This window comes from Prosopis cineraria, unplaced genomic scaffold, assembly GCF_029017545.1.
Source record: "Prosopis cineraria cultivar Desert tree isolate PC_DT_omini unplaced genomic scaffold, ASM2901754v1 PC9, whole genome shotgun sequence".
NCBI classification, from domain to species: Eukaryota; Viridiplantae; Streptophyta; class Magnoliopsida; order Fabales; family Fabaceae; genus Prosopis; species Prosopis cineraria.
In genome coordinates, this window is record NW_026555340.1 from 18,609,955 (window position 1) to 18,682,043 (window position 72,089).

At 31.2% G+C, this 72,089-nt stretch overlaps 5 protein-coding genes and 1 long non-coding RNA gene across 19 annotated transcripts; 4 read left to right on the top strand and 2 right to left on the bottom strand.

Annotated features, from left to right (window-relative positions):
• The first annotated feature begins 19,898 nt into the window (after window positions 1-19,898).
• LOC129319203 (uncharacterized) lies at window positions 19,899-23,292 on the top strand. The gene is made up of 2 exons (XR_008595461.1): window positions 19,899-20,152; window positions 20,760-23,292. It is a non-coding gene; the product is annotated as an uncharacterized LOC129319203 (long non-coding RNA).
• A 73-nt stretch (window positions 23,293-23,365) lies between these two features.
• On the bottom strand, window positions 23,366-32,553 carry LOC129319202 (probable 1-acyl-sn-glycerol-3-phosphate acyltransferase 5). 6 transcript variants are annotated; one of them, XM_054964200.1, is made up of 4 exons: window positions 32,362-32,548; window positions 29,136-29,972; window positions 28,741-28,871; window positions 23,366-23,851 (listed from the first exon to the last, which is right to left on the bottom strand). In XM_054964200.1, the coding sequence occupies exons 2-4, from the start codon at window positions 29,705-29,707 to the stop codon at window positions 23,451-23,453; spliced, it is 1,104 nt and encodes a 367-aa protein (XP_054820175.1). In that variant the 5' UTR covers window positions 29,708-29,972; window positions 32,362-32,548; the 3' UTR covers window positions 23,366-23,450. The 6 variants fall into 6 exon arrangements, with proteins under 6 accessions (XP_054820175.1, XP_054820171.1, XP_054820176.1 ...); XM_054964196.1 differs by having other exon boundaries at window positions 29,136-30,052; XM_054964201.1 differs by having other exon boundaries at window positions 32,224-32,548.
• A 7,898-nt stretch (window positions 32,554-40,451) lies between these two features.
• On the bottom strand, window positions 40,452-42,606 carry LOC129320629 (E3 ubiquitin-protein ligase RSL1). The gene is made up of 2 exons (XM_054966162.1): window positions 41,461-42,606; window positions 40,452-40,743 (listed from the first exon to the last, which is right to left on the bottom strand). The coding sequence occupies exons 1-2, from the start codon at window positions 42,399-42,401 to the stop codon at window positions 40,665-40,667; spliced, it is 1,020 nt and encodes a 339-aa protein (XP_054822137.1). The 5' UTR covers window positions 42,402-42,606; the 3' UTR covers window positions 40,452-40,664.
• Window positions 42,607-45,433: 2,827 nt separating this feature from the next.
• On the top strand, window positions 45,434-47,735 carry LOC129320342 (uncharacterized). 4 transcript variants are annotated; one of them, XM_054965755.1, is made up of 4 exons: window positions 45,435-45,673; window positions 45,843-45,930; window positions 46,003-46,148; window positions 47,406-47,735. In XM_054965755.1, exons 3-4 carry the CDS (start codon window positions 46,020-46,022, stop codon window positions 47,505-47,507), a joined length of 231 nt encoding a protein of 76 aa, XP_054821730.1. In that variant the 5' UTR covers window positions 45,435-45,673; window positions 45,843-45,930; window positions 46,003-46,019; the 3' UTR covers window positions 47,508-47,735. The 4 variants fall into 4 exon arrangements, with proteins under 4 accessions (XP_054821733.1, XP_054821730.1, XP_054821732.1 ...); XM_054965757.1 differs by having other exon boundaries at window positions 45,843-45,918; XM_054965758.1 differs by lacking the exon at window positions 45,843-45,930 and having other exon boundaries at window positions 45,434-45,673.
• A 4,869-nt stretch (window positions 47,736-52,604) lies between these two features.
• On the top strand, window positions 52,605-54,040 carry LOC129320823 (transcription termination factor MTEF1, chloroplastic). Its single transcript, XM_054966460.1, has one exon. It carries the CDS (start codon window positions 53,052-53,054, stop codon window positions 53,883-53,885), a length of 834 nt encoding a protein of 277 aa, XP_054822435.1. The 5' UTR covers window positions 52,605-53,051; the 3' UTR covers window positions 53,886-54,040.
• Window positions 54,041-57,807: 3,767 nt separating this feature from the next.
• LOC129319866 (uncharacterized) lies at window positions 57,808-60,788 on the top strand. 6 transcript variants are annotated; one of them, XM_054964964.1, is made up of 4 exons: window positions 57,869-58,000; window positions 58,112-58,213; window positions 58,880-59,025; window positions 60,241-60,788. In XM_054964964.1, the coding sequence occupies exons 3-4, from the start codon at window positions 58,897-58,899 to the stop codon at window positions 60,337-60,339; spliced, it is 228 nt and encodes a 75-aa protein (XP_054820939.1). In that variant the 5' UTR covers window positions 57,869-58,000; window positions 58,112-58,213; window positions 58,880-58,896; the 3' UTR covers window positions 60,340-60,788. The 6 variants fall into 6 exon arrangements, with proteins under 6 accessions (XP_054820940.1, XP_054820935.1, XP_054820939.1 ...); XM_054964962.1 differs by having other exon boundaries at window positions 57,870-58,000; window positions 58,112-58,225; XM_054964961.1 differs by having other exon boundaries at window positions 57,874-58,014; window positions 58,112-58,225.
• The last annotated feature ends 11,301 nt before the right edge of the window (window positions 60,789-72,089 follow it).

Here is a 72,089-nt window from a genome sequence, read left to right on the forward strand (position 1 = left end):
ATTAGGCGTGATGATGTCTATATATATCTTATGTTTTTAAATTCATCTTCTGCTTTAATTTCCTTTTTTTATTGTATGGCATATAAATAAGTTTATAACTATAAAATATTTATCAAATATTCAACATGTTCATGTGACTACTCCACTCATTTCATTTTAATTAATTAATAAGGTTGCCTTATGATTCGAAACAAGCATGATAATGTCTAGTAAGTGCAGGCAGGCTCGATTTGAAAACGAAAAATATAAAAATATTACTTTAGTGCTCCACTTTTCCATTATTATTATTTTAGTACTCAATAATGATAAAGATGAACGAATAAAATATCGTCCAAGAAAGTCTAAAGATTATATGAACATTAAGAGGACATAAAATAACATTATCTTTGGAAATATTACAGTTTTTTTAAGAAAGCATTGTCTTATATAGCTATTTTTTTTAGTTAAAATATACTTTTAATCCTCTAACTTTATATAATGTTTCAATTTAGTTATTTAATTTTATGAAGTATTTTTTTTAGTTTTTTAATCCTATCATCATTATTTTCAAATAATTTTTTGTATCAATTGTTACTTTACAAAAATTAAACTTAATATGTTATTATTTGAGAATACTTTGTTAATATTTAAAAGTTTAATGTAAAAATTTGCTGGAATAAAACTAACAATGTTAGGGTTAAAGGATAAAAAAGATATTTTATAAAATTAAAGGATTAAAATAAAATGTTGTATAAAGTTAAAGGATATACTTTAACCCTATTTTTCTTAAAAAAATAAATTATTTGAATATTTACTTATACACTCTAAAACATATATATTATTATTTTTCTGGAAAAGGGTGAAATCCAAAACATGTTTGTAATTAACACCGACTAAAGTTCCAGTTTCCCAAATTTAATGTGCATTGCATAAGTACTTAAAATCGGATGGAATTCAATTGAGAAAGAAAAGTTCAAAAATTTAATAAAAAGAGAGGAGAAAGTTTATTTATGAACACATAACTATGAATAATGTATGAATTATGATTATCAATATCAATAATTTAAATATCAAAAGTTCTCCTCATGAATAACAACCAATATCAATAAAAATATTAAAATTTTAAAATTTAGGTATTTTACTTATAGATCAGTTGAGAATGAGAATAGTATGGTTTATTTTGATTTATAGGAAAATAAATTAAGTTCATTATAATTGAATAGTGAAATTAAATTTTTTTATACCTCATTAATTTTGACCTTATCGTGAGAGTAAATATATTAAGTACTTTGATAATTCTATTGAACGCATAACATCTAGTTTAAAATGTAATTGAAAAACAAGCATGTGCATAACAAAATTTTGAGATAATATAATTTTCAGTTCCTAAATTTTCATTCAATTATCAATTTAGTTATTAAATTATAACTCAGTCCTTGTAGTCTATTATGTTAATAAATTTCATTCAGCTGTTTTGATTCGAAATCTAAAGATTGTATTGATAATTGAAAAAAAGTTTAGGGACTAAAAATAGTTTTTTCTCAAAAACCTTTTTAGAAATCTCATACATTATGGCAGCTATATAAATAGTAGATATTTAAAAAAAAAGAAAATCAAAAACAAACAATCTAAAGAAGGTGTAGTCTAAACGCAAGAATAATATTTCCACACAATGAAGTCTCGAAAACACACGCATGGAATCAGTAGGTTGAAAAAAAGTTGCATTGTTCTTGAAACTAAATCTTCATCAGTAACCTTTTTCAAAGCATTGTACATACACACACATATATAATAATAATAATATCTCTATCCAAATCAATGTAACTTCTATGACTTTTACGCTAAAAGCAACAAAAGGATAAGCCATAAACTTCGGTCTATAAGATGACTTTTGATTTCGATTCCGTCAATGTTTCAAATCATCTCATACGATAGATATTTTAAATTTTTTTACTCAATGAATGTCTGACATGATATTATAATTAATCAAATGGTTGCTAACATACGAAACTAAAAATTATAACATTAACTCATATGGATGGCCATAATTCCAATAAACTTAATCAACTAATTCATAAAAACAATTAAATTTACCTAATTAATAAAATACTTGGAAATAACTCAGAAATTATCCCCAACAACCACCACCGGAGCTTGAATTTTAGAGGAGTAGAAAATTTGTTGAACCCAAATGAAAAAAAAAAAATCCAATACAAGCTAACAAGAATCACATTTAATCAAAACTAGTAGAGAAATTGAGCTTAGCTCAAATTTGAGAGGAGGAGAAAGGTTGGGAACTCTTGACAACAGAGAGGACACAAGGCAGGAGAAAGTGAGCTAATGTGAGGGGAAGACGATGAACACTTGTTAGGGAAATTTTAAACCACATACATCATCGGTTCCTCAAACCAACCGATGTTGTATTTACTTTCTACAACAACTCTCAATAAAATCATTGTAAATAATGATTAATTTTTCAATTTTATTTAATCTTTATTCCATTTTACATTGGGTAACGTGAATTGTTATAAAAAGTAATTTTTTTTAATTTATAAAATTGCCAGTACGCTTTAGATATCGAGTGTCATGGTGCCTATTGTTAAAAGTAATAATCTTTTAATTAAAAAAAAACTTGAGATTTACTTTCAACAGCGGCATCTAAGTTAATTGCTATTGAAAGTACAAACAACAGCGAGTGTCTTGAGACTCGCCATTGAAAATGCAACGGCCACACTCATAATTACAGAAATATCAGAGTGTTCACTTTTAACAAAACTTTTGCCTACGAACTGCTATTGAAAGGTCTCTATTAAAAGCCAATTTTGCGCTAGTGTTGACATAAGATATTGAGAGAACATAATCAAAACCCTACCTTTTTCTATGTACTATACCTTAATCTAACGATTTATATAGCTGCAAAAAACTTGTTGAAATGCATTCTTATAAACCGCTTTTTAATTCATCATTTTATTTATTTTTAATCAAATATAAATTTTTAAATATTGATGAAATCTTGAAACTGCAATTTGAACACTGATAAAATGAGAGGATTTGGGATGCTCAAAAAATCTAGATCCCATGACTTCAACCTTATCATCAATTATATATATATATATATATAAATAATTTTTTGCATGACTATCTGTATCTTGTTGCATATATTGATCGAATTAAATTAACGTACCTCGATCTTATCTTCAGAACATAAACTAGGGTCACTAATTGTCGATATTCACACTTAGTGCAATTTGATCGTTAAATACTTAATTTCCCAAAAAAATAATATGACTTTTCTGTATACGTTGTGGTGTCAAAATCAGTCTATTTGATTATAAGAAAATCTTACTCATGATTATAATATCTCCTTGGAGCTTCATGTATATGATAATATATTTTAATATTGAACGTAAAAGTATCGTTTCTTAATTAATTCTCTTTCGAATATTTTGATATTTAATTCTCTCTTTATTAATCTCAAATAACTTTATTGCCCCATTTGGTACGTGTCTGTAACTCTGATCGTACGCTCTCGTTGCTTTCTTTAAATTAATTAAAGAGAAATTTTGAAAGTAAAATTAATTAGAATAATATGCACGAGAGCTGCATGAACGGTCGCTACATGTTTTATTAATGTATTGTCTTATTGACTAAGAGCAAAGAATTATTAATCATAAAAAGTTCTGATACTAAAATAATTGAGGTAACCAATTATGATGATTTTATCGAGCTGAAAAAATCAAGTTAAATAATGTCAAAACTTTGAAAATTGTGAATGAAAAAATTAGGTAGAATTTGATCAAATACATTAAATAGTATCGAATATATCATATAATTATATAAAAAAATTATCAAGGTTTCTTTGGGCCAACAAAATAAGGGCTTATTTGGTTTTATTCTCATTTTTATTTTTAAAAACTATTCTATAAACTGATTTTTAAAAATTGTTTTTAAAAACAAAAAAGAAAAAGAAAATCTGTTAGATTATGCTAATTTAAAAATAGTTTTAGAATTAAAAAATTAACCGACAACAATATTGTTAGTGGTTAATGATAATAATTGATTAAACTAACTATAATTTTTAATAATTAAATATTGTATGTTTTGAAAATTAAAAAATAAAATGAAATCAACTTTAAGAATTTTTTATTCTTAAAAAATGAAAATATTTTTAAAAATAATTAAATTCAAAACACTTATGATTTGTCTGTTTGTGTTCTATTATTTATCTTTAAAAATTATTTTTCAAAATAAAATAAAAAGAAAATATGTTTGGTTGTGATATTTTAAAAACAGTTTTAGATGTAAAAAATTGGAAAATAATGATGGTCACTAGTGGTTAATGATGGTGGCTTATGATAATCATCAATCAAAGTTAATGTAATTTTTTAATAATTAAATATAATTGATTTTGAAAAAAATAAAATAAAAAATTTTTAAGATGTTTTTATTTTTTGTTTTTAAAAATAAAAAATGAGAATAGTTTAAAAATATTTAGATTCAGAACATTTATCCAACTAAGTTTTTTTAAATAAAAAACTGTTAATAAAAATAGAAACGAAGCAAGATCTTATTTAAATGAGTTTTTTTATTTCATTATTTTCAAAAACAAAAAATAGCTTTTCAAACTAGAGGAACACTCTTCTAGAGATCTGATCTTTCAAGACAGAGATTTTTTGTCAAGAAATTGGTCTCTCTCTGTAAATCTTATGTATAGTGATAACTTTTAAAATTTCATGTCATTTGAACATATTTTTCTTGGTTTCTAATATATTTTGACACAACTATTTATTTTGGTTGCCCAAATTAAGAAAATGTGTATCTTGCTTTGGGTTTACATATTTGTTTTTAATTCAATACTTTTGGGTTAATTTTGTGTTATCTTAGTTTAAAGTTTGATTAGATGCATTTTTGGATCTTTCTTGATGCTTTTGAATGAAGAGATCAAGTGTTAAAAAGATAAGTTTTGTTAAATGAGAGAACAGTGTAAAACAGAGCAAAGTCGTATCAAAGTTATGACTTTCAACATAACAGCAAAACAAAGCATTTTATTAATCTAATAAAGTTAGGGTTTTGGACTATATATGACTCATTATCGATTTTGGCCAACATTCTAAACTTCTCAAGAGTATTTGTGAGCTTTAAGTGTGCTAGGGCATGAATTTTGGTGGAGATTTGAGCTTTGATTTGAAAATTGGAAGAAATTTTAGCTTCATATCTTAGTTATTCTTCTCCATGCTCCTTCCTTTCCTTTTGTTAAATGTTTATGCTAATATATTTATATTTTTTCATGAATTTTATGAATATTTGTAGCTAAATCCTTGATTTTAAGATTATTATGAACCCTTTGTATGAATTAAATACTTATTTTCCCTTTGTATTTGTGATTAATAATGTTGTTATGTTGATTTTACTCTTTTCTTAATGCTTCTAAATGTTTGACCACCATTTAAATGTTAGATTCACTTAGGTGATGCTTGAAACAGTTAGCTTGAGTGTAAAATTTGGGTAAAATTATGTGAGAACTTAAAGTTTACAAGTTAAATGGATGATTTTGTTAATGAGGTACATATACACTCATTAACCTCACATAGACATGTAAGATTTGTAAGAAAAATTGTAGTTTAATTAATTAATTAAGAGATTAAGGAATTAATCTCAAACTAAATACATACTTAGAGACTTGAGAGAGCACTTGTGGGTAATGTAGTATCATTGACTAGCATAATTCATTATTAAGAGCAAAATATGTTGGGGGTTGATTGAGTATCCTTGAAGTACAAAGGGAAATAAATAATCCTAAACCTAATTACTTTCAAAAAATCTTAAATTATTCGCTTTACTTTATTTTTTAGTGTGTTTTTTGTTTGCAAAATCATCTTCACTAAATTAATTATGTTTTGGCTCTACTTAATTGAATTCACTTAATCTTTTATTTGATCGTTGTTTTTAAACAAATCTTTATGATAACAATACTTTATTCTTATTATATTACTTATCATGACTCATACATTTGCAGAGCGCAACATATAATATAGAGAGGCTAATGCTTATACGCATAATTTAGCTAGGCAAGCTTTAGGTAGAAGGATAGTAGATGATAATGAAAAGAGTTAACAAATGTTTGACTGTATTTATAGATGTTTCACATTTTTTAAAAAAATGAAAAATAATTTTTGAAAAAATAAATTCGAAGATCAATTTTTTTTTCGGGGTCATGAATATTTGCATTTGTATTACTATAATAGTTAAAACTACATATCACTATATCAGTTGTTATCTCGCAAGCTGTTATTGTTGTTGTTATGTTTGTCAGCATCACTATTATCCCAATGTTGTATATTGATCTTCTTGGCTTTTTATTGAAATTATAAAAATATCTCTTTTATAAAAACAAAAATATATTTTGTCATCATACTGTAAAACATATTTAAGAGATCTGGCTATTTCTGTGCCGGACCTTGTTGGTATTATTGTATTAATTTTAATGTATTATAATTAAATAATTAATTAGCATGATGCAAATTGGCAAGTCATGGAAAGAAAATCTCTAGGGTTACTTTACTAGAATTGGTAATCTTAATTTGATCAAATATAGAATAATATTATTTTTTGGTGAATTATATAATAATATTATTATTACTTAGCTGGCGGCCATTATTACTTTGAATAATATTATATTCTTTAGCAAATGGGACCGATTAAGCACTAAATTAGAAAAATAGAAATATATAATGTCACATTATTTTCTTTCCAATCGCATTCAATGTCCCTCTTGTGCTTAAAATAATTTAAGTTTGGTAACGTTCAAAGTCATCATTACTATATAGTCTTATTTAGTGATGAGTCAAAATGATTAATACTTTTGATTAAGACTTCCCCTTCTTTCATAGCCGTTAATATTCATATTGTTTAATTAATTAATGATGTTCTAGATTTTGATTTTTTTTTTGCTAGAGTATATATATTTAATAGATTTTTAATTTGTGAACTAAAGTAATGAAAAAGATTCAAGTGTAGTGTTTGTATTTGTCATCAATTTTTTAAAACCAGAAGATGTGGATATTTCCGTTTTTTAAGTGAGAATCCAAACATCAAATTAAGCAGTAAAAGACAACCTGCGAGATTTATACTGTTTGCCAAAAAAAACAACAGTGCTTTATTTTTTCGGATGTTTCGAGAAAGATTATGCATTTGCTCTTATTGTTGTTTTGATAACAATTAAAAAAAAAAATAGATGAAGTTTCATCTTTGGAATGAGTGAGATTTACTATCAATGTTTTAAAAACCAAACCAATAATGAATTAGACAGATCAATGAGTCACAGGTCTCATAATTTAATTAGTTAAATTAATAACATAATAATTAAATAAAAAATAATATATATATATATATATATATTAAAAAGCAGTTCAATTGTTCTAGATGTGAGGTTTTTATTCCAGGTCTTTCAAAAACAACCTGGGGCAAAGTGAGCCAACTCGGATCAACTGTCAGAACGGGCCAAATGATTGAACCAAACTGTTTTTTTCTTTGGGTGACAATCCGACCAATCTGAACATTTGAGTCGGTCCAGGTTTGAAAATAGTGTTCACTACTAAATAGCTCCTTCATATATATATATATATATATAACTTATATTAAATAGTATTATTTAATTAGAAACTACAATAATACAGCCTTTCAATACTCCCTCCATCTCTAAATATAATACATAGTTGCCAAAATTATGCAGACCAAGGAGTTTGTATGAATAAGTTTGTTATTTGTAAATTTGCCTCTAATTAAACTGGGGTATTTTTCAAAGATCATTTATTAAGGGTTGAGGGAAAAATTATTAAATAGGGATATTTCTAGAAAAATATTTTAAAAATATCGTGGAATTCTGGACTATGTATTAATTAATGAAGCCTTTTTCTCCCCATCTTTTGGTGGTTGGTATTTTTCCAGGATTGATATTTTTTATATTCATATTATTATTATTATCATTTTATCAAAAACAATTTAGGTGAGTTGATTCTCAAAGCTCATTAATATCAAGACTAGAGCTAAGATATGCTTTTAAACTCAAAAAACGCTTATATATCTACTTACAAGTTGTCTACTAACAATATTTTCATAGCAATGGTGGGATTTGATGCCACGTCTTTGTGGGTTGTAGGTAAAATCAAGAATGGATCTAAAAGCTAATGAATTGGGGATTAAAATCTATTTTAAAAACTTTTGCAAGCAAAACTTCTAATTTTTTACCAAAGGAGCATTTACATGTAGAAGCTGTGTGTCTTTCCATTGCCCCTTGGATTTAGTACTGGATCGAATCTTTATTAATTTATATTTATATTATCATTACTAAAGAGTAGGAATATAAAAAAGATTTACCTAGCTGTATTTTGATTTTTCATTGTTTTATCTGAAAAAAAAACCTTTAATTAAAAAGAAATTAATGCCTCAGAAACCAAAAACATGACGACATGATATAGATGAAACAAGAAGATTTTTTGTTGCCCCTAATGAATACTTAATTGACAGAACATGTGGACAGGGAAAACTTTAGTGGAATTTAGGATACTTTTCAAAGCAATAGATCAATCAAATATGGTAAAGTAATCTTGATTTTTTTTCCTTTGATTGAGACCCTAAATAATAAAGTCACTTCTTGAATTATTTCTTAAAGTTTTTTTTTTTTGGGTTTTGAGCTCATCATAATCACATCAATCCTTATATTTAATGGGTGTTTACAAAAAATACATAGAAAAACATCCACCAATATAAGTCTTGTATCAAGAAATTTTCTTTTATTTTTTATGTTTTTATTTTTTAAAATTTAAATTACTATCATAATAGTTTTCAAAAGTGATTATTTAAAAAAAATTAAATTATTTTTTATCGAAAAAATTAAACAAATGGATCTTAGGTCAACCTGCATTGTTATAATTGCCATTCTTATTTTTTAGGATAATGAAACTTTCATTTTTCAAGTTTATATTAATTATCAATTTAATCCCTCAACTTTAATTTTTATATATTTATTCTTTTATATTTTCTTAAATTATCATGCTAGTCTTTTAAGTTTTAAAACATAAGTTGACTTTTAATTGATCTAATGTGTAAAATATATTAATGACTTTGTGTGTGTATGTGTGTAGATAATGAGAACAAATTAGCTTAGCCCTCAAATCAATTTAATTTTTTATTTTTTTATCAATCTAATCCCTTACTTACTCTTTTGTTTTTTAAAATTTGTGTCATTTTTTCTACTTAAATAATTATATTATTTCATTAATTTACGTAGCTGTCATCATCATTTTACTATCCATATTAGCACATTTTAATAGTGTTACCTTCTCGTTAAACAATAAGAACCAAATCAATAATTAAGTCAAATTTAAAGGATCAAATAAATAAAAATTAAATTTGAGAGACCAAATCGATAATTGATACAAATTAAATTTGAGGGACTATAAAATTTTTATTATTCCTCATTTTTAATAATAATTTTTAAAGAGTATATTTTTCTTAAATTGGCATGAGAGTTATATTATTATTTATTAGGGTACATGTATCCTCCCATAAAAGGCAATATTGTTTGAGATACTAAATGCCAACACCTTTTTTCATAAAAATTTGAACATTAATTCATCATGTTGTAAGAGATTAGTTTATTTCCCTAGACCCAACCCTATTTGCTAGTATTATATTATTATTATTATTTGATTGACAATTTGACTTGAAGATCCTTGTTAAATGTGAATCACAACATAATAGATATTATGTCTATTTCTTCATACTAGATATTTATTTGTTTGATTGCTTCTCCATGAGAACTAGTATGGTAATTTAAAACAATATCTCATCATATATAAGGACGTGATTGAATTAATTATATTATATATGAACTTAATAATTAGTAACCATACAAGTAAAATTATATCTAAGTTTGAATTTTACTCAAACAGAAGAAATAAACTGGAAAGAAAAGGTTCACGCTGAAACGAAATAACATAACCATTGACTATTTTTCATATAGTTGATCTATCATGTGACTAGAAACACATCTCTATTGAAATATCATTTTGCTAATACAAAAATTAACTGTTATTTATATATAGATGATTTAAATAAAAAAAATAGTGTGTGTAAAATAATTCGGTCCTAGTTCCTATAAGGTATGACTAATATATACAATAAACATATGTAAAATATATATAAAAATATTTATGATAGTACATCGACACTAATTCAACAATTTTGACTTCATTAAATTATTTTACTATTAGTCAATTATTTAATTATAAATATTATTTTTCAATTTGTGCATGTCATTTGTACTATAAAAGTGGTGTCACTTTTAGCCTTAGGAAGTTACTAGCCATATGCACATGAATTTTTCTTAAACAAGACATTACATTAATTTATCGGGTAAATAGTTAAAGGATATTGCATATACAATTCTCATCATTCTTTTCAATTTCAAAACAAGATATTACTTACAAGTCAAGTAAAAATATGTTATGCACTCAGATCCTCATTTAAAGATCAAATTAAATAAATATACATATTGAAGAAATAAAATATAGTCAAAACTTTATCATCAAAAATAATAGAGGGAAGCATAAACAACAAGACTCAGAATATTCAAATCAGAGCAGAAATTAAGCCCTGGAGATTTAGTTAATTAAATTTAATAACATATTATTCTTTGTATAATCTTTTATTCTCTCAAAAATATTATTATTATTTTTTCTTTGACTAAACAAGTAAGAACTAATTAAGATGCTATCAATTAATTTCAACAACCCATGTATTCAGTACAATAAATTAGAAATGTATGTTTGAATCACAGAATTCCCTAATATCAAATCAAATAGTATAAACAAATCATGTATCACAATCAAGGCAACAAAAAATTTAGTTATAAAACGTTAAAAAAATAAAAATAAAAATCGTGGAAACCCATTAAAACGTTTACTTTTAAGTAAAACAGATTATATTTCCTCCACGTAAAAATAAAATTTTATAATGTTTATTATACTTATGTTATCCTCATTACTTTTTTCATTTTTTTGAAAACAAAAAGGTAACTTTTTATTTACGGATCAAACATTAACTTGTAATTAACCAAAGGAAAATTTCCCAAGTTATCATGACAATATATTTATATATGCATGCATGCATGTGCATGTATATATGTATATGCAACATGCAAGAAGATTGATGATATTTTTTGGCTAAAGTTTACTTAATTGCATGGTGGGCACAGGAAATGTGTGGATGTGAAAACTTTGGTTGAATGCTTCAAATTTAATTCAATGCATATCAACCCCGTTTGATTGAGACCTAAAAATGACTCTCTTAACGTGGTTGGATTGAGTGAAAGGAATTCAGTATTTCTTAATCAAGATTTTGGATTCTCATAGTCTTTTGAAAATGATTTTTTTTTTTACACTTATGTTTATGACATTGATGCTTAAAATGGGAGGTTGATATTATTGAAAATACTACATACGAAAAGTGCTGTTTAGCAAGAGATTGAGTGAAGTGCCATGGAGTGAAATTTTGAGGACATTAACTTTTAAATGAGGTGTCATTGTTACACAAAGAGCCTTTCAAGTGAAATGAGTTTTATAAGCTTAAATAATTTTCTCACTCGACATGCTAATCTTTTGAAATGAGTTATTCTTTTAAATTTGTGCTCATAACATTATTCTTTGTATAATCTTTTATTCTCCAAAAATAAAATTTTATAACGTTTATTATACTTATGTTATCATCATTTATGAACAATTATTTATTTTTATTGTTTTTGAAAACAAAAAGGAAACTTAACATAAGAATGATATCTATAAAATCAGTATGTACGTGAAAGATAATATAATATCATAGATATCAACTTATGTAAAAACTTTTTATTTGACGGGTCAAACAATTTGCAAGCGAAGGAAAATTTCTCTGGTGCCCACAACCAAAATCATGATTACACACACACGTGTGAGTGTTTTTGTGCGCAACATACAATAATTAAATAAAAATTAATATTAAATGCCTATAATATGTATATATACTTATTTATATATAAGAAATAAATCCACTGTATATGTATAGTTGTTAAGAAAATAACACAAAGTGACCATGTAATATTATAAATTATAATTTTAAAACTTGTCAAATATAAGTACATGTTGTTTAATTAGGTATGGGTAGGTATTTACAGTTGTACTTATAATTGTCAATATTATTATAAGAAAATGGTCTCAAATCATATTTTTATATATATATATATATATATATGAAGGGTCTAAAAAATGAAGTTAGATTTTAATAGAGTCTAATTTTTATTTTATTTGTCAATTTTGAGCTTTTTTATTTTATGTTTAGACCTTTGGTTTTTTTTAAAAAAATCTTTCCAGTTTCCGTCTTAATGGTGGTTGATCAACTCCAATCTAACTCGATTCAACAGGCTGATGTCCGTTTCAATTCTTAAAACAATGAGTTCAAGATTTTTTGGCTAATGCTTGCTTTATTGCATGTTGAGCAGAAAATATGTGGATAGGAAAACTTTGGTTGAATGTTTCAAATTAATTCAATGTATCAATCTCACATCTATAGCCAAGTAATCTTAGCTTGCATGATGTCCTTCCCCATTTGATTGAGACCTAAAAATGACTTTGGTTAGATTGAGTGAAAGAGATTCAATATCTCTTAAACAAAAGTTTTGGATTCAAGTAGTGGAACCTATACTTACTTTATTTACATGGTTCTATCCACTGCTTTCAGTATGTGTGGGGCAAATTAAACTTTATTATTGATAGAGTATATATGAAGAATGATAAAGAGGTTCTTTTAATTCAACTTAAGTCTCAAGTGCTAAAGTTTATGAATTTATAAATTCAGCTCTCAATTTTATAACTTCATTTTGATGATTTGCAACATGTTTTTTAAATTTTAATATGGTTGAAGAATAAATAAATTTATTTTTCTGTTAAAATTTGTAATACAAGTTGTAAATTGATTATAACAAAGTTACAATATTAAAAATTAAACTTACAAATTCTTGAAATTTGATATTTAAAATCTAAATTGAATTAATTAATTTCCTTGAGATCTATTTGTCATTCTCCCTAAAGTATATTATTTGTGCCTCGTCAGAAAGAATTCTACGCCCATTGTTCTCGGGTCCTAGGTCTACCCCTTGATTCAAGCTTTGTGGAATGGGGAAAAAAAAATTTGCGTTGAAAAATCTAATTTTTTATGTTATTGATCAAACATGCATATATTAGATGGTCGTTTTAAAGAGTGAGTTTCTATGTTGTTTCTTAAAGTGTCTAAAACTAACGTTATATTATCATTATCATTAGTAATATTATTTTAGTGATCACTGCGTAATTAGAATGAATCAATTATATCCACTTGTCTCATCAAGAGTGTACTCTTGAATTGGTATTTAAGGTTGTACTTCTACATTTTTTTTCAAAAGATTTAAACAAAAATTGAGAAAGAGATATTATCACAAATTGAATTAGTTAATCACTTTAACCTGATAATTCTTTGGTAGCATATGACAATAATAAGCTCACGTTAAAATTAATAGTCATATTTCTACCATCAAGCTTTCATCCTAATGAAATGGATTATGACATTTTAAATATGAAATTTAAAGTTCAAGTATGTGTAAATGTTAAAAAATATATATATTTATGGAAAAGTTATCCTTAATTAGCTAGACCTAACAATACTTTAAATATAACCTAGTAATGCTGCATATCATATAGCTATATAAAAAATAATCATATTTATAGCATACAAAAGTCATAGAGGAATTTGATTTTAATTATATAAAATTTTAAAGGGTTAAAATATAAATCTACCCTCAAAGTTTTCAGCCAAACGGATCTCATATCCTAAAGTATTTTTTGATATAATTTTGCTTTCAATGTTTTTTATTTTGGTACAATCTCACCCCGTCATTAGAATTTGATCAAGTTGAACATTAAGTCAAAAAAAATTGATCGTTAACTGCCTTGATAGCAAGCCATGTTGGCCTCCACATGTACCCTCCTCTGCCACCTCAATCCTCTCCTCCAAACCCAAATTGCGAGTCCTAAACCTAAATCCTCTTCATGAACTCTCACCCTCTTCTTCTTCTTCAACATCTCTACCGTCGCTGCCTCCGCCTCCTCTCTCCTTCAAACTCAATCTTTGGTAAATCAATAGGAGATAACCAAGCATTGACCTTTTCAATCAACAAGCAAATCAGATCCTTTCATCTTGTCCTAAGATCTATTCGATTCTAAGTTTCTGGGTTTGATTGGGGAAGGAATCAAGAACCTCACAGCAGTGCATGGCGATGAACTCGTGAGAAGAGGAGCCTCTCCACGTGCTCAAGGAAGCATCCACGGTCTCGCTATCAGATTTTTGTTTGATGTGTTTGAGGATTGCCTTGATTTGGAAATAATCACCTAGATTCATTTGAGATGTTCAAGCTTGGATTTAAAAGTAAACATTCAGATTCATTTGAGGTGTTCAAATTTCCTAGATTTACAAATTTGTAAATTAAATCCCTCAAGATTCCAGTAGATTATAATTTTTGGGTTCAATCTCACCACCCATATTTTTGGTTTGTGGAAGAAGTTTATGGTCCTCGTAGTTGTAGGTCTTTGTAGGAAGAGAGAGAGAATAGAAGAAAACAATCCTGATGAAAACATATGTTTTTTCCTAGTGTTCTTGAATTATATCTATATTTCATGTTTGTATTCATTTCATCACTCTTTACTCTTCAAGATTACATACACTTAGAAAACATGAATCGCTTTTTCGATTTTTGTCAATCCAAAGGATTTCATAAGACTTAATTCTTCAAAGTTTCTTTACAACCAAGTTGAGTGTTTGGGTTGTCTTGTGCTTGCCATTTGCTTTGTGATCTGATCAGTGTAGAGGATCAGGGGAAAATTGCATCAAATTTTTTTTTTCCTTGGCAAGAGAAATTATATCATTGTTTCCCTTCAATTTTGCTTTGGTTATATCATTTTTATTTCTAAGTTGAAGCAAAAAACAATCCACATTAAAAATTATTTTCAGAAAAAAAAATGATGTGGATGCCACATAGGCATGCCACATGAGCATCAACAAGTCAAATAGATCAACTAACAATCAATTTGGTCAAACAGTGATGTTCGGGGAAAATTGTATCAAAATAAAAAACGTTAGGGTGAAATTGTGTCAAAAAATATTTTAAAATACAGGGTGAGCTTGGTTGAAAATTTTGAGGGTAGATTTATACTTTAACCCAATTTTAAACTACATAATTAATAACTAATCAAGTAAAAACTAAATTACAATTTGAACTTGATTTCTATGCATAAAAGTGCATAAAAGTGAATTTTAATATAAATGACAATACTGAAATGTAATCTCATTTGACCTCGATTAACGTTTCTCATATGGTGGATTAATTCACGCGAGCTAATTTTTTTTTTTTTTTGGGCCGTCAATTCATGTGAGTTTTTTAAATATATATTAACATTTTTCGATTATTACAAGAACAACAATAAGATAATTTTCAAGAACAACATCGATTCAATCAAAACAAGAAAATTAAATTTAAAAAATTCACATCACTACAGAGTGGCGATGTTATTTTAATCGAACCAATGTTATTTTAATACAAATATCTATGATCAAATGCTAAAAAAAATAACTTAATTAAACTATTTTGTTGTTGTCATGTAATTATACATACTTTGTAACACATAATTGAATTGACCTGGACCCCAAATACATTAAAACTGCGTCACCCACTTTAATTAGTGCATGGTTTAGCTTCTTGTGTCATTCATGATTACAACTATTGCACTATAGTCCAACAAGACATTTTATTAATATAATAAAAAAACTTGCTAATTACCTAATTAACTAATAATAATGTCTAAGCAAGGTGAAATGTCTATTGTCATTGGAAGTTGATTAACTTAAGGAATCACATCATGAGGATAGAAAAATATCTTCATTGAATAAGAAGAGGTTGATGCATAATATTCCCTTCGGTTTCATTTATAAAACACATTTTAAAGAGTCCATTTGATTCTGTTTATAAGTCATGATATAGCTTTTAAGGTGGTATTTAAAAGATATTTTTATAATTATTCTTTTTAAAAAAAAAGTAACATAATATTACTTTTTGAATTTATTATATGAGGATATATTTAATATTCTATACATTTTTATTTTTTTAATTTTTTTTACATTAATATTAATGAAATGAATAGAAATAATTTATAAATAAAATTAAATGAGTATATATAATAAAAAGAGATTGATGCATAATAACATAATAATATATGATAAATAAGAGAATGTTAATGGGGTTAATTATAATGTGATGTGAGGTTTGGAAAATGACATTTTGATGTGATTGAGAGATTCTTTATTGGGTTGGACCAATAAGAAGGATTTATTTGATGGCAATCACCATTAGGAACAGAGCATTAGATTCATTATTATTGTAAATTATTAGGTTTCTTTATTTGGACAACCACAACATCAATGTGTTGTGGAAGTTCCATTAGATTAAAGCCAAGTAAACAAAGGTGCTTTATGGAGAAGTCACAGTAATGTCCACTAGCCAAAAATAGCATATTATCCTGTACCCCCAAAAAAACAAAAGCATATTATCGTCTCACGCGGATTATATTTTTTTTCGATCTTTAATTTAAGTCAAAATTTTGGAAAAAAAAATTGATCCTTAATGTAAGACGAAGTTAGAAGAAGTAATATTTTTTCCAATTTTATCCCTTATTTATTTATTTTTTATTATAATTTGAAATTTTAGATAACTATTTATTATGATTATTAATTGTAAAGGGGAACAAAATTGAAAAATTACATAGTTTACTTTTAACAATTTTAAGAATATACCTATCATTTCTTAATAAGTGCAAAATTGATCAAATTTGTCTTATAACAAGAATTAGAGGAAGTATATATAAGTTATTTTTAGAAGGAATTGATGATTCTTTTTATAAGTCACTTTGCATTGAAAAAATGAATCATTGTTTACTTTCTCTCAATTTTATCTTCCTATATTTTTTTTATGAGTGGAGTAAAAACAAAAAGTTACACATGCAAGAGAGTTTTAAAAAACGGTTATTTAACAAGGATAAATTGGTAACTTTCTCTTAAAAATATCTATAGCTTAATTAATTTCTTCTTCTTAATTTTAATGAAATAATTAGAAGTGACTTATATATAAAACTAAAAGTAGCATGATATATGTGTGATAAATTTTTAAGGTCATTTTTTTGTCAGCGGTGTTTAAATCATTATTCTTGCCTTGAGAAAATCAGAATTATTCTCACTACACACAACCATCGTTGATCACACACACACAGACGCACACTGTGAACAAAAATTTAGATTGGTTTTCCATGTTCTTTTTAGACTTCAAGGCTTGTCCTAATCTTGATAAGATATTAGAACATAACTCAGATTTTTTTTTTCAACCATTAAAATAAAAGGATTACATGGGTTAAGTTTTGAAGGCAAAGTTTGAATGTATCTCATTATCTTATGCTCCCTCTAGTTTTATTATAGGGTATAGTGAGAAAAATTTTTTTATTCTTATTTATAAGTAATTTCATTAAACTTTTATTGAATATTGAAAAGAGAAAATATATTATTAAAGTATCTATATTTAATAAAGATAAAGTTGAGAAATTATTCAATTTCTATATAGAGTTAATAAATTTTAAAATTTTCTTTAATCTTAATAAAAATATGTTGAAAGTAATTTATAAATAAAATCATAGTAGCATCGACTAACTAATTATACCAATTTTTATTGGGCAGCGAGCATGATATTTAGTTAAAATGAGGCATGCTTGTGTATTTTCCATATGAATTTATGAAATGATTTACATTATTTATGATCTTAATTTATAAAGCTTACTGTAATTTTTTTTATATTTTGATATATTATATTGATTGAAAGTTAATGTTTGGAGTCTTGTATATTAATATTACATGTCTTCAATAACGATGTTTTCTTAATTTATTTATTAAATGGAATCAGAACTAAGAAATTTTTATTAAGTTGTTTTGGATTAAATTTAATATGATTTCTTGTTTGTTTTTGTGCAATTAATTTTAGTGGCTGCTTTCTTTAATTAATTTACATTTTAGGACAAATAGATGGCCTTTCGATTGAGATAGAGCCGCTAAAGAAATTGCAATTATTGCTTGATTTTTTATATATTAATTGAGTACAAAACAATTTTAAAATAAATTATAATATACACATAAACGTGTTATCACATATTTTATTACTACTAAACAGTTAGATCAAGATAGACACAGGATTCAGAATTCACTGATTCAATGAGGAAAATATAATTCTATATAGACAAGATTGGTAGCAAATATTCATTTTTAATTTTTTATTAGAGATATAAAATATATAAATTTAAACTTAATTAAATTAATCACTTAATTAGGAGTTGCTTAGCATGAAGAAAATTATAAGATGAAGTGAAACTTTACAGGAAATAAGTGATTTATTTCTACGTAATTAAAAAAAAATTAGAAGCTCAATCTCTCAAGAAACTCCATGGCACTGTTTTTATTTTATTATTCTCAAAGCTAATATTCTATAAAACATATTTAAGAAAAAAATAAATAAAAACTTATTTGAATAATTGTTTTATAAAATTATATCTCATAACGAAAAAAAAAGAAACTTTTTTGATCAATTATTCTCAAAAAATATTGAGAATGTAACATCCTGAATTTTAAGCATGGAAGCTCAAGAATATGTTAAAATTCAGTAAGCTATCCAATCCAAGTAATCAAGAGTCCCTAAGGTTCCCTAAAAAGGTGGAATGATTCTCAAGGATTATATCATAACTTTAAAGTTTTTGTTGGACAAAAGCAAAATATTTAAAGAGACATCAAGAAAATATTTTTAATTGAAGTATGAGTAAGTTATAGTTAAGAACAATCTAGGATAGGCTAAAAGGAATATAAAAGGCCTAGGAGGGTAATAAATATATCCAAGATTAATCTTGAAGAATAATCAATACAGTTACCAGACTACATAGAAGTAGTTATTTAATAACTTTATCCTTATATCTTAAGTCTCATAGAGAATGATTGCAGTTAGATCATATAAATCATAATAAATTCAAAAAGAGCTCAGTAAGATCGTAATAAGATCTTATGGTCATAATAGATTTAAAAGAAAGTTATCAAGCTACAAAAGCCTCTTGAGTTTGGCTAATTGTCATAGAGAGAGTATCATTGATTTTTTCTTAGATAGGTCAACTACTGACTAGGCTACAAAATGAAAGAAAAGAAAAATGAGTAAGAGTAATAACCTATTCAAAATTAGATGATAATTATTAATGTACTAGGGTAGTTATATGTAATTAAATAAATGAAAGTATAAGAAAGTACCAAGAGTTAAAAATAAACAAGAGTGAATGTTAATCCAGAAATGTTGAACTCACGGGAGTCAAAATGTAATTTTTAAAAATTTTAAAGCTTAAAGTGTAATTATAAAAAATTATCCAAATTTCATGAAGAATTAAAGAAAATTAGTATATGAAAGGAAGAAATATTTAGAAGAGTAATACCAATTTTATTGGTTGAGAATTTTTCAAATAATTAATTATAGAATTTAAATTATATTAAGGTAAAAAAAATACCAACATTTCTACGCATAGATAGGAAGTGACATGAGGCAAATTCAAGCCCAATTTTTGGAGGCAGAAATGGCGTGGATAATGGGCAGAAACTAAGGAGAAATTTAATTTTACTCGTCCGAAATCAAATGGAAAAATGCTTGGTTGGAAATTAGTGGAATTGAACAAGTTATTAAATCAAGTTAATTTCTCCACTTTAACCCCACGTGATCTCCCCTTCTTCACTCATTTTTGGTGGCCAAATTGCAGAAATAGAGAGGGAGAGTGCATGAGGCTCTTCCATAAAAATTTAGAGAGAGAAAAAGAAAGACAAGCAAAATCTCTATCAAAATCACATTTTTACCTCAAAATCCCTTCACAAAAGTTGTTCCTTTCATCAAGAGCAACATTCTTATGGTTTTAGATTTTTAAGAGGAAGAGTTTGATGTGGAAACGATGGAAAAAGAAATGGGGAAAGCAAAAACAAGTTAGTGCTTGAAGTAGAGGTATGAAAGAGCTCCATTTTGAGCTAGGTTTCATAATTTTTTGTTTGAGTTTTCTTGAGTTGTGATGCTTTCCTGTTTTCTAGAGAAGATAAGGCTATATTTTGATGATTAAATGATAGGGAAGGGTTTAAAATGGTCATAGAAATGTTATTTAGTGATTGTTAATGAGTAGGAGTTTGATTTCAAGCTTTGCATAATTTTTGGATAACCATTTTTCATGGAGAAATGCTGTCCAATTTTTCAAAGAATTAAGAGACGATTAGTTAAGTATTTAAGCATATGGAATATGATTCACAACCGAGTCTAAAGTTATGGAAAATCAGGCAAGAATTTAACAAGAACTCAAAGTAAGAGTTAGGGTTCAAGTACTCTAAACCTTTAGTCAAATTATGATTGGCTACAAGGAGTTGGAATTTGTTATATATGAGATCAAAAATGAATTCCTCATGGAAAATTGACTGGGAAATCGCCAAAAAGATAATTTTAGAAGTTAAGAATAAAAAAGGTGAAATTTTAAGTCAAAAAGAGTAAGTAAAAATATTCTTGAAATGTTAGTAGTTTCAATGGTCTTGAGGAGTTTTTCAATTAATGTGTGATGTTTATTTAGGGCCATTGGACAATATGGAAGTGGAATTGGAGGTTTGATCATGGGGGGTTAAGTTATAAAAGCAAAGAAGAAATAATAAAACTAAAAGGTAGTAAATTTACCCTTGAATGCATACTTAGTATTTCTGTTTGTATGTTGATATGTTTGATTTGTTTTCTTGATTATAAGAATCATGAATGAATGTTTGAGTTCTATTTTTTCAAGTGTTCCATGGTCTGTGTATGATGTATGAGATATTGTGCATGTAACATGTCATGTTAGTTATGAGTTTATGTAATGCAAGCATTTGTCACATATGAAGTTTTTACCTTGTATGCTTGAATGGTTTTGTTTACCATTGAGATTCTCTCAAATCTCACCCCCAATGACTAACCATTCTAGGTTATAAGCCTCCAAAGAAAGAGTTAGAGTAAGAAGTAAAGGTAAGTAAATGAAGAGATGATTTTATTATGAAATTACTTTACTAAAAGATAAAAAATGTATAAATAATTCCATGAGCTATGTAAATTTATGATCAGACCTTGGTATGTATATATGATATGTGGTGAAGTATGATGGCCAATTTGAAATCCCAAACAAGCCTTGAAATTTTGATTTTAATATGTATGATTGAGATTGTTCAGTTTAAGCTCTTTTCAGAGGAAGGTTTCATTATTGAATGTATAGTAACCCATGTCCAATGCTCATGAAAATTTTTATGAAAAAAAAAATAGACACTTAAATATTTCCAACAAGTGCTACACTAGATCATTTGGATATATAAATCTTGAGTTATGAATTTTTTTTAGTTATAACACAGATCCTGTAAGAGAAATAGAGCAACTTTGAAAAAGTGAATAAATTATGCTATTGGAAACCGAAAAAGGTTTAAAATATATTTTTATCATTTAAAGGACTTCAAAAGATTTCAAGAGAATTTTAGAACATTCTCATGCAAATTCTCAATATTTAGTTATAAATTTTTAAAATTTAGCAAATATTTTAGACTTACCAAATGAGCAATAACCCAACAATTGATTTATAAATTTTAATTTATGGGTTTTAATTTGCTGTTCACTTGAACCATATCACTTCTAGTTGCCTAGAGAAGTGTGAAAAGTGAGAGTGTGACAGGGAAAAAAACAAAAAAACTTGTTTGATGACTTGTTTTACATAATTAACATTAACATAATTTTTTATATTTATTTAATATTATATTATTACTATAAATTAATTTAATAATAAAATTTGAATAGAATCACTGAAAAAATAACAAAAATAACACTGGAATATATAAGAGTCTTATAAAAAAAATCAACCCTCAAACTAACATAATCCTAAGCAAAGTCTCCAAAAAATTGATTTAAAAAACACAAGGCCAAGCTTAATTAAGATGAGTACTAAAATCATGCCACATTTGAGATGTAATATAATCACGTTGTGTTGCCATCTTTATTGTACTTTCTTCATATAATCTTAAAGAGTTCTCTAGGTTATAGCTTGCACTTTCTGCATTTGTGTTTTCATTCATCCACTCCACTAGTTCAAAATCCATATTTTCTCATTGATTGATTAGGCATATCACGAAGACTGCTTTACATATGTAATTGGAAAATCAAGCCTTCAAGATTCCAAAAGAACACTCAATCATCATTCTTAATGAAAAATGCCTAAAATTAAAAGATTCTCTTTGACTTGTACTTCAATAGCCTCTACCTTGATATTCTTGTGCATGGTATCTTTTCCCTCTGTATGGTGGAAGAAAACCATCACTGCAAGTGTGTCCAAAATCTACAAGAAAATATTTATCTATATATAACAAAAACAAAAAAAATATTTATAAATGAGCTAGTAATATATATATATAAACATTTTATGTAAAAATATACCTCTAAAGGGTCATGAAAAAGTTGCGTGAGGATTGTTAATTGCATCCATTAAAATCTTAGCATTATGGGTACCAACCTCCCAACCCGAATAGAAGTTTCAATACACATAACATTTTGTATAACAATTGTCTTCCATCCTTTACATAATGCTTGCTTTTCAAAAGGTACCCAAACATTTACATGTATACCATCAATTGCACCTACACAATTCTACAAGAAAAATATTTATAAATATACATAGTTATAATAAAAAGAAATAATAAACAAAGAAAAGTAATTATCAAGACTTACCCTGAACTAAGGAAGATACGTTGATTTTTTTTTTTTTTTTTGCATGGTCTGGCAACTCTGGAGGCTGCAGATAAGAAGTCGAGGGTCATCAGAGCGACGTCGTTAGGGAGGTCATGGTGGGAGTATTCGAGAAAATGATCCGAGGATGTTGAAGGTTCACTAGTCACTTTTGCGTTTCTGGATGGTGACGCTTGGTTTCCTCTGCTTTGGAGATTTTTTGGGATTTTTTAGGAAACAGGGCATAAAAGTCTTTTCATCTAAAATTTCAACTACAATCAAGTACCACGACCATGGGAGTTGGCAGTATGTTCTCAAATTTGCGGACCTATACGTAATTTTTCCCAAGTAATTTGATAAACCAACCGATTATCAAATCACCATCTAATAACCTCATTCATTGGAGCACTTGTTTCAAATTATTTCAACGTGTCACTTTTACTAAGAAACTCATAAAACATGGGATGAAATTACATGCACTAGCAAGTAGTACATTACAATGTTCATATTACAACAACAAAATCATAGAATGATCTCAAATCCATGGATAAGGACGAACATTTAAATAGGTAGCAGAAGCCAAATAAGCGCATACTAAAGAAACATAGATTTTGAACCAGACAGATGAGAAAATGTAGAACATACATGTCCCAGTTACCATGATAACCGCCATGAAGTTTAAAATACTCTTCACATCAGAGAGCTCCTTTTCTGTTACTTGATTAGGGAACTGACCTTGGCCATAAAAATTTGACAGCAATTGGTCCTTAATCCGAAACCTATTGATCAACCACGACGACATTTCATCTTCAGATTCTGGGATACAGTCAAGGGAGATTCTGCAGACATGCATGTGAACTTCAGAAGGAGCCACTCCGAAGACATTGTCCAGAAAAGATGGGCAGCGGTATTTGTAGCCGATGGTCACATCATAAACTATATTCAATACAGTATAAGAAACTTGAAATTAATTACTTTAGAACTGTTTATGCAAAATAGAAACAGATGAATATATAAGCTTGTTTCCACAGTTCCTCATCAAATAGAAAGTACTGTTAGAATCAGCAACTTAAAATATGTGCACTATTATATTCTCCTAATTTCGTACAGGGGCAATTAGGAGGTTGCACATGTTGCTTTATTGTGAAAAAAAAAAAAGACGCCATCATGTCAAAAGAAAAAGAGACTCGTAGGGATGATATTAGGCCAGAACCAATTTTCCAGTTCTCAGTACTGTGTTGCTCCTCCTTATTTTTGCCTTGTACCTATTTCAGAGACTTGCGAGGTTTTTTCTTTTCCACACTTACTTGAAAGTACTTGTCTTTTCCTGCCTCAAGACACATTAAAAAAGAATAATCTGACCTTACAAACCTCTTTCAAATGATATTGGTTCTTCTAGAATTTCTATGTAGCAACATATTTTTGTTCAAACTAGAAGGAATCATAGGAACTCCGCCTATGTTTATAGCCGGTCCCAAGCCCGGGTAAAGGAGGAGGGTTGTGTTAGGCCATCAACAGCCAATGTAAAAATTTGTTGAATCTATCATGAACATGGACAATAGACGTTATAATGTTAATGCTAGGTCGTTGCCCGTAAGTAACGCGCTGCATGGCTCGAGTACAGTGATAAGTGAGTTAGAGCCGCTGCATCGGCGCCCGGATGTAGTGTTAAATGAGCAAGGGCTACCGCGTCATTCTGGACGCACGCGGCTAAAGAAGTTAGTCCATAAGAGCAAAATTAGATTTGGTACTTGGAATGTTGGGACATTAAATTGTAAATCTGTAGAGGTTGTAGGGGTTATGATTCAAAGGAAAATCAATATCATTTGCTTGCAAGAAACAAAATGGCGTGGAGAAGAAGCTAAGGATATTCAAGGTTTCAAACTTTGGTATACAGGAAAAGTAAGTGCACGCAATGGAGTAGGCATCATTATAGATAAGGAGTGGAAGAAGAACGTTGTAGCAGTTAGCAGAATTGGAGATAGAATTATTTCTTTAAAAATGATAATTGGACGTGAGACTGTTAATATTATTAGCGCTTATGCGCCGCAAGTCGGGACAGAAGCCAGTCTTAAGGAATTATTTTGGGAGGATCTAGAGGGGTTGATTCGACACATACCACAGAGTGAAAAGATTTTTATTGGAGGAGACTTTAATGGGCATGTCGGGAGGGAAGCTGGTCAGTATGCGAGGGTGCATGGTGGTTTTGGTTTTGGAGAGCTAAACAATGAAGGACAAACTCTTCTTGATTTCTCATTGGCGTATGATTTTAAGATTGCCAACACTTGTTTCAAGAAGAGAGATGAGCATCTCATCACTTACAAAAGTGGAGCCTCAAGGTCGCAGATTGATTTTCTTTTGGTTAGGAACACAGATAGAAAACTTTGTAAAAATTGTAAGGTGATACCCGGAGATGCTGTAACGACACAACATAGGGTCCTAGTCCTTGATGTGTGTATTATGAGTAAAATCCAAAAACGTCGACAAGTAGTAACACCAAGGATTAGATGGTGGCAATTAAAAGGTGAGAAGCAAGATATTTTCAAGCGAAATCTTTTGGATAAAGGAATTTGGGATTCTCAGGGAAGTGCTAACATTATATGGGAGGATATGGCTAAAAAGATACGGGAGGTTGCAAAAGTAGTTTTGGGAGAATCGAAAGGTTCTGGTCCGAGAGATAAGGAGTCTTGGTGGTGGAATAATAGTGTACAGGACAAAATCAAGTATAAGAAGAACTGTTTTAAAGCCATACATTTGTGTAACAATGAGGAAAATTGGGAGAGGTACCGTATGGCTAAGAAGGAAACTAAGAGAGCTGTGGGTGAAGCTCGTTCTAAAGCTTTTGAAGAATTTTATAAGAACCTTGAGACGAAGGAAGGAGAGCAAAATATTTATAAGATTGCCAAGAGTAGGGAAAGAAAATCAAGAGATCTAGAACAGGTAAGGTGTATTAAGGATGAAGAGGGAAGAATTTTAGTTACAGATGATGAAATTAAAAATAGATGGGAGACTTATTTTTCTAAACTTTTCAATGATGGAGAGGATTCATCTAGTAACTTGGAGGATTTAGTAACTGGTGAAGGAGAACAAAATTTGTCATTCTATCGAAAAATACGTGATAAGGAGGTAAAGGAAGCTCTTAAGAAAATGGCAAATGGTAGAGCCAACGGACCTGATTGTATATCTATCGAAGCGTGGAAATGTTTAGGTGAAGAAGGGGTGAGATGGTTAACTAAGTTATTTAATGTGATTTTACGGTCCAAGAAAATGCCTGATGAGTGGAGGAGAAGTACATTAATTCCTATTTATAAAAATAAAGGAGATATTCAGAATTGTACTAACTATAGAGGGATTAAACTCATGAGCCACACAATGAAATTGTGGGAGAAAGTAATTGAGCACAGGTTGAGATTGGAGACAAGTATTTCTGAGAATCAATTTGGTTTTATGCCAGGTAGATCAACTACAGAGGCGATTTATCTACTAAGGGGATTAATGGAAAAGTATCGTTGTAAAGATAAAGATCTACACATGGTTTTTATTGATTTGGAAAAAGCTTATGACCGTATACCAAGAGAAGTGCTTTGGAAAGCGTTGGAAAAAAAGGGAGTACGGATTGCTTATATTAAAGCCATACAAGATATGTATGAGGGGGTAAAAACTAGTATAAGAACGCCTAGTGGTCAAACAAAGGATTTTCCTATAAAGATTGGACTACATCAGGGATCATCTCTGAGTCCTTATTTGTTTAACTTGATTTTAAATGTTTTGACGGAACATATTCAAGAGGAAATCCCGAAATGTATGCTCTTCGCGGATGATATAGTTCTTATAGCAGAGACAAGAGAAGAGGTTAATTGCAAACTTGAGTTATGGAGGAGGACATTGGAGTCGAAAGGTTTTCGTCTGAGTAGAAGTAAGACGGAATATTTATATTGTAAATTTGGTAAAGGACTATTCGAAAATAATTTGGAAGTGAAATTGGGAGATCAAATTATACCTCAAGTGGAAAAGTTTAGATATTTGGGAGCCATTATTCAAAATGATGGCGAAATCAGTGGAGATATTTCACATAGAATTCAAGCTGGGTGGTTTAATTGGAGAAAAGCTAAAGGAGTTATTTGTGACCGTAAGGTGCCTAATAAACTTAAAGGAAAGTTTTATCGTACTGCTATCAGACCGGCAATGTTATATAGTAGTGAATGCTGGGCTCTAACGGGACAGCAAGAGCATAAAGTTGGAGTAGCAGAGATGAGAATGTTACGATGGATGTGCGGACATACACGTAAAGATAAAATTCGAAATGAGCACATACGTGAAAAAGTGAGGGTGGCACCTATTGAGGAAAAAATGGTAGAAAATCGATTGAGATGGTTTGGGCATGTACAAAGAAGACCAAGGGAGGCACCAGTGAGAAGAGTGGAACATATAACTTTGAGTCCGATTAAGAGAGGTAGAGGAAGGCCTAAGAGAACACTCTTGGAAGTTGTTGAACGTGATCTCTTAATTAATAATATTTCTAAAAGCTTAATAAATGATAGAGCACAATGGCGTCTTGCAATCCATGTAGCCGACCCCACCTAGTGGGATAAAGGCTTGTTGTTGTTGTTGTAGAAGGAATCATAGGATAAACTTATGGTGGCCATGTTTTGTGCTATGAAATATTCTGTTTGAAAGGTGGGAATGCTTTGGTTTTTGACAAGAACTCCCAAATAGGTACTCAAATCTGTCATAGAATTGTAAATGATTTGAAGGTTAAATAGAAACACTTGTCTATAGATATACCAAGACGTTAGATAGAAGATTTAACAATTTTAAGTTTGCTTGTCCCCCCTATCACACAGACCATTTATTCTTTTGTATAGAGGCATACCCCTATTGATGAATTGTTTTGGGTTGAATATAATCTCATTCACCTTCCTTAAAAAACCTCTTTCAAATGAGTTCATATGTTCAAGTATAAAAAATACTTGAACAAAAGATTATATAAAATTTCATCGATGCTTAGTTTTGAGTAGAAACCTTGATAGAGTTACAGCAAGAAAATGAATAGATATTTATATATTTGAATCTTGCCATAGATAATTTTGGAGATAATATTGTAGAGGGATATAAGGCTGTTCGGGGACATATGGAACTACTCTGCCTTCATCCCACCTGATGTAACGCACACTCACACACTAGCACAGTTCTCGATAGAGGGAGAGAGTAGAGAGAAAACAGAAACAGGGAGGGAGAGATTAGGGGGAAATCTGAAACAGAGGGAGAGGGAAGAATATAATGACAGAACAGTGGGGGCAAGAGGGAGGTAGGCGGAAGGAGGAGGGAGAGAGAGCTTTCAGAAATTAACCCATAATACTCATTCATTCAGCAAAAGGTCCCCTTACAAGAGCAAACCCTAGTCTATTTAAACTAAAGTTGCCTAACTATTAAAAAAACCTTGATCACTCAACCATATAAAGCCAATTTTCAGATTTCCTTTTATAAAATATTAAAATAACACAAAGGAAACAACATATTAAAATAACACAAGAAAACATATTTCTTCCTAGAATAATAATAATCTACTAGCCCAGGGTTCTTTAAAATATATTATACTTATATTTCATCAGCACCCCAAACTGAAACTATAAAGATTAGGCTAAAACAGTCAGACTCACCCCAAACCGGTTGGAGCAAGTCAAGCCTAAATTGTCATCTCTATAGACTACGTGACGCATAGTTCTTGGATGAGTAAAGGGAATGCCTCAAAAAAGGAAGCATAACTACATTTAACATTCAATAGTCGTTACAGGTAGAAAGAAAACAAAGAAATAAAGGACAACCTGCATCCAGAGAACCCCTCAATTCTGTCAAGCAGGTGCAGAAGCCCTTTGTCCTTGGAAGCAAAACATGTTTCAGAATGGGTAACCCATGTTCAGCAGCGTATTTTTGACACTGATCACGCTTCTTCTCACTATATTAGAAACCAGAAAGATGGTGAGAAACTATCAACAGAATGCTATAAACTACATAGCCAAATACGCTACTTTATATAACAACATATATAAGCATCCTTCAAACTTGCATCTAAATGCTGGTGGCTGCGTTATAGTGTATATACTCACGTACAAAAAACCTTCGTATTCTGGGAATCACAATCATCATGAGCAAAAACATGTACCAAGTTTTAGTTGACAAACATAAGAGAGACAAAAGGAACCATAGGCAAGTGGCTTACGTAAAATCAGTGCCTTCTGGGAAGAGAGCAAGCCAAAGTGGATCTTGAGGATCCTTGAAAGTAGAGAGCATGCTTCGCATGGTTGATTCATCAACCTCCCACTTCCTTTCCACCGGGATGAATTCCAGTATGTGAAATGCCCAACCAAATACAGGGAGTCTCATCAAGCTGCTCTTAAGTACATATTTTATGTATCCAATGCATCCCTTGCGCAAGGCAAGGTCCCATAAATACATCCAATCAACCTCAGTTCTATGATTTGCAATCAGCAAGATCCGTTCTTCGGACTGCACAATGTCTCCAGAAAAGGTGACTTTGGTCTTGTTTATCTTCTCAAATAGGAAAGGCCACAAAGCTAGCCAAGCACCAAAGAAAAAGGAAGTTGCCTTTCTGCTGTAATGTATGCTAAATAGTCGCACTATAACAGCACAGGCAAAGCCAAAGTACACTATCATTATAAATGCAGTGCAAAACAGCACCACTAGACACACCAGACCCCTTAAAACTTTCGGTGGAGTTAGTGCATGATGCCGTGCTTCAACATTTGAACTTTCTGGAGTGAGAGCCGCCATATGTTATTAGAAGTGATCACTGACCACAGGTAAGGTAATAGCGTTTCTTGAAAATTACCTCCAGGAATGATTAACAAATCTCATCATTTTCTCAGAGAATCAGTACACATCAATGGCATACAATATATATTACAAAGCTTATATTGGTAAAGCAGAATTTCTTTGAGAAAAAAATACTCCCCCCTCAAGGCTTCTAGCATCAATGCAGACCAAAATCTTCAAAAGCCGCTCTTTCCTTCTTGGTGATCCAGTTAGAGAAGGATATCTGACAAGTTTGGCAACAGTATTACGAAAACATGAAGACTGAAAGCTGGTAGGAGAAGTTTAGGATATCATATCTTTACCCTGAAGAAAAAAAGTCAGGAAAAAAGAGAAGCACAAAATATCACAAATCTATCAGAGGAAAGAATAGCATAACGGCTGCAATGGTCACAATGCTCATGAAGTTTGTACATTGATAAAGCAGTATAGAAAGATAGATTCCACTAAATCAAAACTGAAAGAAAAGTTACTTGCTGATGGAAAAGCCTAACATCCCTTGACAGTGAAATACAAGTAAGTGAGATTCAAGCATTGTCAGACCAGAGTAAATCTATTGGGAAGGACCAGAGCCGTCCTAATTTTACTTACACCTGTTGGGTTAAAATCTTTCAATTCTGGGACACTTGACTGTTAGTGCTAGCATGATCAGGAGAGCATCTGGCATAATTTCCTAATGATGCCAGAGAGATTTGCTAGCTTTGCCATCATATTTGTAGACTATAGAAAAAAAAAAAAAAGTTTCATTCCCATCTCAGTTATACACATCCACCCAAATTCATGATTAGAGCAGGCATCTTTCCCCCTTATTTTTATTGTTGCTTCACCATGAGGCATTTTATAGTGCATATCTAAGATGAAGAGGAAACCATCTCCATCAAGCGAGTGCATAAAACTGCACCTTCCAACACATTATAATCGCATCGGAAGACATAATCTCTGATAAAGCTGTTAATGACCTTCTGCTCATAACAAAGCATACATTACCCAAACATCACTGTTTTTATTGATTGATTGTAGATTTAGAAAATAAAAAAAAATTATGGGTTTCATTCCCATCTCAGCTATACACATCCACACAAATTCATGATTAGAGGAGGCATCTTTCCTCCTTATTTTTATTGTAGCTTCACCATGAGGCATTTTATAGTGCATATCTAAAATCAAGAGGAAACCAACTCCTTCAAGCATGAGTACATAAAACGGCACCTTCCAACACATTATAATCACATTGAAAGACGTAATCTCTGATGAAGCTGTTAATGACCTTCTGCTCATAACAAAGCAGACATTACCGAAACACCACAAGAACACTCATAGTTCCATTCTTCCTTTTGTGTGTTAAAAAAATAAGGGTCAAGTAGGATTAAATCACACTAGCCAAAAAGCCTTATGGTTGCCAAGAAAACCTAGAAAAATGTAGTTTTTTAAAGCATGCCTAAATGGTTAGGAGAAATAAAAAAATTCCACACTTCTCTCACTACGTGACAATGTATAAGGATGTGTCTAATGTTTTCCTCACTGGTTCACAGAAAATGACAATGATTGTTATCAATGAGACCTCTTTTAGCTTTAAAGAGGTTTGAAGGATGAATTTTGAGTCTCACCAAAGGCATCATTTACAAGTGTAATTAGCATATTTTTACGAAGTGAAATTTATACATTTTGCGTTTTCAAGCAAAATTGCCAAAATTGAGATGGATTTCGCATCTTACCCTTACAAGACATCATATACAAGTGTGATGAGCATATTTGCAAATGGAATTTACACATTCACAGGTGGAATTGCCTCATTGAGACTAGAACTTGTGTCAATCGAAAAAAGAGTTTACACTTATCCTTACAGGTATCACACACAAGTGTAAGTAATATATTTACAAGGGAAATCTCCTCATTTTCACAGCACCTTCAGAAATATTTGAATAGATATAAACATGTCATATGACTTCAAATTTGGAATTTCAAAATCATTTACAATCACATATTTACAAGTTGAACTTCCTTATTTGCTCATTTTCATAGGAATTCAGGATTACATAAACAGAATCATATTCCATCCGAAAACTACAAAGAAATTTATCAAACTTTGGTAAAACAATGTTGATGCATTCAAATCTACCTCATCAAAATTGAATTATAACTGTTGAGAAGAGAATTTATAGACAAAAGGAGATACTGTAGCAAAGACATTGGGATCCGATCCAAGCGAAGATGGAACCCAAATTGAAACTCTGGTGAACAACAACAAATCAAAAAGTGATGCCCAACTCGAAACATATCTAATCATTTACAAAATGTTCGAAATTATCAAAATCACACATTCCATCCATCAATGTGTAGGAGAAAGAGGGAGAACGGAAAAGAAAATAGGTACATGATTCACTCATACAAGTTTCAAGACTCCTACAATATAGTTTTTCAATTCACTGATCTATCTATAGATTAACAGTAATGGAACCAAGCTTCAAAAAACTTACCTCAAAATCTTGAACTAGCACCAGACTCATCCACCAAACAGGAATAGAAGAAGAGTTTAGCGACGAACATGGATTGAGTAGACAAGAGGCAATAGACTAAGATGGAATACATTGAGAGTGGAAGAGGCAATCACCTACCTACAAACACGTGAATGATGGCGGCGAGGAGCCTCAGATGGTTCACGATTTGCAGGACTGAAAGGCGACTGTAGCAGCGTCGTGTCGAGGGCTTTAGGAAAATTTTCTTTGGAATTGAAACTCATAATCGTCCGCTCCATCCTCACTTTTTTTTCACTGGCAGTGCAGTCCTTTCAGTGTCACTGCACATTACAATTATGTCGCAGAATACTTGGATGTATTTTTTAAAATTTGTGGAACTTATTCATGAATATACTTTTTATAAGGCATATACGTAATTTTTTCAAATTAAAAAAAGGTACGAAATCTGAAAATCTATAATTAAAGTATTAAATATTTTTATCATGTATCGATATTGACATATATACACACACACACACACACGCATATTTGGTGATTTATGTTAATTAAATCCCTATAGATGAGATCTTCTTCCTATTTGAATTTGTTTGGGAAGATCACAGTCAAACATCACTTGACACAATTAATTACTTTACAAAATTAAATAATTATAATATTAATTTGTAGGATTAAAGAACTTAAATGTAATTAAAATTTATTGTGAAAAGACAAAACTATTCATTATATATATATATATATATACTTTCTCCATTTAAAAATATAAAATATTTTTTAAAGAGTTGAATATTCAAAAATATAAGGTATTTTTATTTTTTTCAAAGTGTAATAAAGCGTCCCCCATTAATAATAACTTTATATTTATTATAGAGTATTTAATAGAAATAAATATAAAAAGATAAAGTTAATTTAAAAGTAGGTAATTACTTTATTAAGGAGTAAGATTCAATTAAAAATGTCTTATATTTTTGAACGAAAAGAGTATATATTTGGTGTGATTAGAAAATTAATTATTGTTGAAATAGAAATAAAACTTATTTTTTTCTTGAATGAAGGCTCATTCACCAGATTACAGCAATTCCTCTCTATCAAGTTAATATTTTGGATTTGTTAATGAAAAAATTGATGATTGTTAAAATATAGAAGGGATTTAATTTTTTCTGAAGGAGGATTTATTCACCAAATTACAACACATGTTTATCTCCACCATCAAGTTAATTTTTTTAAATTGTTAATAAGAGAATTAATCGTTGTTAAAATGAAAACGAGACTCTTTTTCTTGAATAAAGACTTGTTAAAAGAGTGCACACACATACATAAAATGGATAGTTTGGTCTTTTCACAATAGATTTTGATTATATTTAGATTTTTTGATCCTATAAAATAATATCAAAATTATTTGATTTTATAGGGCACTTATTTATGTCTAGTGGTTTTTTATTGTGATTTTTCCAATTTATTTTGTCTTTTGGTAAACAATTTGGTTTTTTTTTTTTTAAGCAATAAGCATTGAGTGTGTTCAATAGGCCCAAAGCAATCAAGATGGACTTATATCTCGGGCTTGGATAATCACTTTCTTCTTGCCCGGGTCCTATCTATCTCAACCAATCAAATTTTAGATTCCTTGGTCAAAAAAAAAAATATATATATATAGTGTAAATAAATACAGCAGAATTTTTTGGCCAATAAAATTGATTGATGAAGGCTCAAGAGTTTGTCTTAAAACTGTAAACATATCTTTGGAAGTAAATCAGTTTATTTCCTATTAAAGTTAACATGAGTGATAAAGATTTTTGTCACTTAAATAAGTTATTAAAAATTTGAATCATAATTCTCATATATATAAAAATTTAATTAGTATGAGTCTATTCATTGCTCTTAAAACTTTAGGAAAGATATTTTTTACTATGGACAAAGCTTGTTAATCTTTATGCTTACCAAAAAAAAAATCAATTTCCTTTTTCTCATCCTTTTTTTTTTCTAATTTCTCTCATTCCTTTTACTCTAGGTGCAAACTTCAAAAAGTTTTTTTTTTCCCTAATTTCTCTATGAGCAAGACTTATGTATTTAACATTATATATTTAATATATTTGAATCCAATTAATTTAAAACAAGTGAATTTTAATATGTTAATAACATTAATAATATAAATTTATTATAGAATAAATAATTTAAAAATGATACACATGTTTTGATATAATTAAATACAAATACTTTAAGTATATAAAGTTAAATATGTAAGTTTTCTCCCACATCGAGCTGAAAGGATTTAATATGTGCCCAAATTTATTTGAATCGAGTTGGGATAAAACTCTTTTGAGTAGATGCTCTACTATTAATTAACGCAATTATATTTTTAGAATTCAACTCAGTATCTTTAATTAAGAAAATACAATTCTTTTACTAGCTAAACCAAGCTTTAGTTTAAACTTTTACATGTAGTGTTAGTAAAAATATAAAATATTATCTATTGGTTAAACTTTTATAAACGGAAATTAAGACCAAAGTCCCACCCAACAACACAAAATACCCTGAAGTCCCACTAAAGTTTACAAACTATTGTGAAGTCTCAGAGTGCTTAAATGTAATTAATGCCACAAAAAACTCTTATTTGGCATTTACTCCAAATTGTGTGGAAGACGTTTTGGAAACTAAGACTTTTGCCCAAGGAAGAATTACATTAAAATCTTATATAAAAAAATTAATTATTATAAAATTTATTGACAACTGACCTAAACTGTATTGATAATTAATTGTGTTATCAATGCAATTTAATTTAATTGTTAATAAATTTTACAGTAATTAATTTTTTTATGTGAGACCTAGTTATAATTCTCCTTTTGCCTAAGGTATTACAATTCTTATTATGTTCTAAATTATTTGTCACAAGGTTTTTACTTTTAAAATAATTAAAATGTAGCATTTCATTCTAACATCAAGTAGCCACAAACATTCTTTAGTCATTGCCTTGTGCGCCACTTTTTTTTCATGAGTATTTAATTAACGGACGATTGTGGCTACTTAATATCAATGTAAAAAATTCTACATTTTAATTATTTTAAAAATAAAAATGCTACAACAGATAGTTTTATTGAATGCCCTTTAAAGAATAGTTTAAATGTAAAAATATACTTTTATTTTAAAATTTTTATATCACTAAGCCGTAGGATGGACATAAATTTTTATATCACCATTTCTTGTGAAGTTACCATTAACATCAAAAGGATTTTATTTTTTTCGTTGTGCCGATCTTGTCACAAGAAAATAACCCACTTTCACTGAAAATTGCATGCCATCATAAATGTTCATTACGAAATTTCATTACTAATATAATGTCTATATCTCACAATTCTGTTTTCGTATTTTTATTATTTTTTAAATTAACAGTGCATAGTTTGTTTTTTTTTTTTGGAGAAAAATCGTAAAACAATTTTATGACGATAAAATATCCGAAAACTAAACTCTTCTAATAAAGATAGTTCTAGTGACAAACCCAAACACGTATACATGGGACGAATTGAAAATCATATAAAATATAAAGGGATAAAACAATATTTTTCACATTTTGCTAACAAATTTTTTTAAAGAATCACGAAGGAACAGCAAAAATTGTGGGGCAAGCACCCCGTCTTTTATTTTCCCCCGCTTGGCAACGTGTTTTTATTTTTAATTTTTTTTGTTAGGATAAGTGGCATCCAATCAATGGTAAAAAAAAAAAAAAAGGTTTTTCAAAAGTTAAAAAAAGCCTTCTGAACCGACTCTGGAACCGGTTTAAATATGAACGGTTTAGAAAATGACATTTTTAATGGGAACAATTTTTTGAATTAGCAATAATCTGAAAATAGATTAAATCACCTCCCATAAAAAAAAGTCGCCATTTTTTATTATTACATAAAGCTTAATGGATCTTAAAAAAAAAAAAATCCAAGTCACCACCAAATACAAAGTTATCGTCCAAGAAATATCACTGATGGAAAACAGACAAGAAGATAGATGTCATATTCAAACATAAAAAAAAAAAAAAAGAATATCGTTGTCAGTTCTAGTTGTATCCACCGATGATCCAAAAAAAAAAAAATTGCAAGAACTTAGAAGCCGAAATCCTAAAAGGCTAAAGACACACTCTGATTGAAAATATAAACAGTTTTCCTCGATTAATGTTGGTTTAAAATATAAGCAATTTAATACATATAATTTTTTTTCATTTTACCTCTTTATTTATGAACTTAAATTTTTGTATAAATTTATCTCTCACTTATCATAAAATATATTAACAATTGAAATTAAGAGTAAAAATGAAAAACATTATATATTTTTATGAGAATGAAAACTTCATTGGTATGTGGATTATCCTAAAAATTACTTATATTTCAGACGTGAGGGATTATGCTCTAAGAATCTTTGTAGATTTAGAAGTTATCAAGACATTACAAGCACTTTGTAGCCTCAAACATAGACCACATAATAAAGTAAATGAAAGACAAGAGAACTTTTGGAATGTAACAGGTCATTTGAAAATTTTATGATTAGGCAAATTAACTTTTTGAGTTCACATTGGAGAAGCCATTAGAAGTGAGTTTGGAACTTACATTATTAGAGCTTTTCAAATTGCCTTTTTAGTGTTGGGTTTTTTAAATTTACCATACTATCATTATTCCCTTACATTTGTTAGTTTGAGCTCCAACTTTTGACTTTCTTGCATGCCAATACCCTTTTAGAGTATTTATTCCATGCTCTATGATTGTACATTATAGATTGAATAATTTATTATACAATTTTTTTTAATATATCAAATTTTATATTTTTTATTCTTATTATTTAATATATCAAATTTTATGTCATTTAAAATTTGGATAAAAGTGCAAATTTAATTATAAATTATTTTATAAATATTAGGTAATTTATATTATAAGGTGATATAAAATAAATCATCAAATATAGCATCCAGCAACCTCTGTTGAATCAAGACAAACATTTTTTGTTTACTGTGGATCCCATTTTCATTTAACAATATCATCTTCTCTGCCTCCCACTCTCCTAGTCCATGGCTTCTCTGCCTGCCACTTTCCTCGTTGCTCTCATCCTTATCTTCCTTTTTACCTTCAACTATCCTCCTCTTTCCAAACAAATGAAAAAGAAGAGGGTGTGAGCAAAACAGAGCACGAGGATATTGATATCTAATTAGGTAACAATCAAAACTTATGGAATAGAATCCATATATGTATGATCTAGTGTCTGATCTCTCCGTGCTCATCACCTCCATCCTCTTACTCTGCACTCTCTCTCTCTTGCGATGGCCCTTCAAGATCTTGGACCAGTCAGCTATGTTGACGGGCAATGACTCGGAGGACATCAATGAACTGTGTCTTTTACCCACAACAACCTCCCTGCTAGTCTCTGTTACAGAGTTGGCGTTGCTCGACAAGTTTCATAATTCAACTTCACCGAATTCTGAAACGCCATCACAAGTTCCAGTACTCTAACTCCCAGTCCTCCATTGCTTTGCTTTCTCTGATGGTAATCCTCTATAATTCATCCTAAATTTCATATTATTTCATTTCTGGATCTTTTCTTCTTCTTGGAATATAATCTTGTTTCATTGAGTTTTTTTTTTTTTCCTGACTGCTTTTTTGAAAAGTTGTGAAACCCATTACCACTCCAGTCTCTGTTTCAAATTTGGTTTTTGTTCTAAGATTCACATTTGGAGAAGATGAAGGGTTAGAGAGAGTAGATGAGATCTTAAAAAAGGGAGAAGGTAGAGTGAAATTCGAGTGAGCCTCACAAAAAAATTAACATCCGTTTGATCAAATTTAACGAAAGCTATGTTTTAAATAGTTGATAATTTATTTTGCATCACCCAATAGTATAGGTTATCTAGTATTCCTTGAAAAATAGTTTATGATTAAATTTGTACTTTTATCTCTAAAATTTTTATCACATTTCTCTAATATATTACAAAAATTACAAATAATCATAAATCAATTTTTTTTTGTAATTGTTCATTCAAAAACACATTTCACAATATATAATCAAAACAATTTTCAATTTACCAAACTGATTTTTTTAAAAAAAATATATATTCAAATATAAATTTTATTACAATAATTAACTGTTATCAAATAAACTTTTGGCAAATCACAAAAAACCAAACACATACTAAACAAACTGCTGAGTTCCCACCCCAGAACATTTGCAACTAAAAGTATCTCGTCATGAAGCAATAATGAAAGTAGTAACTCAGTGATGGGAGAGAATATGTACATTATATTCAAGTTCTTGAAAACCTTTGCAAGCAAATTCCAATAAGGTTTTCGAGTTTTTCAGGGCTGGGTGCAGTCACAAAGATTAGAGAGTAGTCCCCAACTGAGACAAAAAGGCACCATCAAATAAGAAATATTATTAGAGAGTACAGGGAAGAAATACAACTAAAATCAAACATGTGGTACCCAACTGAGAACTTTGTATATATACTCATGATTTTGAGGCCTTAGATCAACCTCTACCTCCTATTATTGAGGTAGGGGATGATGAGAGGTGTTAACTTCTGATTTCTCTTGTAATTATTTTTTCTGCTATAGTTATCTTCATTTCCATTAAAAAAAAATCAGATTATACCAATTCACAACATATTCCACAACTCTGTCCCACAGAATTTGTTCCATCTAGAATCTGAGTAGGAAGAGACAAATCATTAAACATATGGAAACGCAAATTTGGAACGACGTGTCTAAAATCTTCACATTCTTCTCACAAAAGTTTTATCATTCAAGTACCAGTGATGTACTTGATTCGAAGAACGAGGCAATACACAAGAAGAACAAGAATATAATCTACTTTTTTCATTGGACGAGAAGAAGATAAAGGGTAGCAAAAGTGAATGAATGACTAACAGTTATGGCAATATGAGGAAGACATATAACAAAAGTAAATACATAATCCATACCTCAAACTATTATCACCAAGAGAGCATGCAGCCAAACGATAGTAGCTTGGTGTTTTCCTTTGGGCCTCACCACACGTGTCTTCCGAAACTCAAAACTTCTTCTAGCAATTATACTACCTGCAATTTTGAAGCCAGAAAAGCTACAGCTCAATGACGTGTGTAAACTTCAAAGATAGCTTGTACAGTTTGATAGGAGGGAAAATATAAAGAGGATCCCCTGTTTGGCTCACAAACACAGAGGAAAAGTTATATGAAAATTTGACTTATCTAACACACTACATGGCACAAACAGTTTGAAGACAGGAAAGATTATTAAAAAAAAATTACTTATCTAACAGAAACAAATCAACTCCGATTAACATTTACTCCCATGAATGGGTTTGGTTAAAATTCAATACAACCAAAACAAACAAAGAACTGCAGTTGCCTCTTAATTTAAGAATTTGGCAGGTGCCGGCAACACATTACAAATAAAGCATTCATGGGAGTAAATGTTAATTTAAAATCTTACACTACTTTAACCCTAGAACTATTGCATGCAGATCAAGCCAACGATGGAACTGAAAGCATCAAATCCTCCATTTCATCCCAAAATTATAAGACACGATTATTTCCAGAAAGAACAAAAATCACACATTACATCCGAATTTCCTTCTTCATTTCTTTTTTCTTTTTCCCAAGGAACCTAATTCTGATCAAATTACATGATTTGTAGTCAAGGTTTTATGCAAAATACAGCAAAGAAAGAAAAATACAAACCATGATGTGAAGAATCTGGTAGACTGAGCAATGGTGAGGAATGCTTGGAGATGAATGTTTTCAATCTTGATTCTGGAACGAATCTGGAACAACAACCCACTTGTTGAGGAAGCAGAGAGAAGAGACGGCTTGACAAGAGCTCTAGACAATGAGCCAGTCACGGTGTGACATGGAGGAGATATGAGCAAGCAAGCACGAAGAAGCTCTAGCCTTCGAGTTTGCAAGCACACAAGCATGGACAAGCTTCGGCTTGAACACTAGAGATGGCAGGATGGCATCTTGAAGGTGGAAGCACGTTATTCTGCTCATGCTCAATATTTATAAAAATGCCATCGCACTTGTTTTTAAAACCAGTTCTGCAACAACCGGTCTAAAAAGGCAGTTTAAATGACTCTTTTTTTGCTAGTGATTAATAGTTGAAACTTTGAATAGAATTAGATCAAAGGCAAACACCCTTGAAAGCAACCACATATCTATATCATAATTAATATAAGTCGAGGAGAAACCATCCTAGGGACTGCACAAAGTATAGAAGGAAATAAGTTATAAATTGTAGCCACAATATTCAATAACATCACTTCAATGGTTACCAAGTAGCTATTTTGTTCTCAAAATAGACATAAATTCCCATCATGGAGGATAGGAGAGGAGGTAGTGAACTAGTAGTCTTCTATATTTAGACATGAACTTCTAGTGGGCAAAATCATAGAATATGAGCGTATATATACTCCAAATGTCGTTATCAGCGTCTACAATTATAGCAATGATGGGAATGATCTCTTGAAAGAGTACCACAATTATAACAGAAGGCAATTCCACACCTGCAACACAAACATTAAAAAAAAAAAAAATCATACAGGAATTCATATGCCAAAGGTAACTGAGAAATTGGGTCTTGCCAAAAAAGACAGAGAAATGTTATGAAACACTGATATCAACCCGCCAAATTGGACAACCAGGCTCCACTCATACACATGAAGCTTTTGGAAATTTTATATGTGGACGGACAGAAAAAGAGGTGGAAAGGAAAGGAAACATGTATTCATGGGCGTGAACAAACAATACCAACTCAATAACCCAATTCTCTTGGAATGAACCACAAATATAAAGCAATAAGGTAAATAATAATCTAACTTTGCATGTTTAATACATATACTTTTGAGGAGATCTCACTACGATGCTAAAAATTCTGACAAGCATATGAGGTCGCATCAAAATTATAATGGAATAAAGCCTTATTTCCCTGTTTATCACTTTAAAATAGATCCAGCTTCTAAGTAGATCATTATACATTTAAATTTAAAGATTGCTTTGATCTCTCGCCCCATATGGATATGGAAAGAGATCTGCACATCTTGATATGCAACATATGTTCCATAAAAAATTTAGAGCAGTGTTTTCAAACCTCAAGAATATAAAATTCATATGAAACCTGCATTATTCATTTGCACCAACTGTAGTACTACAAGAGTTGAATTGAACAATATACTTCCGCGGAGAAAAGAAACAAGGTTAATTACTTGAGACGAAAAGCTAACCTGCATTTCATATACATACAACCATTAGACTTTTCGACGAAGAACCTACATTTGGGACACCTCCTCCACTTACGGTTCCGAGCGAGTTGCATCAGCATAATATCTTCCTTCTCTCTCTCGTCCTTGCTCAGTTCCTGAAACCCAGCGCAATCAATTCCTGAATGCCACGGCACCTTACACTGCGCACAAAAGAGTCTCCTACAGTTGGGACACTCCGACTCTGTGATGGTCCTTTCTCCTCCATCATCAATCAGTAGCGCAGAACAGTCCTTATATGGGCAGTAAAACTTCTCTTCCGCGAGTATGACAGCCTCACACAAGGCATTGCCCCACATATTGTACACTTCCGGAGGAAGAATCCCGCGGCAATCCTCGGGCTCCAACAATCCAACACACCCTGTCACTGGACATCTAATGTTCACAATATTTTCTTGTAGCTTAGATTCCACATACCTAATCACACAGCCTCTGCAATAAGCGTGAGAGCAGCCACTGATGTTAAACGACTCGTTTCCAGTCACGCTTTCAGTACAGATTTCGCAAACAAATTGAACAGAATTGGAAGATTCCCCTGTTTCGACAGTGAAAACAGCAGGAGCCGTTGACCTCCTTCGTTCCCTGAAAGGGGTGCTCTTAGGTTTAAACCTGAGAATTCTAACCTCGTCATCGTCATCACCATCGGAAAGGTCGATGAAGATTTTCGTGGCAGGCGTTGGTGTGCCTAGAGAAGCCATGATCGCGAGGTCCAGGTCCACGTGGAGGTCGTGGGTGTATTGCTCGACGCAGATTGCATTGGATTTGCTTGTGCCCTCATTCCAGATGGGTGAATGATTGAAATCTTCAACGTCCACTACTGCCTCAATCGAAGGGATTGCCATTTCCTCCATCAATTTTGGTTTCTTGCAGGATCTTCTGCGATTCACTGGGCCTTCGCAATTCATCGGCGATCTTATAAATTTAAAGGTTGTTGGCGCTTCGAAGTCTGGAACTCCTGATTCTTGAGAAAGGGAAACTCTTTTCTGCGTAGATCGTCCACCATTAAAATCCTAAAATTTCGTGATATGATCATTCAGGGGAACTAAAGAATCAGTTTTCCACTACTCTCGTCTGATCTTCAGTCTCATCAACGGGAATAAGTACGTAAGACATGTCAATGCGTGGTACATTTACAATCTTTTTAAGGTTATCGCTTCAATCGCACGCAACTATCACCACATCACCATGCACTTAAATTTTGGGTTGATATAATAAAATAATAGAAACTTTAAATAAATAATCCTACCTTTAACTAATTTTTTAGGTTTGGATATTAAAAAATATAAAATATGTTATTTTTAGAAGTATTTATAATAAATAAATTATTTTATATTTATTTTAAAATAAAATATCACATAAATGTGAAAAATAATATTAATTTAAAGATAACTACTTATTTTATTAAGGGGTGAGATATAATTAAAAATATTTTATATTTTTAATAAATGAAGTATAAAATAACAAATATTAAAGGTTTGGTTAACATTGAAAAATAATTCATCTTTAGATAGTTTAAAATTTTTATAAAAAAGTAGATAGTTTAAAAATTTATTAGTAATTAATTATTTTTAAATTTTATGATATTTTTTTTGTTAGAATAAGGAGTAACTTCATCAATATTAAAAATTATTTCTCTTAAAATAATTACATTTTATAAAAATATTTGATTATTAAATTATTTTAAAATTTCATAATGTTTTTATTATATTCTATTTTTTTAAAATATTCTTTCTTATCTATGATGTCAAATTATTTTTTTATATTATGATTATTATAAAATATTTAAATAAGTATCATAAAAGTTTACAAAATATTCTCCTATGAAAAAAAAGTGATTTTAATAAAGTGGTGATATTTTCAAAATAGGTCTTCTTCATATTTGGGGAAAAAAAAAACTTGTAAACAATTTGGTATTTCATTAGAGATATGCCATGGGTGTGTTCGTTAGGCCCAGACCTATAAAGATGGGTCATATTTTGGGTTGGGAACATGACTTTCTTTTTTGCCCGGGTCCTATCTTTGACAACCACAAAATACAAAAATAATTTTGATTGGCCCAAAAATTCTTTTGTTTTACCCAAAAAAAAAACTCTTTTGTATTTATTAGATTGTCTTTTTTTTTTTTTTGCAAAGAATTTTAAGAGATCTTTTTTTGGTCTTTTTTATTTCACGCCAATGTTCTAGATATTTGACCCAAGCTAATCTAATCGATAATTTGTTAAAAGTTTTAAATTCTAACTAAGAATTTAATCCAGCTAGTATGCAACAAGGATAAAATTTCTGATAGGAGGTATAGGTTTGAAGAGATGTCCACAAACTATGAATTGGATTAATTTGGGTTAAAGACTTAGAATGGAGGGGTGAAAGTGGAAAAAAAGATCCCTTGAAATTCTTGGCCAAAAAAAAAAAAGATAATGTAAACAAAATACAAGAGAATTTTTTTTCCCAATAAAATTGGTTTTTAAAGGCTCAAGAGTTATGATTGTGAGCAAATCTTGGGAACTTGTTCTTGTCTTCTTTTTTATTTTGAAATTTCTCTCATTCCTGTCACCTTTGGTGCAAACTCCAAAAAGTAATTTTTCTAATTACCCTATTATTCTTTTTTTTTTTGGTTTGGGATACCATATGATATTATAAGTCAGATTTATCGAGAGCCTGGATTACATATGCATTTTCAAGATTTAAATTTGAGATATTTAGGATTTGTTTGGTTTCTATTCTCATTTTTTTGTTTTAAAAAACTATTTTGTAGTTCAGTTTTTAAATTTATTTTTAAACAAAATAAAATGAAAATATGTTTGGTTATATCAAGTAAAAGTAGTTATATTAGAATTAAAAAAATAGATTAATAATAATAGTTACAGGCAATTAATGATGATAATTAATAATAAAAATTAATCAAGGTAATTATAATTTTTAATAATCAAATATAGTGTATTTTAAAAATAAGAAAAATAAAATAAAAATAAATTTAAAGTTATTTCTATTTTTTTATTTTAAAAAAATGAAAACAATTTTGAAATAACTAAATGAAAAACACTTATCTAAATAAATTTTTACATTTTTAAAAACAAAAAACAAACAGGCTCTTAGTTAAGAGAGTAAAATTTTCTTACAAGTTGAACTTAGCATCCAGTTAGGTGAGTTGGTCCAAATGATATCATAATATTAATATTAATTTTTTTTCCTCACTATTTAATTGTTCTTCAAGTTTAAACTTTTTTATATAGTATATGGACTTTTACATATTTGGACCCTGAGAATGAGATGTGACCAAATATGATCCAGATGATAGTTTTGGGCCATGCTAACATGGCTTGGCCCATGTGGCACTCTCACGCGGTCATCCCCTACTACACATTCATCTAGAGCCATAATACGAGCCATCCCATGACTTGCACGTTGGCCAGCCAGGGGCCGTGAATGCAGGTTGGAGAAACTCGCTTATTGGCGGGTTAGAATAAGCCCAGAAGTAAATTGGTGGGGTCGCAGTGTATAAACACGCACGTATAAGGAATACACGAAAAATTAATTTTTTAATTATTTAATTTTTAATTTACTTATCAATTCCTTACCGTCATCTAATATCTTAATTTTTAATTTATTTATAATTTAATATTTTAATTTTTAATATATTTGTAATTTAATTTTTTATTTTTTATAAATTTTTTATATTAACTTAAATTTAATATCAAAGGATAAAATAAGAGTATTTTAAAATAAAATATATATTTATTTTATTTTTTTATTTAAAAAATATTTAAAAAATAAAAATTAAATTATAATTGAATTGAAAATTGAAAGATTAAATTGTATTGAGTTGTGATTAAAGGATTAAGTTATGGTAAATTTTAAATAAATTAAAAGTTAAAGAATAAAAAATTAATTTTTTCAAAACAAAACGGGCGATCGAAATGCGGTGAAGGAAATTTCGTTACACAGACTAGGAGAAATTATCGCCATCTTGTGCGCAGAAGCTGATCCCATGCTTGGACTCCATTGACTCGGCCGCGACGCCGACCAACTCCTGCTGTACTTCGATCAAAGAAATTATCGCCACTCAGCTAGCTTGCCTCTGCAATCTGTACGCCACCCCCGATTTGCTTGAAACTTTCGGCAGTAACGCCACTGCTCAGCCGCCATTGCGGCGTCACGAGCGATCTCTCTGACTGCAAGGGTACTTACTAGATTTCGTCGATTTTGTCTTCTTGTTCTTCAAGATTCTCTTGGGTTTTGTAGATTTCAATTGATTTCTTTCTTCTACATCAACCGGATTCATTAATTCCTTCTCTCTGACTTCTGAATCCCTTCCCTCTCGCGATGTTCTGGGTTTCCGATTTGGTCAGAGGCGAGGGGACTTGTGGGGACTGAGGAGAAAAGGAGGCGACTGTCGACTGAAGAGTGAAGCTGAGGACTGAAGAGGCGAGGGCGACGGTTTTAGGTTTTGTGTTTTACGCTCTTTTTCTTCACTGGTGATTTCTGACGGAAGATTTTTCGATTTTCCAGTTCTATCTTCCATCAAGATGTCTTCTCTTGGCACATCGAAGGGAATCCTTGAGATTGCTAAGTTTGGAATCTACGTGACTGTTCCCATCGTTCTTTTGTACTTTTTTGCCAACAATTCGAAGAACATCCAGAGATTCATGGGAAATGTAATTTTCTCCTACCCCTTCGTATTAAAAAAATGTTCAGTTTTATATTTCTTTTGATTTTCAAGTATAGGTTTTTGTGATTAAATAATTTTGTTCTCTGCTCCCTTGTTCAGAGTACAAGGCCCCTTATTCAACTGGTTCTCTTACGTGGAAATTATTGAACTGATTTCCTAGGGTAGGGTAAAGTAGAGAATTGTATATTTATGGGATGTTATGCATTCCATGTTAATGAAGATATAAACTTCACTTGATTAAGTGAGCTGCTTTTGGTTCATGGAGGATTAGAGTGGTGTTAATTATAATGCTTGATTTGTCATGAAAGGTTTCCTTCACCATGGGGTCCTGAAAACTAACATACATGGTCTTTTGAATAATTTAGTGGACAGAGGCATTGTGAATTGATTCAGTTTTACCATATTAGTTACATGTTCTTTATTCTTTTGGAGTTTTGAAGGCTTATGATTGAGAACGGATCTTTGGAATGAAGTCGATTTCCTTTCTCACCTGTTTTCAATGTTCATAACTTGTGTATCAATGAGTCATGATGTATAAACTTTCACAGCCATCTAAATTAATGCCAATACAGTGTACTCGGTATGTTTTCTTCAACACAATTGCCCTATGTATTGAATATATGTATTGTATGTTGTAACCTGTTTGTTACGAAAGAATTATTTGCTTTGCCAGCTGATGATTGAGTGGAAAGTGGATAATGCTTTGTTCATTCTCCAGTTAGTTATTCGTGATACGACGGCAGGACATGTATGGTTAGAAGTTCAGAGCTTGCTTAAGGACATTTACTTGAAACGTCTATAGCTGGGAATGCATTATTTTATGAAAACCATTAAGGTTAAGCTTTCTATAATAGTGCATACTGTTTGTGGACTTCCAAAACAGATCAAAATGTTCCATTGGGCATTTTTATTTGTATTTGATCAAGTAGAGGCTTCACTAGCTGATACTTTCTTTGCACGAGAGATTCTTCTGTATGCTCAATATTCATAAGACATTTTAGGCAAAGCTTGTTGAAATATTGGCTTATCAATATGTGAAAGGTTAGTCTGATTGAAAACTTTAACATATTTAAATACCTATTAATGAATGTCATGGCTTACTTGCTTTTTATGAGGAGCATGACTAAAAATAGAGTATTTTCACTTTGCATGGTGTTAAAAATTTTTAATGATAAATTCCTACTCAGCATGGCTGGGGTTCTGTCAACAGTTTTGTTTAGAGTCACTTCTTTTGATGTTGCAGCGGTCGTATGTTGTATATCCACCGGAGGCACCAAGACCGCCATCGCCAGAGGAGCTTAGGGAGATGGCGCGGGAGTTGGCTCGAAAATCAAACGATCGGTGATGCTTCCTTGGATTGGAAATTGCTGCAGCAGTTGTGTACACCTGCCTATGTTTATACTTCTTAGCATGCTATGTGCAATGATGATGTACAATTAATCTAAATAAGATGGTATGTATTTGGAAAATGAGTTCTGTTAGGGCGTGTGTGGTACCAGGAACAGAGAAGAACAGGAGAGGGATGAACAATGTTATCATGTTTTATTATTATAACACTGGTCTTTTATTATCAGTTTCTCACTGTTTAGAATGTTGTAATTTATTGGAGGGGGATGGATTATGCGAATGATCTCTTGAAACAGTACCACAGTTATAAAAGAAGGCAATTCCACGCCTGCAACACAAACATACCCCAAAACAAAACAAAAAAAATCATGCAGGAATTCAAATGGCCAAGGTAACTGAGAAATTGTGTTTGGCCAAAAAAGACACAGATATCAACTCGCCGAATGGGAGAACCAGGCTTCACTCATACATGCCGTGACTTTTGGAATTTTTTTTATGCGGATGGACAGAAAAAGAAGTGGAAAGCATTAAAGGAAAGAAAACATGTATTCATGTGCGTGAACAAATGATAACAATTCAATAACCCAATTCTTTGGGAATGAATCACAAATATTAAGCGATATAATAATCAAAATTTGCATGTTAAATAGTAAATACATATGCTTTTGAGGAGATCTCACTAGGATGCTAAAAATTCTAACAAGGGCAGATTGACTGCAGTGCTACCAAAAAAAAATGTATTTACTTATATGCTACACTTTTAAAAATATTTTCTCAAATGCTATAAATTTAGATTTTGGTTTGATGCATACTAGTTTCAAAAAAATTTTAATATTATTCTGACACTATTAGGAAGATTAAAAATTTTATTATGAGAGATTGGATAGTCACATTTGACTATGTTCATAAAAAAGCTAACAGATGTATTGATCTCTTAACTCACCGACTTCTGTATGATACTTTTAATATTATGATTTTTGATGAATCATCGCATGATTGTCGAAATCTTATGATTTTAGATATGACTAAACCTTAATCTTTTACATGGTTTTACCATGGCCTTTTAATTCAAAAAAAAAATTAATATAGAAGTACTAAACTCGGTTTCAAGCCAAGTTCTATACTTTTAATATATACATATAACATATATATATATATATATATATATAAAGAAAATGTTGGTCTCGCAACTGTAGCATAGCAAGCTAACGCCTGCCCTCCTCTTCCCATGTACTTCTCTTCTTCTCTCCCTCCCTCCTTCCGTTGTGTGCATGGGTGCAGGGTAATTGTTCTCTCTTCCCATCCCCTCCTTATAACTATAACTATAATATATTATAGTTATAACTATTTAATAATAATATAAAAAGGACTAGAAAGACAATATTTTCCCTATAGTGTGTTTAAGTTAACAAGAATTTGGATTGAATCAAATCTCTTGTTTGGATGTGCAAAATTTTAAGTTTCAAATCCAAATTTATTCATTTCTTATTACATTTCTTTTGTAATTTCGAATTCTGTTTATATCATACTCTCTCCATTAAAAAATGTAAAATATTTTTGAACACACACAAAGACACAGAAGAAGAAGTTTCAAACTAAGTAGAAATATATAAAAATCACAAATGACAGTTGCAATTGTTAAAAACTCATGCGTTGGCTAGTCACGTTCTATTGTTATGAAGATTTAATTGTCCACATTAATGTTGAGTCCATGTTTCATTTTGTAAATTTCTCTTTTCTTTTTTTTTCTTGGTGAAAACTAAGTCAAAGGTCTTTCATTTGTCTAGAGACAAGTTCTCCTTTCTAAAGAAGATTATGTTATTTGTTCAAACATGCATTGTCACGTCCTCATAGTATGTTTACAATCTAAATTAGATGGCCGTATCAACTCTATGGCGTACATTTATTCTTCTTAGGAATTGAATATAAATACTAGAGAGTTAAAATTTATATGAGGATATTATAAGTTTTATAAAGATAGATATATTTACCATTTCTTTATTCATTAATTGCACGTTGATTTTCACTTTAATTGTTATCTAGGTAGACATTCTCACATATGGAAGGAGCATTTAAGTTCAAGAAAATATTGTTGTTGTCCCCACTATCTTCTTCAGCTGGAGCATTTAAATCAAAAGATATGCAACAATATTCCATGGTAGAAGGCTAAAGCAATTGGTAGTCCCGTGCATTTTTATTTCTTTTCTTTTGTCTATTTTTTCTCTCCTTTTTAGAAGGATGTATCTTCTCAAAAATTGCCCCTCAATTCATTTTGGCCTTCCTGTTAGTAAGTGTAAGTAAAGTTGATAGACTTTTTTTTACTGTCACTAATCAACTTTTCTGTAAAAGTATGAGAGAGAATTACTTAAAAAATAATATTATATTGTTTAAATTACTTTTTGGTTTTTTATTTGAGGATTAGTTTTAGAATTTCATTTATAATTATTCTTTATACTATTGTTGTATTGGTATTAGTGAAGTTAGTAGATATGACTTATAAATAGGACCGGAGAAAGTATAATATAACCATTTGTTATTAAGTACAAAATAACTTTAAATATATTATATTATTCACATACGTTACTTCAGTTTGAAATAATTTGTGTGTTATCATATATTTTATTGCTGCTTAATAGTATTCACAGATCAACACAGGCACAGATTCAGTGTGGAAAACATATATGCATATGGACAACATTGGTAGAAAATATTTATTTCTAATTTTTTATTAGAAATATAAAATATATAAATTTAATCTTATTTAAAAGCAATCATTTAATTAGGAGCTCATGAAAAATGGGAAGCTCAATCTCTCAAGAAACTCCAGAAGTAGGGTAACTTTCTAAGTAAAACAATAAGAAGTTCCAAAGTATTCTATATTAATATTCTAAAAATATCCTTTATAATCAAATCACTCAAAAGAAGCAAATAATTAAAAAAAAAGGCAAGAAAATCAGAAAACCTATAACCAAAGCATTAAATATGTCTATTATATATTGATGATTTATGTTAATCAAATCCCTAAAAGATGAGATCATCTCCATATTTGAATTCATCTTTTTTTTTTTGGTAAATAATGTAGTATTTGATATGAGCCTTGATTCTTGAGTGTGTCCGATAGGCCCCAACCAATCAAGATGGGTTTATATGTTGGGCTTGGATCATCGCTTTCGTTTTGCACCATTCCTAACCACCTCAACCACTCAAATTAATTTAGATAGAAAAATTATGTTTGGGTCCCATGTAAAAGACTTAATCAAAAATAAGTCCCACAAATTTTGGAGGAAAAAACTTCCCAATCTTTTGGATGAATGCATTTGGTGCTCATGGGACTGCGGCTGATGAGCACTACCCTTATGGAAGTTATCTGAGGCCTTCCTTTTTTTTTAAATGATATTTGTTATTGGTTTAAAATTATGTTTAAAATATTTTTATATTAAATTTATGAAAATAAAAATTATAAAAAGTTATAATATTAAATATGAATTATTTAGAGTATATCTAGATGAGGAAGTAATTAAAATTACAAAATTTTTAATATTAAATTGAACATTTCAAATTATATTTATACTGTCCATAATACATTTGATAGTCAATTTATAAAAATTATGAAAAAATAATATTAAAATGGGTCATCTAGATTAAATTTGTACTGGCTAGATTGATAATAATTAAATTTATTAAAGGCTTCTATGTTTTTTACATATTTTTATTTTAATAAATATAAAGTAAAAGTAAAATGCTTAAAATTGGACGACCTGGATCTTATCAGGGGTAATGAGTATTATGATATTTATTCTCTAATAACATAAAAAAAGTCCATATTTAATATTATAATTTTTATGTATTTTATTTTTATAAATATAGTATTAAAATATTTAAAAAATAATTTTAAATTAATGGAAGGGATCATTTGAAGAGAAATGAAGGGACAGATCATCCCATAAAGTGATGAGTGTGTGGTGAGCACTGAATGCATTTCTTGGTGCTCATATCTTGTGATGAGCACAGCACACTCATTGGGTATGGTTTCATCTGACCTTTTTATTTTATTTTGAAATGATTTTTGCCGTTTATTTAAATTAATTTTTAAATATTATGTTTATTAATATAAAAATTGTAAAAAATTTAATATTAAATCTAATTGAAATGAATACTATTTCACCTTTGACAAGATTGGATCTAAATTTTAAGATTTTTTTTATTTTACATTTATAAAAAAATTATAAAAAGTATAAATATTTGTAATAAATATGTTCATTATCAATTTTTTTAGTGCAAATTATCTAGATGATCAAATTTAAAGTTTTTTTTATAATTTTATAATTCGACTATCCAAAGATATACTGGATAGTTTCGATATAATCTGAATGACCTAATTTAATATTAAAAATTTAAAATTTTATAAATTAACTATTTAAATATGTTATATATAGTCTAGATTTAATATTAAATTTTTTTTATAATTTTTATACTAATAAAGACAATATTTAAAAATACTTAAGAATTAATTTAAATGAACAGTACAGATCATTTTAAAGTGAAATGAAAGGCTCAGATGAAGCCACGTTTGATAAGCACACTCTGCTCATTACAAGTGATGAGCACCAAATGCGGACATAACTTTTGAAACCCATTTGCATTTTATAATAAGAGTGAAAAGGCTATAAATTCCCCTAAAAAAGTGAGGATGTGGCGGACAATCATGAGTTTCAATTAAAAAAATAAAAAAAATTATTTTTGATCCCTATAAATTAATTTTTATTTTAAAATTAATTATTTTTATAGTATAAAGAATATAACATATGCTTTTGATGTACTTAAATAATAGAAAAGATTTAATATTTTTTAAATTTTTTTGTGAATTCTAAGGTATAATATCAAGATTAAAATGCATTTTAAATGTCTACTAAAATTAAAATTAAAATTAAAATATTTTATAAATATTGTAAGTTGGGAGCTTTTTTTTTTTCTTAACTCCAGTCAGTTTTTTTTATTAGTATACACGATAACAAATTTAACTGTAAAAAAAATAATAATAATAACAAAAATCTGCAACAAAACTCGAGCTACAATGATGAATAGTGTTTTCCGAAGAAAAAAAATCTCCCGAAGCCCTCGGCTGACGCTGCCACAATCGCCTTTCAATCTATTGCCCCTTATCCAATCAATCTATTCCGTTTTCAAATCGTTTTCTTCATCGTTCCCGTTCAGTGGTTTATCGTTGTTCAGTGACGTCTTCCCTTTCCTCCGTCGTTCATCTTCTATCTTCCTTCCTATCTCTTCTTCTTCTATTCCTGTTTGGTGGATGAGTCCGGTGCTAGTTCAAGATTTTGAGTTTAGTGTTTTGAAGCTTGATCCCATTTTTGTTAAAATTAGACTTTATTCAGATTCACTACATGTGCTTCATATCTTGTGTCCTGAGATTCTGGTGCCAATCATCCCTTTTGTGATGAGATTATAACAATTCCTCTATTCTGATTATAAACTTATCATTATCCACTTCTCTTCCACTTACACTATTGCGTGCTGAACCCAGAAAATGCTTCATTCTCTTTCGGTTCCTTCTCGTTCTCTTCCTTCTCGCTCTCACTCCCTTTCTGCCAACCCTAACCCTAAATCCACCGCTTATTACCTTAAGTTCCGCACAACCTACCGTGAAAACCTCCGTTACCTCAAAATTCTCCGTGTCATTGACCCCCAAACCAAACCCAACAGCCTCCCTCTTCCTGATGCCGTCGATCACATTCTGGTCACCGTCAATTTCCTCAAATCCAGGGGCTTCTCCGATGCCGATTTCCCCAGGCTCGCCTTCCTCTGCCCTCAGCTCTTCTCCGACACCTTCCAATACACTGACATTGCTCCCGTTTTCGATTTCTTAGCCCATGAGCTTCCTGCCTCAGTTGAGGAATCGTGCGCCTTGATCCTCCGGTGCCCTAATATCCTCTTCTCTGATGTTGAGTTCTGTCTTCGGCCATCTCTCCGCTTTCTTCGGCAAATCGGAGTTGAGAATTTGAACAGGCCCACCAATTTGACCGCCCATTTGTTGAACACGCGGGTGGAGAAGCTTCGGAAGAAGATTACATTTCTGCAGAGCATAGGTTTATCGTATGAGGAAGCAGCTAATGTTTGTGCGAGATACCCAGCCATTTTTGGATATGGGCTTGAGAATAATTTGTTGCCAAAATATGAGTATTTAGTGAATCACATGAAACGAAGTGTCGAAGAATTGAAAGTGTTTCCCCAGTACTTCGGGTTTAGTCTGGAGAAGAGGATTATCCCAAGACATTTGCATCTTACACAGAGGAATGTAGAGATCCCATTGAAAAGAATGTTGATGTGGGGTGATGAAAAGTTCTACGCCAAGTGGAAGTGAATTTTGGCGTTTAAAAAGCAATTCTAGGGTCAAATTTGTATGCTTTTAATACATTTTTGAGTTTTTTTTTATTAAGACATTTTTCCAATATTTGCTTGATTTGTGAAGTTAATTTTTTTTCTTAGCAAATATCAATGGCATTTTTTATGGCAAAATTGTATACTTAATTTCACTTAATCAATTTACTGAATTTGATAGGCTTTTATTATCTGTTCTCATAACGTTAATTTGTGATAATTTCACTTAAACCTTTGGTTATAAAATAATTTCACCTAATTTGTTCTGCATAGCAGATGATGGCTTTTTTATTATTATTATCATTTTCGCGTACGATGGCTTTTATTATTTGTTCTGCCCATTGGGTGTATGATTCATCTTCAGAGCAACTTTTGGGGAATAATAAAAGCAAATGTATCACCGGAATTGGCAGCAAAGTAGGAACAAATAACTCTGGTAAAAGAATTTGATTTCCTTTGAATTCTTGGGGGCTTTTTGCAATGTTAGAAACATCAAAGTGTGTGTTTGAACAGCTCATTAATCAATTTTTTGAGGAAAAAAATTGATTTTGCAATTAATTATCCAAACAGTAATTTTTTCAAAAAATTATTTTTTTTTGTAAAGCTATAAAGGCAGCTTTTGCATTCAAATTACAAAGACATATAAGGAAAATTACAAAGAAAGCCCCAAAAAAATTATAAAAAAAGAATAAAATTTAATAAAAATAAAACCAAACTCTCCTCTCTCTTTTCTTTATAGTAAAATTTAAATTTTGAATCCCTAAAAAAGTTACTAGTATAAGTTCTTGCTAATCATCACCTTCCACTAAGCACTTGTTATAAAATTAATTTAATTTAATTTAAAATTGAGGGTCATTATAAATATTATTACAAAAGTTCACAGAGAGAAAAAGATTTTGTATCATTTATTATATTGTTATATTTTTATGTTACCAAAATTTTTAAGCAATGCTTCACATATTCATCAGATATTATATTATTGATGTCATTAGAGATCAACTTATACATTATCATCTTCATTATTTATTGTAAAATTAATGTTTGGTATTTAAGAATAAAATCTTTCTCTTTTATTAAATTTATTTGAATTAGGATATATTTTGAGTTATTTATTTATGTAAATTAAAATTTTTAATATTAATATACTTTAAATTTTTATAATTAATCAGATATATAATTTAAATAATATATTTTACTTTTAAATATTAGATACAAATTTATCAATAATTTAATTTTGAAAGGCAAAGTGTCCTTTATGATAATTTATACAACTAAAATTAATTTTAAATAAATTATCCAAACATATTCAATTCTGTTAAAATTAACTTTAGAAAAATAGTATTCAAACAGATTGTGTTATGACATAATTAATTATTTTTATAATTTATTATACTCAATTAAAATTCAAACGGGGTACAAAGTCTAGTGCTATTTTAGTATTTTCCTCACAAGACCCTCAAGCATATGTTTCAAGAGGATTTGACAATTATAGTTTGAGTTAGGGACAAGTGATAGTGCAAAGCAGCTTCACAATTAATGATACGATTTTGCACCTCCTCAATGACCAAATGAAAAATATAAATTTACCATTTTATTTTTTCTTATAATCTAGGGAACAGAAGGAATTACATTAGGTGCTCCATGCTCATTAGGGTTAGGAACAATATTATCCTTCCATTTCAGTCAAAGTTGATCCTTGCCATCCATTTAAATTAATTTTTAAATATTATATGTATTAATATAAAAAATTTTAAAATTTTAATTAATACGTTCATTACTAACCTGACTAGTACATATTTAATCTACTGATCTAATTTAATATTAAATTTTTTTATAATTTTATAATTTGACTATCCAGATAGACTCTGAATAGTTTAAATATAATTTAAATGACCTAATTTAATATTAAAAATTTATAAATTTTATAAAATAGCCATTTACATGTACTCTAAATAGTATAAATTTAATATTAAATTTTTTGTATTTTTTATTTTAATAAATAAAATATTTAAAAATTAATTTAAATGAATGTCAGGGATTAATATGAGTTAAAATAAAGGGTTAAGATTGCTCTTGGTCTTGATAAGCATTCAATGCTCATCATTGTGATGAGCACTGAATGCGGACACGGAAAATAGCATATTAGTAAACATAGTAATAACTCTCATCCTAACAATAAAAAATAGCATCATCTAGTAGTTTATATAGCAGAAACACACAAAATGTCGAAAACAACACATTTCCACAGTCCCATTTCTTCTTCTTATTTTTTTGGGTAAAATTTGGGCAAAGCTTTTTTTATTCCGCAATCAAAATCTCCCTTGGAGTATAAACCCCCAAGTAATCCCTGTATAGTAAATCATGTATCAAAGCAAGAGGATCAACAAATGTACACATATCAAAATCCTGCTCAAAGCTGAAGTTAGCAAAACAATTGGCTGCCTGATTACCCTCCCTATACACAAGCTGAAACTTGATTTGCCAATGTGCCAAGCATACCTCAAGTGATGCATATAAAACTTGAGATTGAATTTCTAGATCTTTCATTTCAATCAACAACTATAGCTGTTTGTGATTGACTGATTGTCAAATAGCTTAAAACATCATTGATCCTTTAAATAGCTTGAGAGAATTGGGTTTTGAAGTCAGTTTTGATAAGCCGTGAAAAAAAAGGCCCTGCTCTCCAAGCCCCTCCACCCTTCTTTTACATTTCCTCATCCAAAACTCATAGCTTAAATTTATTTATTTAACAATTTAAATTTATTTATTTTTTTAAAAAATTAATTATTTAGTCATTGTGGTTTTGACTCAATTATAACTCAGTTTTTGAACTTTAATTCGTTATAACTTAATCCTTATAAATTTAATTTGGTTGTAACCTAACTTTTGAACTTTGCCTCTCATAATTTAGTTCATTTAGTTTCAACTATTTAAATATTAGTCTTTATATTTTAAAAATAAAATTATAAAAATTAAAAATATCTTAAACTTCTAATATTTATAAAGATTAAAACGGTTTAATAACTTAAAGTATTGGTAGTAAATTTTAATATAATTTTAATCTTTATAATTTTATATTTTAAAATATAAAGATGAATATTTAAATAATTAAAAATATAAGGATTGAGTTATTAGAGTCAAAGCTTAAGATTGAATTACAATCGAATCAAAACTTTATAATGAGTTAAAATTCAATGATTGAGTTACAACTGATTCAAAACTATACAGATTAAATGATTAATTTTTTTATTTTTTATATGATAATTATTTTATAAAACAATAACATTTATTGGCAAAAAAATTTAAATCTGAACCATTTAATCTTTTATTCAAGGGTGGAGATAAAACGAAGAGAAGAAGATTAGAAAAAGGAAAATGAGAGGATCCAAACCCGTGAGGAGATCTTTAGAATTAAATCGGTTTCTTTTTTCTTATCTTTGTTTAAATTTCTCTTATTCCTTTTACCTTTGGTGCAAACTCCAAAAAGTGGTTTTTGTAATTTCCCTATGATTGTTTTTTTTTTGGAGCCTATAGTATCCCTAGTCTGCCTGTCTTTATATATATTATATATATATATATATATAGTTATCTGATTGAGTCCAATTTAAATATTGTTAAGCTTAATTAGAAGTGGTAGCTCTCTCAAAAATGTTTTATATATTCACGTCTTCTCAAATTTAATATCTTGTGCTTGAGCGATCATAACTTCTTTCACCAGAACTAATAACTGTCGGCTATTGGTTCAACTAAGTGGACTTTCTATGTATTTGGACCCAGAGATGCGACCTAATATGATCCAAATGATAGTTTTGGGCCATCTTAACGTGGCATAGCCCATTTCACTTCGCATACGTGGCACTCCCATGCTCCGCTAAGTGTTCATGGTCTCATCCTCGTGATCCTCTCTCTCTCTGGTTTTGTCGATCAATCGATTTGTCGCTCAATCTTAAACCAACCTTTGCCGTCATTCTCCACTCTTCCCCCTCCCATTTGCGACTTTGACTCTCTGTGCGCCTATCTGCCTCTGTCTCCTTCTCAGTTCGCGCTCGACTCTGCGTCTCTCCTCCTCCTCCGCATATTCTTTACCTGGTTTTTCAGGTATCCACCTACCGGTATGAATTCTGCAGTTACTTTTTGTGTAAGATCGTAGTTCATAAATCTCTTCTCTGGAAGTTATTGTTAGTAAAACATTCTTGCAAACCTTTATAGGGTCGTCGTGTCGTAGTTTCATGGGAAAAAACTGAACAAAAAATTTAAGCCTTACAGTAGAGAAGACGACAAGCACCTCGCTATTATTGGACAACTAGACACGTATTCTTCAATGTACTTATTTTCTTACTGGACAATTACTTTTGTTCTCTGGAAGTTATTGTTAGTACTATTATTGGACAGTTAGTTGCCTTGAGGTAGATTCTTCAATGTCCAACACCTCTCTTGCAAGGGTCTGATGGCTACAGTAGAACCTTTAATTTCAATTATATATATTTCTATTTTTATGGACCTATATTCTTACTTCCTGTGTTGTTTTATAATCTAATTTGTGGTTCTGTTATGCTATTATGGTCATTTAAATGCCAACTGAATCATGGATATTGTGCCAAGCCTTATGGTAGTTTTCATATTTTGAGTTAGAGATTAGTATTTTTATGATGTGGATTTATGAAGTATGGAAGTTATTTTGGGTTGAATTATTTAATATATTTGGTTCTTAAAGTGATGTCTATTAGGTTTGATATATTGAAGTTTTCTTCACAAATGATAGGCAGGGCGCAGGGTGGTCCAAAAGTGCCCAGCCCATTCTACCCAGCCTGAAATGTTAAGGCTTCTTGCAGGCTGGGCAATGCAGCCTGTTCATCCTTCAGGCAGGGTATCGGGCGGCAGCCCTGCCCATGTGCAGCCCTAGTTTTTGGTTTTAAGTTTTATGCTCTTTTTCATCACTGGTGATTTCTGACGGAAGAAGATTTTTCGATTTTCCAGTTTTATCTTCCACTGAGATGTCTTCTCTTGGCACATCGAAAGGAATCCTTGAGATTGCTAAGTTTGGGATCTATGTGACTGTTCCCATCGTTCTTATGTACGGCTTTGCTAACAATTCGAAGAACATCCAGAGATTCATGGGAAATGTAATTTTCTGTTCTACATAAAAAATGTTCAATTTTATATTTCTGCTGATTTGCAGATATAGGTTTTTGTGATTAAATACTTTTGTTCTCTGTTCATAGTACAAAGCCTCTCATTCAGCTGATTCTCTTGCATGGAAATTATTGAACTGATTTCTTTATAGAAGTGTGATCTCGTAAACCAAAACCCTCTAGGGTAGGGTAAAAAAGAAAATTGTATTGATGGAATGTTCTGCTTTCAATTTTAATGGTGATATAAACTTCACTGGATTAAGTGAGCTGCTTTTGGTTCATGGAGGATCATAATGGTGTTAATTGTAATGCTTGCTTTTGGTTCTATGTGAAGTGATTCAGTTTTACCATGTTGATTACAGTTTTGAAGGCTTTTGATTGTGAATGTATCTTTGGAATTTAGTCGGTCTACTTTCTTTCATCTATTTTCAATGTTCATAATTTGCCTGGCCAAAATAAAAGTTCTTAATTTGTGTGTCAATGAGTCATGACGTATGAACTTTCACAGTCATCTAAATTAATGCCAATACAGTATGCTAGGATGTTTCTCTTCAACGCAGTTACACTCTGAAAAGTATACATGCATTGTGTGCTGTAACCTGTTTGTTATGAAGAATTATCTGGCTTTGCCAGTGGAAGATTGAATGGAAACTGGATAATGCTTTGTTGATTCTTCAATTAGTTATTTGTGACATGACCGCGGGGCATGTATGGGTAGAGGTTTATAGCTTGCTTAAGAACATTTACTTTGATATATCTATAGCAAGGAATCTATTATTTTACGAAGACCATTTGGGTTAAGATTTTTATAATAGTGCATACTGTTTATGGATTTCCAAAACAGATCAAAATGTTCCATCAGACATTTTTATTTGTATTTGAACAAGTGGAAGCTTTAATAGCTGATACTTTCTTTGCACAAGAGATTCTGCTGTATGCTCAATATGCACAAGATATTTTAGGCAAACTTATTCTGAAATGGCTTATCAATATGTGAAAGATGAGCCTGCTAGAAAACTTTTGACATATTTACGTGCCTGTTAATTAATATCATGACCTACTTGCTTTCTATGAGGAGCATGACTAAAAATAGAGTATTTTCACTTTGCATGGTGTTAAAAATTCTTAAATGATAAATTCCTATTCTGAGGATGGCTGGGGTTCTGCCAACTGTTTTGTTTACAGTTACTTATTTTGATGTTGCAGCGGTTGTATGTTGTATATCCACCGGAGGCACCAAGGCCACCATCACCTGAGGAGCTTAGGGAGATGGCGCGGGAGCTGGCTCGGAAATCAAACAATTGATGATGCTTCCTTGTATTGGAGTTGCTGCAGTGGGTCGTGTACTTCTACCTATGTTTATACTATTTCATATGCTTTGTGCAAAGGTAATCTACAATTACCTATTTTTTAGATGGAGAGAAAAATAGAGGACAGAAAACTGTAAGAGAAAACTCCTAAAAATAGTAAAGAAATTTACTATTTTTGGAAATTTCTCCTCCTAGTTTTCTCTCCTCCTTATTTTATTCTTACTTTTCTCTCCATCCAATTCCAAACCAAGCCTTGGTCTAAATAAGCTGGTATGTATTTGGAAAATGAGTTCTATCAGGTCTTGTATGGGTACCAGGAACAGAGAAGGGCAAGAGAGGGATAGAGGGGGATAAACGATGATATCATGTTTATTACTATAGCACTGGTCTTTTGTTATCAGTTTCTCAAAGAAGAATACACGTATTATTTTCTTTTTGGGTTCATTTTATTCACTGTTTAGAATGTTGTAATTTATTGGGGGAAGTGGAGTATGTGAACCCTATCCATTGATGAAAAACACAGCATAAATAGCCAAAATGACATCAATATTGTGGTTATTCTCAAGAAGGTATTCTAATTTTTTGAGGTTGGAAACAGTATTTTTTTTTTTATGCCTCTTTTTTAAACTTTTCTAAATGGAACTTTACATATTTGGATCCTCAACTGCGATAAAATATGATTTTCACGAGACATAAAGAAGTGGTCATTGTATCCATGGATGATTTCTAATAAGACCCGAACCAATATCTCCACAGAAACAACAATAAAGACACTGATAACAATAAATGAGGGGAAAATGCTGAGGTTTTGATATTAATAAATTGAGAGAAACCGAATCAAAGTTACAAGTCTGCCTCTGATTCTGGCCAAAACCCTATCTCCCCTGAATGATCACAAAAGTAACAACATTACAAGCTCAAACCTCACAAGAGGGTTCACTCCTTCTGGCATTCGAGAGGCCAGTCTCTCCTCTCCCTTCTCTTCCTCTCCCTTTTTGGATATCCCCACAATACAAGCAAAAAGATAAAATATACCCACAGCATGGACAGCATGGCTTCCCCCCTAGCCCATACCTCCCAAAAGATCTTAGTTATGGTCAAAGATCCCACGCTACTGTTCCTTACGGCTAGAGACCGAAGGATAAACCTCTGGACCAGTTACCATTATTCTACTAGAGTCATTCTTCCCCTTTGACTTCCTTTGATAAGTCTTAGTAAAATAATGAGGGGCTCTATCATTACCTTCCCCTAAAAGTTTCACCTTGTCCTCAAGGGGAAATGCTGGAAATTGCTTGCAAATCAGGTCTGCACCTTCCCAGGAATTTTCAAATTCAGGTAAATTGTGCCATTTAACCAGCACTTCTTGCTGTCCATTCATAAGCCGACGAACTCTTCGAATATCTTCGGGCTGCACCTGTAGTTCTAGTTCACTAGAAAGGGCCGGAGGAATGGTAGGGTTCACCACCATCGAAGGCACCGATTGTTTCAGTTGTGAAACATGAAAAACCGGGTGAATACGAGCTGTGGGTGGCAATTCCAGTTTGTAGGCTACATTCCCAACTTTCGCAAGAACCTTGAAAGGGCCATAAAAACGAGGGCTCAACTTTTCATTGACTCTCTTAGCCAATGTTTTCAGCCTGTAGGGTCTCAATTTCACAAAGACAAAATCTCCAACATTGAACTGGACATCTCTTCTATGTTTATTGGCTTGCTCTTTCATTTTGCTTTGAGCCTTAGCCAAATTATCCCGCAAAAGGGAGATGATCTGATTCCGAACCTGAATTTGCTCGTTTACATCCTCTATAGCTGAGGGTTCACCACTCAACTTCAAGAATGCTGGAGGATCCCGACCATACACCGCTTTAAAGGGTGTCATAGAAGTATTATACCAATACTCAGCCCAAGATAGCCATTTAGCCCATTGTGAAGGCTTTTCGTTTGCAAAGCAACGCAAGTAAGTTTCCAAGCTTCGATTGATCACCTCAGTTTGTCCATCTGATTTTGGGTGGTAAGAGGAACTGAGACAGAGTTGTGTGCCGGCTTGCTTGAACAATTCCTGCCAAAAGTGGCTTATAAAAACCCTGTCCCGATCTGAAACAATAGTTTTAGGAAACCCATGCAACTTGACAATCTCCCTTATAAAGCTTTCAGCAACATCTTTGGCAGAAAAAGGGTGGGATAATGGGAAAAAATGGCCATATTTAGTAAGTCTGTCCACCACAACTAGTATTGTGTCATACCTCTTGGATTTAGGAAGTCCAGTAATAAAATCCATGCTAATATCCTCCCACACATTTTGTGGAATGGGCAATGGTTGCAGCAGTCCAGCCGGGGATAAAGCTTGGTATTTATTCTTCTGGCACACCTCACAACTTGCCACATATTGCTGGACATCTCTTTTCATTCCCTCCCAATACACTACATTGGACAGCCGCTTGTAGGTGCGTAAGTAGCCCGAATGGCCCCCCATTGGGGAGTCATGATATTCTTTGAGGAGCAAAGGAATTCTGGTGGACTCCCTTGGTAGAACTAACCTCTCCTTGTAGTGTAGACATCCATGTATCAAGCTGTAACCTTCTACCCCCTCTTTATTGGTAATGAGTTGCTGCAGAATTTTGCTCAATTTCGGGTCAGCTAGTACCTCTCTTTCCCATTCTTCCACATCATCATACTGCCATAATGAAAATCCCATTAGTTCAAGTGACTCATCTTGCCTAGACAGAGCATCAGCAGCCCTATTCTCCTTCCCGGGCTTATACACAATTTCGAATTTGAATCCCATCAATCTGGAGACCCATTTTTGCTGGTTCTCGTCAACTACTCTTTGCTCCAGCAGGTATTTCAGAGCCTTTTGATCAGTGCGGATGGTAAATTTGTGCCCCCAAAGATAATGTCGCCACTTCTTGACTGCCATTACAATAGCCATAAGCTCCCTTTCGTAGATAGAGCATTGTTGAGCCCTATTTGAAAGCTTTTGACTATAATAAGCCACTGGTCTGCCTTGTTGCATCAAAACAGCCCCTACTCCCGTTCCCGATGCATCAGTTTCTAACTCAAAAGGAATGGAAAAATCAGGCATAGCAAGCACGGGTAGTGTAGTCATGGTTGTTTTGAGTTGATCAAAAGCTTTTTCTGCTTCTTGGGACCACTTAAAAGAATCCTTCTTGAGTAGTTCAGTAAGAGGACTAGCGATTTTCCCATAATTCTTGACAAATCGTCGATAGTATCCAGTCAGCCCTAGGAATCCCCTTAATGATTTTACATTCTTAGGTTTAGGCCAATTCACCATGCTTTCTATCTTGCTTGGATCGGCTTGCACCCCTTCTTTTGATATTAAATGGCCTAAATATTCAATCTTTGGTTGCACAAAACTGCATTTCTTTAAATTAATAACCAGCTGGTTTTCCTTCAAAATAGAGAAAACAGTCTCCAAATGCTTCAAATGTGAGGTTAGGCCATCACTGTATATGAGAATGTCATCAAAAAACACCAACACAAACTTGCGCAAGTACTCTCGAAATACCTCATTCATCAATGATTGAAAAGTGGAGGGAGCATTAGTTAATCCGAAAGGCATCACCTTAAATTCATAGTGCCCCTCATGTGTTCGGAATGCTGTTTTAGGCTCATCCCCAGCCTTGATTCGTATTTGGTGGTACCCAGATTTTAAATCTAGTTTGGAAAAAATTGTAGCTCCCTTCAATTCATCTAGCAACTCGTCAATGGCTGGGATTGGGAACTTATCCGGAACAGTAATTTTATTTAAGGCTCTATAATCAACACAGAACCTCCAACTTCCGTCTTTCTTCTTAACTAACAGTACCGGGCTTGAATAAGGACTAGTACTTGGTTGAATAATTCCTGACTTCAGCATATCTGTCACCAAGTTTTCTATCTCATTCTTCTGCAAATGAGGGTACCGGTAAGGCCTGATATTTGGTGGCTGCTCCCCTGGTTTAATTATGATAGCGTGGTCTTGTGCTCGCGGAGGGGGTAGGCCTTCCAAAACCTTGCAGACTGTAGGAAATTTTTCTAGTAAATTCTGAATTTCTGGGCTCAAGACTGTTGTATCTTCAGTGCTGCTACTAATCCCTCTATATTCAATTAGAAACCCTTCTCCTTTCTTACCTACTGAACGAATTAGAGACCTGAATGTGGTTTGGGCTCGAGTAAGGGAGGGGTCCCCTTGCAAGCATACTCTCTTATCCTTGTTGCCAATTTTCATCGTTAATTGGTTCCAATTAACCTTTACATCTCCTAAGGATTTCAGCCATTCCATTCCCAGCACTGCATCAACTCCACTCAGCTTAAAAGGGTAGAAAGTTTGGACTATATTAAGATTCTGAACACTTAAACATAGATCCTTACAACGCCTCTTCCCTTTTATAGCATACCCATCCCCTACTGTAATGGTGTATTCAGATATTTCATCAAAGGGTAGACTTAACTTACTGTGCAGATCTTCAGCAATGAAATTATGGGTGGCACCACTGTCAATGAGAATGATTATCTGTGTGTCTCCAATCTTTCCCTTGACTTTCATGGTGTGGTTATCACCAAACCCAGCCATGGAATTAAGAGATAATTCCATCTGCGTACCGTCCTCAGTAGGTTCAGAATATCCACCTTCATTTTCGAGTGCTGAATCATCTTCTTCGCCTTCTGTGTTGGCTCCTAACTCCATTATCAGCACTTGAAGGTTCTTATTTTTACATTGATGAGTGGGGCTGTATTTGTCTCCACATTTGAAACAAAGCCCAAGCTCTCTGCGTCTTGCAATTTCAGAATCAGGGAGTCGACGAGAATTTCCTCCTCTCCTCGCGGTGGTTCCAGAATTTGTGCTGCTCCCAGCCTTCGAAGGTTCTGTTCCAATGTCATTTTTCTTCGCACTGGATGCGGAAGAAGACGCGACCACACTGGCGTTCCTTCCTCCTTCAGTCACGTGAGTCACGCGTGGAAAATAAGTGACCTGGGTCGGGTCGGGTTTGGATCCGAGATGGGTCCGCTGAGCTCGGGTTCCTCTCGTGTCTCTGCAGTCTTCCAGCATCCGGTTTCTTTCTTCAATACATACTGCCATTTCCATCAGTTCCCGCAGAGTCGCCGCCTTCGTCACCTTCAGTTCAGCCCTAACCTCTGTCTTGAGTCCAGACCTGAATGCACCGATCAAACACTCCTCGGAAGCTTCCTTTAATGGCGCCGATAATAGTTCAAATTCCTCTACAAATTCTAGCACAGACTTCTCTTGCTTAGCTATAAATAGTCGTTCATATTCACCGCCGGGTTGTGAAGCGTGGAATCGCCGCAGCAACTCCCTTTTAAATTCTGGCCAGTTACTCAATGGTACCCGCGTATCAAGCCACTGGTACCAGTTCACTGCTTTTCCCTCCAGACATACTATTGCTGCTTCGAGCTTCTCATGTTCAGCTATGGAGTTGACGTGAAAGTACCGTTCCACTCTGAAAAGCCACCCGAGAGGATCCTCGCCTGAGAATACAGGTAGTTCCAGTTTCCGAAACCTTCCTCCCTCTGTCCCACCCCTTGTATTATTCTCAGAAGACTCTGCATGATGAGTGCCTTCTTGTTCTTCCTCACGTGGCCTTGCCACCTTCTTTTCCAGTTGTACCAGAGTATCACTAATAGTCTTCAAGGTTCCCTTGATGTCACTTACATCCTTATTCAATACCCCGACTGCCTCCTTCAACTCTTGTACTTCTCGCTCAGAATACTGCACTTCTTCCGCCATAACTTCTCTTAACTACCCAGAATTCGTACTGCTCTGATGCCAATTAATAAGACCCGAACCAATATCTCCACAGAAACAACAATAAAGACACTGATAACAATAAATGAGGGGAAAATGCTGAGGTTTTGATATTAATAAATTGAGAGAAACCGAATCAGAGTTACAAGTCTGCCTCTGATTCTGGCCAAAACCCTATCTCCCCTGAATGATCACAAAAGTAACAACATTACAAGCTCAAACCTCACAAGAGGGTTCACTCCTTCTGGCATTCGAGAGGCCAGTCTCTCCTCTCCCTTCTCTTCCTCTCCCTTTTTGGATATCCCCACAATACAAGCAAAAAGATAAAATATACCCACAGCATGGACAGCATGGCTTCCCCCCTAGCCCATACCTCCCAAAAGATCTTAGTTATGGTCAAAGATCCCACGCTACTATTCCTTACGGCTAGAGACCGAAGGATAAACCTCTGGACCAGTTACCATTATTCTACTAGAGTCATTCTTCCCCTTTGACTTCCTTTGATAAGTCTTAGTAAAATAATGAGGGGCTCTATCAATTTCTAAGTGCAAACAACTCTGAGGACTTAGTTACTACTTCTGGCACTTATTTGGTATTCCTTCCGAGTTGTGGAAGACGTTTTGGAAGCTGAAATTTTTGCCCAAGATATTGCAATTCTTATGGGGATGCTTAACCAGATCTATTTCTACCAAAGAGTCCTTGTTTCCAAGAAGGCAGCTGAGTCTGTTGATTCTCCTATTTGTGTTTCAGAATCTGAATCCCTTCAACACATGCTCTTTCTTTCTTTGAGGTACAATCACTTTCACATTTCGAGCTTTGAAAAATGGTACTTTGACATGCTGATAGAGAATACGCAAATGGATGATTATGGTTAAGTCTTGCGTGATTTGGCAGTGTTGGTATGTTTGGTATTATTAGTACAATTGCTTCTTTGTTTTTATAAGTAGCACAGATGCTTCTACTTCATGAAGTGTAAGTGTTTCAGTTCAGAAGTAGTACCTGAAGAAGAATGTTGATGGAAGGTTGATGATGATGGGTGTGTAAAATTCCGATTTTGATGGTCTCTTATTGGTTGCTGCAGCCATTGGACTGATTTGTAGGAATTGCAGAGCGGAATTCTTATGGGGTTTTGGAGGGAAAGTTACTGCCGCTTCAGCTTTGTTAAGAAGCCTGTGACTGTCCTTCAGGAATTTGATCATCTTTAAAAGTATAAATTAATTTATATTGTTAAAATTTAATTTAAATGATTCAGATTTATAGTAGAGGTGTAGTGGAAAGAAACCAAAGTCATTTTTATTTTATGGATGTTCCTGCCCCACTGTCCTTGCCTTGTCGGGGAATGCTCGGCTCGAACAGCTTGGACAGCGCCAAGCTTGTTGGGCCACCGGGCTGCTTTCTCAGCCCAAGTTGTGAGAGTGATCTTGGTTAATTCTTTCACTTGTTGGATTGTTCTTGGATTTTCTTTGTTTGGACTTTTATGGTGCTTTCTTATGATGCTTCGTTGTTCGCTTCGTGACTGTTTCAGTTTGGACTAACCTGAGAACCCGAAGCTCTCGAGAAGGCATAAAGCCAAAACCTATTGATAGAAACATGGAAGAAAAGTGGGATTGTCGATGTCGATGAGGATGAGGCGGCGACAATAGAAACATGGCTAAGGTGGTGGAAACAAAATTGAAGAAAATGTTGAGGAAGATGAAACAGAAGAAGGAAGCTGAAGCAGAGGAAGATGAAACAGAAATAAGAAATCACTGGAGAAAGGTAGCAGGAGATGACGACGCCAAGCTAAAGCGATGAAATGGAGCAGAAGATAAGGGCTTGTTTGGATATCCTTTTAAAATCAAGTCTGGGTTTACAACTATGCTTTTAAAATTTTTTACCTAAACACCCAATTTTCTCAAAATGTATTTGATTTTCAAAACTCCATTTGGGATGAGTTGAAACTTGTTTCATTTGGAAATTTAATTGTGACTATTATTGATTTGTCACTTTGAACAGTAAAATTATCTATCCAAAATTGATTTTGAAATTTTTTATCCAAACATCCTCAATTTAACAAAATCACGTTTTTAAAATTTATCCAAATATTATCACATTTTAATAATTATTTTTTTTTTAATTAAAATCCAAACATACCCTAAGGTGGTGGAAGAACTGCGGTGGGTGGGGTAAGGGAGAGAACCTCCCCACAAAAGGGAGACAAGCTCTCCGGAATTCCACCAATTTTGATCAAGTGACTGGATGAATGGTTCAGTTAGACATGTCTCCTTCCCACTTCTTTATAAAAAATAAATGAGTGTTTTTTCGAAATATATCGAACAACTACATGTTATTTCTTATATTTATTAAAAAAAATTATTTCTTACCCCATTAAATTAACATCATCAAATATAATCGCCATTTTAAACAATTAAAAAGGGCATTCTGAAAAAAAAAAACTAAATTTTAAACATGTTTATTTATCTAAACTGTATTTCTTGATTAATGTGAAAAAAGTTAATTATTTCCGAGGTTTGGATATAATTAGTTATAAACTTGCAATCATAAATCCAATTCACTATTATTGTCATTTACTATTGAAAAGACAAATGCGGCCGACTAGCATTTTCCTTTACAACGATATCATTTAGAGAAAAAAAAACTTTCAAGTTAAGAATCGCAAGGATTGTTGATTAGGTCAGGTCAAGTCGTATCTTCTTTTCATTCAATGTAAGCGATTATTTTCAAGTCAAAATATATAAAGAAATGCTGTTGTTAAAGTAGTTTGAATTAAATGAAAAGATTCATTTTTCTGGAACAAATTAAATTACTCCGTGTTTTATTATGATTTACCGAGGTGTGAATACTTTAAGAAAATGCAGAGTAAATTCTGGTCACAGAACACACATGCACGCACGCATTATTTTTTTTACTGTTACTTTATTATTTTATTAAATCCTATTTGATTTTTTGAGGAATCTGTTCACAGCGTAGGTGAGATATTTAAGTAGTACAAAATCTCAAAATAGGTTAGGAATATTTTTTTATTTTATTAAAATTTTATTTTAATTTTTATTTTAATTTTATTAAATATTATTGAGAAAAAGTATATTATTTAAGTATCTATATTTAATAAAAATAAAACAAAAATTTATTAAATTTTTAAAGAAAATAATGAATTTTAAGATTTTCTTACCATGATGAAAAATATTTGTAGTAACTTATAAGTATTTCATCTGTTAAGAAATATAAAGTATTTTTATGAGGTTAGATGCTAAAAAATATAATAACATGTTTGATTACCTATTTTCAAAATAGTTTTGTTCTAAAAAAATAAAATAAAAAAATATGGCGAAAATTGGCAAAAAGGACTTTGTTAGAAAAGAAAATTAGTTCTAATTCAAGGACTAAATGCAATATTTTATTCATTAAACAATATGTACAAATGACCAAAAGACTCCTCTCTTTAAACCAATGAAATTGAAGAAAAAAAAAAGCTGTTTGTTCAGCACATGCACCCTAAGCCATAAACCTTACACCCAAGCTAGAACCCTTGTACTTCAGTTAAAAGCCTTGCACCCCCAGCTAGGAGCCTTGCACCTCAAGCCAGAAGCCAGGTGCAAGACTTTTGGCTGGATGTGTAAAGCTTTTGGCTTGAGATGCAAGGCTTATAGGTTAGGTGTAAGGCTTCAAAGTTTGGATGTAAGTCTTTTGGCTTGGGTAAAATGCTTTTAGATTGGGGTGTAAGGCTTATAAGTTAGGTGCAAGGCTTTTAGTGGGAGTTGCAAGACTTCTAGTTGGGGTTGCAAGGCTTCTGGGTTGGGTGCAAGGTTTCTAACTTGAGGTGCAAGGATTCTGACTGGGGTGCAAAATTCCTGACTTGAGGTGTTGAGGTGCAAGGGTCCTGATTAGGGTGTAAGGTTTCTGCTGTAACATCCCAATTTAAATTTTAATAATTAATTTGGGTTAATAGAAATTTTGAAAAATATTTAGAGGTAAGCAAATTAGTAGGAGATGATTATTAAATCTAACTTAGGATATCATTCTAAATTAAAATAAAAAATTAATTAAAAAAATATATTATTAAATTATTATTATTATAATAAAAAAAGGGAAAAAGTATTAAAAAAAAGAAAGAAGAAGAAGAAAGTTGGCTTCCTCTTTCGGCGCATGATTACCATATAATAATAAAAAAAAAGAAAGAAAGAAGAGAGAGGAAAGAAGAAATAATAAAAAAAATGTGGGACTCACTGAATTTTTATAAAAAATCACCTATTTTCTTTGTTTCTTCATTATTCCCTGTGCACGAGCTGAGGTTGAGAAAGAGTCTAGTTTCGCCGATGCGGGAGATTTGAGTTTTTAAAGTAAAAGTTTTTAATAGGATATTTAGGGTGTGATTTTAAGCTTTTCAAGACTAAGTAAGTGTTCTAAAAAATTTTCTTAGTCATCCTTCCTCTTTGGTTTCTAATTTTATGGTGGCAGAAAATTTAGGATTTGGAAGAGGGATGAATTTATATTGAATAAATATGGTTTTTGAGATTGTTAGTAGTATAATAAATGTTTTAGAGTATAAATTTGTTGATGATCTTTGAATTTATGGCTTATGGATCAAATTCTAAACTAGATCTGAAAATATATGTTGATTTATTGAGATTTAGATGATTATTTAGGATGAGAAATGAATTATTATGGCTATAGAATTATGATTCTAAGCTAGAGATTTAATTTTTAATTTTTGAATATTTTAGGTGCAAATTTATGAAATAAAAAAAATTTTGATAATAGAAATTAGTTTAGAAGTTGATTTTTAGATTATTAATGTTTATTGATAATTAAAAAGGAGTTAAAAATTTTACTTAATAGTATTAACTCTAGATTTGTATTAAGATTGAGATTAGGAATTATGTTACATTTTTAATTCTATTATTAGAATTATTTTATTAGTTTTAAAAATTGAAAGTAATATTTATAAAGTGAAGATTGTGGTGGGAGAGAAATTGTAAGGAATAATTTATTGAAAAAGCCACAAGGTAACCATGCTTTTAATTTGTGATTAGTGTTACTTCATGTTAATTGGATGATTATTGAGAAAATTATGAATTTTGTAATATTGTATAATTGTGCAATATTATTATGAATTTGTTTGATTATTGTGGGAGGTGTTGGGAGACTTGCTATTGTTGTTGTATTTATGTGCCACATGGTACGCCCCTATTGGAGCTCAATAGGTGGTTTGTAAGGGTTCGGGCTAATCTACCTTTAGTCGAGTAATTTAGCACCGAGTGAGGGCTACGGCTCGAGGTTAATGGAGGGATATAAGGATGGTTGTTTGTGTGTATTGTAATATTTCTTATATTTGTTGAAATTATATTATTTTTAATTCTCACTTAGTAAGTACACACTTAACTGTTTGTATACACTATCATAAATTGGTATTGGTTACTGAAACTTTTGAGTCTTATTATGTGGTTAACAATTTTTAGGAGAAAAGCCACGAGTGACACGTGGAGGAGTCCCAGAGGCTTAGTGGCATAGATCCACTGTCTCTTTTGGTTATTTGATTTATGATTTATAATGTGTTATATTGTCAATATTAGAGCTTTTTGTTTATTGATAATTATATAAATATATAAATGTAATTATGCCTTTCAAACTATTTATATTTTTGATACACTTTGGATGACTGAAATTTTAATATTTGGTTTACTTTGGATTTGTTAAAATGGCATGATTATGAGGCCAAATAACTGGCTTATTTTGAAAATTGACTAAATTATTTATTTTACTTGTTGGGAGTATAAGGATGGACAAATGTGATTTAGTTTACTTGTTGGGAGTATAAGGATAGACAAATGTGATTTAGCCTAATGACATGTGGGAGGTAAAAATTTATCTGAAATGTTGTATTGTGTAAGTTTAAGCTAATTATAAAATATTTTTTATATTAAATTTATTGATATAAAATGTGTTGGGTGGCTGTAACCCAACTATGGTTGAGTTAAATTATA

What these genes read in the sequence shown, in the direction of transcription:
- LOC129320629 (XM_054966162.1), bottom strand. Translation starts at nt 42,401, where the DNA reads ATGAATTGCGAAGGCCCAGTGAATCGCAGAAGATCCTGCAAGAAACCA. An exon ending in TGTATGTATATGAAATGCAG is followed by an intron (nt 40,744 to 41,460) that starts GTTAGCTTTTCG and finishes TTTGTGTTGCAG; the next exon opens with GTGTGGAATTGCCTTCTGTT.
- LOC129320823 (XM_054966460.1), top strand. Translation starts at nt 53,052, where the DNA reads ATGCTTCATTCTCTTTCGGTTCCTTCTCGTTCTCTTCCTTCTCGCTCT.
- LOC129319866 (XM_054964965.1), top strand. Translation starts at nt 58,897, where the DNA reads ATGTCTTCTCTTGGCACATCGAAAGGAATCCTTGAGATTGCTAAGTTT. An exon ending in TCCAGAGATTCATGGGAAAT is followed by an intron (nt 59,026 to 60,240) that starts GTAATTTTCTGT and finishes TTGATGTTGCAG; the next exon opens with CGGTTGTATGTTGTATATCC.
- LOC129320342 (XM_054965758.1), top strand. Translation starts at nt 46,020, where the DNA reads ATGTCTTCTCTTGGCACATCGAAGGGAATCCTTGAGATTGCTAAGTTT. An exon ending in TCCAGAGATTCATGGGAAAT is followed by an intron (nt 46,149 to 47,405) that starts GTAATTTTCTCC and finishes TTGATGTTGCAG; the next exon opens with CGGTCGTATGTTGTATATCC.
- LOC129319202 (XM_054964200.1), bottom strand. Translation starts at nt 29,707, where the DNA reads ATGGCGGCTCTCACTCCAGAAAGTTCAAATGTTGAAGCACGGCATCAT. An exon ending in CCAGAAGGCACTGATTTTAC is followed by an intron (nt 28,872 to 29,135) that starts GTAAGCCACTTG and finishes TTTCTAATATAG; the next exon opens with TGAGAAGAAGCGTGATCAGT. An exon ending in GAGGGGTTCTCTGGATGCAG is followed by an intron (nt 23,852 to 28,740) that starts GTTGTCCTTTAT and finishes TATTGAATATAG; the next exon opens with TTTATGATGTGACCATCGGC.